The 67,825-nt window shown below is 52.7% G+C and overlaps 3 protein-coding genes across 15 annotated transcripts; all 3 read left to right on the forward strand.

Annotated features, from left to right (window-relative positions):
- Nucleotides 1–8,261: 8,261 nt before the first annotated feature.
- Tcf3 (transcription factor 3) lies at nucleotides 8,262–39,007 on the forward strand. Of its 10 annotated transcripts, none has more exons than XM_042697156.1 (19): nucleotides 8,262–8,404; nucleotides 10,549–10,677; nucleotides 13,910–13,982; nucleotides 23,166–23,239; nucleotides 23,402–23,480; nucleotides 25,242–25,309; nucleotides 26,117–26,252; nucleotides 27,077–27,129; nucleotides 28,558–28,657; nucleotides 28,730–28,887; nucleotides 28,985–29,108; nucleotides 29,431–29,489; nucleotides 29,580–29,658; nucleotides 30,633–30,706; nucleotides 31,063–31,221; nucleotides 31,302–31,425; nucleotides 35,620–35,755; nucleotides 35,890–36,125; nucleotides 37,823–37,950. In XM_042697156.1, the coding sequence occupies exons 2-19, from the start codon at nucleotides 10,606–10,608 to the stop codon at nucleotides 37,861–37,863; spliced, it is 1,845 nt and encodes a 614-aa protein (XP_042553090.1). In that variant the 5' UTR covers nucleotides 8,262–8,404; nucleotides 10,549–10,605; the 3' UTR covers nucleotides 37,864–37,950. The 10 variants fall into 10 exon arrangements, with proteins under 10 accessions (XP_042553090.1, XP_042553080.1, XP_042553085.1 ...); XM_042697146.1 differs by lacking the exon at nucleotides 37,823–37,950 and adding an exon at nucleotides 38,285–39,007 and having other exon boundaries at nucleotides 8,263–8,404; XM_042697151.1 differs by lacking the exon at nucleotides 35,890–36,125 and adding an exon at nucleotides 38,285–39,007 and having other exon boundaries at nucleotides 8,263–8,404; nucleotides 37,823–38,049.
- Nucleotides 39,008–43,319: 4,312 nt separating this feature from the next.
- LOC122122787 (cytochrome b-c1 complex subunit 10) lies at nucleotides 43,320–47,697 on the forward strand. 2 transcript variants are annotated; one of them, XM_042697166.1, is made up of 3 exons: nucleotides 43,320–43,462; nucleotides 46,796–46,941; nucleotides 47,574–47,697. In XM_042697166.1, exons 1-2 carry the CDS (start codon nucleotides 43,413–43,415, stop codon nucleotides 46,914–46,916), a joined length of 171 nt encoding a protein of 56 aa, XP_042553100.1. In that variant the 5' UTR covers nucleotides 43,320–43,412; the 3' UTR covers nucleotides 46,917–46,941; nucleotides 47,574–47,697. The 2 variants fall into 2 exon arrangements, with proteins under 2 accessions (XP_042553100.1, XP_042553099.1); XM_042697165.1 differs by having other exon boundaries at nucleotides 43,324–43,462; nucleotides 46,796–46,938; nucleotides 47,569–47,697.
- Nucleotides 47,698–54,963: 7,266 nt separating this feature from the next.
- Mbd3 (methyl-CpG binding domain protein 3) lies at nucleotides 54,964–64,640 on the forward strand. 3 transcript variants are annotated; one of them, XM_042697239.1, is made up of 7 exons: nucleotides 54,964–55,159; nucleotides 59,861–60,020; nucleotides 60,211–60,393; nucleotides 60,785–60,875; nucleotides 61,326–61,503; nucleotides 63,523–63,726; nucleotides 64,009–64,640. In XM_042697239.1, exons 1-6 carry the CDS (start codon nucleotides 55,146–55,148, stop codon nucleotides 63,719–63,721), a joined length of 825 nt encoding a protein of 274 aa, XP_042553173.1. In that variant the 5' UTR covers nucleotides 54,964–55,145; the 3' UTR covers nucleotides 63,722–63,726; nucleotides 64,009–64,640. The 3 variants fall into 3 exon arrangements, with proteins under 3 accessions (XP_042553173.1, XP_042553175.1, XP_042553172.1); XM_042697241.1 differs by having other exon boundaries at nucleotides 54,965–55,159; nucleotides 60,256–60,393; XM_042697238.1 differs by having other exon boundaries at nucleotides 55,131–55,255; nucleotides 60,256–60,393.
- Nucleotides 64,641–67,825: the final 3,185 nt, after the last annotated feature.

The following is a 67,825-nucleotide window of genomic DNA, read 5'->3' on the forward strand; positions in this document are numbered from 1 at the left end:
AGGTTTCATTTGTTTCCTCATTGATTGTCAGGGACTGTTTGTATATGAAGGATATAGATTCTTCAGATCTCCTCTAGTTTCATCTGCAAGTGTGTTACAATTCAGAAGTGTTTAATGTTTTTTGTTGGTGTGTGTGTGTGTGTGTATGTGTGTGTGTGTGTGTGTGTGTGTGTGTGTGTGTGTGTGTGTGTCACTCCTGGGGCTTGAACTTAGGGCCTGAGTTTTTTTGCTCAAGGCTAGCGCTCTACCACTTTGAGCCACAGCTCCATTTCCAGCTTTTTGGTGGTTCATTGGAAGTAAGACTATCACTGACGTTCTTGACCAGGCTGGCTTTGAACTATGATCCTCATCTCTTAGCATCTTGAATAGCTAGGATTACAGGTATGAGTCCCAGCACCCATCTGTAGGCCCAACTTCTGTTTTTGTTTTTGTTTTTTTTGGGGGGGGGTCTTGTCGTGGGGCCTGAACTCTGGGCCTGGGCGCTGTCCCTCAGCTCTTCAGCTCAAGGCTAGCGCTCTACTACTTGAGCCACAGCGCCACTTCCAGCTTTTTTCTTTTTGCTTATGTGGTGCTGAGGAATTGAACCCAGGGCCTCAGGCATGCAAGGCAAGCACTCTACCACTGAGCCACCTTCCCAGCCCCTAGGCCCAACTTCTGATACCAGTCCCCTCAATTCAAACCAACTCCTGTCTTCTCATGGCAGTGGTCAGGACTGACCTCTGATCTCCTTTCCTGTGTGTGGCAGGCTAGCCCTGATGCCCGTCTTATCTGCTGCAAAGGACTGCCTGTAGAAGCCCAGCTTAGCTTCACTGAGCCCAAGCCTCAGTTTCCCCATCTGAACAACAGATGATTTCTCTCAGTCCCTTGGGGACAAGAGGACCCTCCCTTATTCCCCAGAGTGGATAGAATCAAGCCTCGCTTGGCACGGGGCAGCAGGGCAGCCCACAGGTGGGGGGTGGGAGGGAATCCACACACCCCCATCCCTGGGCCTGACAGAGGCACCCCATGTTTGCACAGGCTGCCCGGGAATGTGGCAGGACAGGCCCTGGGGCCCTGAGTCAGGAAGCAGGGCACCCCGCCAGGAGGAGCAGGCCGCCCTCATGCGCTGCTGCCTCTGTACATGGCAGTGCCCTCAGATGGTGGGTGAATGGGTCAGGCAGGTGGCAGGGGCTGGAGGGGCGGGGGAGGGACACCAGCGGATCCAGGTTAGCCTCGGCCCTCACTGAGCCCAGGGTGGGGTTCAGTCTAGGTGAAGCAGCTCAGCCCAGATGGCCACTTCACTCATTCACCCATTCATTCATTCACTCATGCATCCACCAGTGGCACTGCTCCACTCAGCCCTGCCTCTGTCCTGATGACCACCCCCCACTTGCTTTTCCTCATGTGGTAGCCACGGGATCTCTGCATGGACAAACCATGCTTAAGTCCCTGCCATACTCCCTACTGACTGCTCTTGCCATCAAGACTGGCTTCCATCTTGCATTATTCCAGGGCCTGTCTCTCTCTGGCCTTGGACGATCCTCTTTCTTTCTCCAGCTTTGCAGACGTCTTTTTTTTTTTTTTTTGTCGGTCGTGGGGCTTGAACTCTGGGCCTGGCGCTATCCCTCAGCTCTTTCAGCTCAAGCCAAGCGCTCTACCTCTTGAGCCACCGTGCCACTTCTGGTTTTCTGAATGGTTTATTGGAGATAAGTCTCACGGAGTTTCCTGCCCAGGCTGGCTTTAAACTGCGATCCTCAGATCTTAGCCTCCTGAGTAGCCACCAACACAGACCTCATTTCTTAAATATACCATACTGGGTTCTACCTCAAGGCCTTTGCCTCTGCACCCCTCTGTCTGACTACAGGGTTCTCTGCTCTTTGCCCACTGACCCCCCCCCCCATTCTTCCTGTGGTCCCAGCCCAAGAGCCTCTGCCCACAAAGAATCCACCTTGGGTACCAAGAGATACTCTGAGTCCATTCTAGGCCTTGACCAGAGGGACCCCTACCCCCCAAAGTGAAGGATCAAGGGCTGCTTGAACACAGGGCCTGGACACGGTCCTTGAGATTTTTGCTCAAGGCTGGCACTCTACCACCTGAGCCACAGATCTACTTCCAGCTTTTTGGTGGTTGGAGATAAGAGTTTCACGGACTTTCCCACACAGGTTGGCTTTGAACCTTGATCCTCCGATCTCTCAGCCTCCGTGTGTGTGTGTGTGTGTGTGTGTGTGTGTGTGTGTGTGTGTGTGTGTATGTGTGTGAGTCATGGGGCTTGAACTCTGGGCCTGGGCGCTGTTCCTCAGCTCTTCAGCTCAAGGTGAGCGTTCTACCACTTGAGCCACAGTGCCACTTCCTCAGCTTCCCAAATAGCTAGGATATGAGCTACCATCATCTAACTACACCCAGTTTTTTTTCTTCCACCCCCCCCCTCCCTGTTTAAATATAGGGCCTCAAAGTGGTTAGGTAGATGCTCTACTGAGCCACACCTCATCCCGCCCTCCTATCTATCTATCTATCTATCTATCTATCTATCTATCTATCTATCTATCTATCTATCTATTTATTTTTGGTGCCATTCCCTGGCTTGAACTCAGGGCCTGGCACTGTCCCTGAGCTTTTTTGCTCAAGGCTAGCACTCTACCATTTGAGCCGCAGCTTAACTTCCTGCTTTACTTTAACTGGAGTTGAGAGTCTCACTGACTTGTCTGCCTGGGCTGGCTCTGAACTGCAGTCCTGAAGATCTCAGTTCCCTGAGTAGCCAAGATTACATGTGTGAGCCACCAGCGCCCAGCCCTTGATTTACTCTATTTTTCAAATAGTGTCTTGAGCTCTTTGCCCAGGTCTAGCCTTGGATCTGCAACCCTCCTAGCTCTGCCTCCAGAGTAGCTGCAATGCCAGGTGTGAGCCACCATGCTCTGCCCTTTCTTCTAGGTTCTTTTGGGGGTGCTGGGAAGGGAATCTGAGCCTGTTGCATGAGAGGCAAGTAGCGAGCACTGAAAAACACCCCGAGCCCCGTCACCCATCTTATACCTACCTACCTTTGTTACCTGAGTACCCTCAAGCCCAGGTCCAGCCAGGGGAGCTGGCGAAAATGCTCCTGGAAACCAGGTTGAATGAATGAATGAGCGCATGAATGAATGAATGAGACTAAACTAGAGCCTCCACAGCCCAGGCCACTGTGGAGTGGTGAGGCTGGATGTCATGGGTGGGGTCTGAGTGGAACAAGCAGTCCCTAACACAGGGCAGCCACGCTACTGGCCTGGTCTACCTTCTAGGTCCAGTGAGGGTAGCCGTCAATGCTGATCCTGCTCTACCCACCAGCTTCTGAACTTGAAGATGAAGCAGATGCTGGGGAGGAGGGTATTCACACCCAGGAGACCACAAAGTCTACTTTGGAGATCAATAAAGGAGTCCAATGGCTCCTGCTTGTAATCCTAGCTACTCAAGAGGCTAAGATCTCAGGATAGAGGGTCAAAGCCAACCTACGCAGGAAAATCTGTGAGACTCCTTTTATTTTTTACTTTTTTTTTTGTTTTGGTACTGCTCCTGGGGCTTGAATTTAGGGCCTGGGCACTGTTCCTAAGGGTTTTTTGTTTGTTTGTTTGTTGTTGTTGTTGTTGTTTGCTCAGAGCTAGCACTCTACTGCTTAAGTCACAGCTCTACTTCTGGCTTTTTGGTGGTTCATTGGGTGGCTTTGAACTGACACCCTCAGATCTCAGCCTCTTAAGTAGCTAGGATTACAGGTGTGAACCACCAGCACCTGACCTATGAGACTCTTATCTCCAATTAACCAGCAAAAAGTCAGAAGTGGAGCTGTGGCTCAAGAGATAGAGCACCAGCCTTATATGAAAAAGCCAAGTAAATGCATGAGACTCTTGAGTTTAAGTCTCAATATGGGGAAAGAAGGGAAGGGGGGGGAAGGGAAGGGAAGGAAAGAAAATGGAAAAGAAGTGTAGAGAAAGAAAGAAAGAAAGATGGAGAGGGGCGGGGAGGATGGGATGGGAAGGGGAAACAAAGGAGGAGGCTACAATGCTTGATAAGAAATGTACTTATTATCTTGCCCATGTAATTGTAACCCCTCTGTACAGCATTTTCTTTTGTCGGTTGTGGGGCAAGCACTCTACCACTTGAGCCACAGCGCCACTTCCGGTTTTCTAGTGGTTTATTGGAGATGAGTTTCACGGACTTTCCTGCCCAGACTGGCTTTGAACCACGATCCTCAGATCTCAGCCTCCTGAGTAGCTAGGATTACAGGTGTGAGCCACCAGCGCCCGGCTGTACAGCATTTTCACAATAAAAAAGAAAGAAAGAGAAAGAGAGAAAGAAAGAAAAGAAAGAGAAAGAGAGAAAGAAAGGAAGGAAGGAAGAAAAGAAAGAAAGAGCAAAAGAAAGAAAGAAAGAAAAGAAAGAAAGAAAAGAAAGAATGAACAGAGGGAGGGAGGGGCTGGGAATGTGGTTCAGTGGTAGAGTGCTTGCCTAGCATACATGAAGTCCTGGGTTCAGTTACTCAGTACCACAGAAAAATCCAGAAGTGGCGCTGTGGCTGAAGGGCTAGAGTACTAGTCTTGAACCAAAGCAGCTCAGGACAGAGCCCAGGCCCTGAGTTCAAACCCCACTAATGAGAAGCCTAGGCCTGCACCTCTACTACATATTGCCTTCTAGAAGTTTCCATCACCATACTCCCATCCTCTTTTTCCCCTTCCCTGGTGGGAATGTGTGCTAGGCCTGGGCTTTTCCCAACACCAGTGGGTTTCGGGGGCCGGGCAGTAGGAGGTGTGGTGCAGAGGGGAGGGCTTGGCCAGTGGCAGGTGCAGAGGCCCCACAGCAGAACAAAGGCTGTAGTCAGGAGGGCGGAGGCATTGGGCTGTGGGCGGCCCTGGAGGGCCCCTGGCACTAGCCACTGGCTGCCTGTCCCCCTGTCATGGTGCCAGGGCCCTGCAGGGTGCACCCAGGCCTTGGGGCTTGGGCAGAGGCGGCAGCAGAGTGGAGGCCTCCTCCTTGGGCTGTTCCACCCAATGACTCAGCCCCAACATGGGCCTCCCCAGGGAAGACAATGGTGGCTTGTGGCTGCCAGAGAGCTTCCTGGCAGGTGTGTGAACTCCAAGGTAAACTTGACCCTGGGGGTGTGGGGATCTCTCAGCCTCAGTCTCTTCATCCATGGAATGGATTTCATCACTCGGGCAGGACACCCAGTCATCAGCTTCTGGCTGTCAACACCACATTTGGCACAAATAAGGGAGGGCTTTTCTTGCCCTCAATGGCAAGGAACTAATGGAGGTTCCAGCCACCAGGGTCCCCAGGCTAGGCATAAAGCCCACACACTACCAGCCCCCTGAGTGACACTGAAGGGCCTCTCTAGGAACACAAGCCTCCATTTTATGGTTTAGCCCCTGAGCATGAGTTGGGGAGAGGCTAGAGTGGGATTGGGGTCCCACTGGGACCTCAGCAGCAGCCTGATCTTCAAGAAACCCTACCAACCCGAGGAGAACCAGAACTAGTGGGATAACCTCAAACTCATGGGGTGAGGGTCGGATCACAGAGAAGAACAGTGGCTGTCAAGGCTGACAAGGATTGGGGGGACCCAGATCTCAGTGGAAGGGTGCCGAGGGAACACAGGCACAAACGAGAACCTGCTAGATGCCCATGGCTGCTTTCTTCCATCTTCCTGATGGGGAAACAGAGGCCCAGAAAGTAGCATGAACTTGTTTAAGGCTGAGTATTGGTGGCTCACACCTGTCATCCTAGCTACTCAAGAGGCTGAGATCTAAGGGTCCTAGTTTGAAGCCAGACTGGGCAGGTCCATTAGGCTCTTATTTCCAATTAAACAGCAAAAAGGCAGAAGTGGAAGTATGGCTTGAGCGGCAGGGTGCCAGCCTGGAGCAAAAAAGCTAAGGATCAGTGCCCAAGCCCTGAGTTCAAGCCCCAGTATTGGTGCACGTGCGTGTGCACATGCATACACACACACACACACACACACACACACAGAACTTTCCCACTTGTCCAAGGTCTCAGGTGAAGGATGAGATTGGAACTCAGACCCCCCAGATTCATACCTTATTCCCCAGATCCACAAATGTGGGGGACTCCTTGGGGTCACAAAGGATCAGATTGTAGGTATAGGAGGAGTGGGCTTGTGGCTTTTTTTTTAGGAGCTCTTAATGTTCCTTCTCTGGTCTCCCGAGAATTCTTAGAAGACTGATCTTGTTTGTTCCAATTGTTCTGATCCCATGGGTCTTGGACCTCAAAGGCTGAAAAGCCCCCTTTTAGGGGCTGGGACCGTCTGACAAAAATGGACACAAAAATTATTAATTGGGGGGGAGGGGTCGTTCATGGGGCTTTAACTCTGGGCCTGGGTACTGTCCCTCAGCTCTTCCGCATAAGGCAAAGCACTCTGCCACTTGAGCCACAGCACCACTTCTGGTTTTCTGGTGGTTCATTGGAGATAAGAGTCTCACGGTCTTTTCTGCCCGGGCTGGCTTTGAACTGCAATCCTCAGATCTCAGCCTCCTGAGTAGCTAGGATTACAGGCATGAGCCACCGGTGTCCGGCTGACACAAACATTATTGAATGTCAGGAAGCCCCTATTCTGTTTTAGTTCTGTCCAAACTCAGGTTCAGATTTTTGCAGATGAGGAAATGGAATCTCAGAAAGGGAAAAGAACAGCCTAGTTGGGCTTCGGTGGCTCACGCTATTCAGGAGGCTGAGATCTGAGGATGGAGGTTCGAAGCCAGCCAGGCAGGAAAATCCACAAGACTTTTTTTTTTTTGGTAGGTTGTGGGTCTTTTTTTTTTTTTTTTTTTTTTGGGTCTGGTCGTGGGGCCTGAACTCTGGGCCTGAGCGCTGTCTCTCAGCTCTTCAGCTCAGGCTAGCTTTCTACCACTTGAGCCACAGCACCACTTCCGGCTTTTTTCTTTTTGCTTATGTGGTGCTGAGGAATCAAACCCAGGGCCTCAGGCATGCAAGGCAAGCACTATACCACTGAGCCAACTTCCCAGCCCAGGTTGTGGGTCTTGAACTCTGGGCTTGGGCAGTGTCCCTCAGCTCTTCAGCTCAAGCCGAGCACTCTACCGCTTGAGCCACAACACCACTTCCATTTTTCTAGTAGTTTTTATTGGAGATAAAAGTCTCACGGACTTTCCTGCCCAGACTGGCTTTGAACCGTGATCCTCAGATCTCAGCCTCCTGAGTAGCTAGGATTACAGGAGTGAGCCACTGGTGCTTGGCTCCACGAGACTCGTATCTACAATTAACTACTCAAAAATCAGAAGTGGCACCGTGGCTCAAATGGTAAAGCACTTGCCTTGAGCAAAAAGAAGCTCAGGGACAGAGCCTAGGCCCAGAGTTCAAACACACACACACACACACACACACACACATACACACACACACACACCCCACCAGCCTACGATCTTCGAAAGGATCTCTAACCCAGAAACTAAGTGAGACTAGGCTTCTCCAGTAATAACGGATCTGATGTCCACTACGGGCCTGAGGTGCACGCTCGCAGTACACAATACGAGAGCCAATCCTAGAAACGCAAAGATGACCAACCCAACCAAACTGAGCGGGCGGTTACGCCAAACTGAGAGTAAAATCCCACTATCCACCCCCTCCCTCCGCGGCCCCACCCTCTAGCGCGTCTCGCGGACTCTCATCCAAAGGGTCCCGCCCCTGCCTGGGGCGGGAACAAGTGGGGCGGGACCTTCTCGCGAATGGCTAAAAAATACCACCAATCATACTTTAGCCTCCTCCGATTGGTCATTCTTACTGTGTCTCATCTTTCAATCTCACAGTTCTTCCCGCTTGCGTCAAAAATAATGCGCTCAACTCTTGTACCCCTCCGCGCAAGGAGATAGTCCCTGCCTCTTCCCGCGCCATGGAAGTCATATCTCTAACCGGCGCACCCACTCTCAGACAGAAGAGAATTTAGAGCTTCAGGTCTTCTTCGAGGGTGATCGGAACTGGTCTGAGTCTTTTGGGGCTGCGCCGGCGGTGCGGAGGGATCCTTGGCGTACAGCCGGGCGGGGTGCGTAGGGGGGCGGGACTTGTCCATGGGCGGGCCCTATCCGGGGCGGAGCCCCGCAGGCGGCGCGGGGCGGGGGGCGGAACATGTCTCCCGCCGCAGGAAGATGAGGCAGCGGCGGCGGCGGCTGCGGGTGTAGCGGGCCGGAGCGGAGCCCGGACCCGACGCGGGCGGCAGGCACCGCGGCCACCGCACGTCGCTGCCCCACCTCCCTGGCTGGCCGCGCGGGGCCGAACGACGCGGCGTGGGGGGGGGAGGAGGGGGCCCGGGCCACGCGCGCGCGCGCCGCCGCCGCCGCCCACGCGCGACCCTCGGGGGCTCGACCGGGACGCCCCTTTGTCCGGGGGGGGGGCCAGTTCATGCCGCCGCCCCCCCGTGCTCCGCGTGCGGGGCTGTGCTGAGCAGGTGAGCGTGCCGAGACCCGGGGCGGGTGGGCAGGGGCGGCGCGCGACGTCGGGCAGCCGCGCCCGGGACCCCCGCCGCTTTGTGCAAAGTTGGCCCCGGCGCCTCCCCCCGCCCCCCGCCGGGCCCACGCGGGGCGCGCTGGGGCCTGGGCCGCGGGCGCCGAGCGGGGCGCGTCCCGCGGGGCGGCCGGGGGCGGCGGGCCGGCCCTGGAGGCATTGTTCTCCAACTTTGCGCGCCGGAGGGGGGCCGCCGACGTGGAGGGCCCCGCGCCGCCCCCCGGCGCCCGCACTTGGGAAACTTTGAGCAGCCCGGAGCCGGCGTGCGGGGGGCGGGGGGGGGGGCGCCCGAGAGAGGTTGTTCCCAACTTCGTGGCGGGGGGCTCCCTGAGCCCCCAGCGTGGGGATCCCGGGGCACCCCCTTCTCCAGGGAGGGGCCCAGCTGGGGTTGGAGTTTGGAGGGGTAGCGGGGGGTGGGGGGGGGGAGAGGAAGGTCCTTTTGTCTGCGCTTAGGAAGGTGCCACCGCGCGCACCGCACGTTTAGGGTGCTGGGCCGGCGCTGGGGGGCTGGGGGCGGGCCGGGCGGGAACATCTGCTCCGCGTTAATGCTGGGGCGCGGCGCGGCCCGGGGTCGAGGACACCGCGGTGGCGCGGCAAGCTTCAAAGGGTTCCCGGGCCGCACCGGCTGCCTGGGGAAAGGGGGGGGTCCTCGAGCCTCCTCCCCTCCCCCCCATAAAAGATGAAACCAAGTGGTTTTCAAACACCTCTCAAGTCCGCCGCTAGTCTCCTCCCCCTAAAGTCCTATGATACCCCCAGAAATCTTTAGTTTCTCTAAAAAGCCTGTTTCAGTCCTCCCCCAAGTCGGCCTGAAAATCGGTTTCAACTAACCCCACATAAAAGTGCGGTTTCGTACTACTCGAAAAAAAAAAAGTTAAGTTTCACACGCCCTCCGAAAAGGAAAATAAAAAGAGACACACACACACACACACACACACACACACACACACACACACACGAGCGAGGGAACACACACACACACACACACACACACACACGAGCGAGGGAGGGGGTGCGACGGGGCGTCCGTTTCACACCCGGTGTTGGAGTTGGCAAACAAAGGGGGGTTCCTCTGCTTTTGAAGTTGGGTCTTCCTCCGCCTCAAACACCCTCTCCCCCGGCCTTCGCGGGTTCTCGGGCGGTCCCTTGCCGAGGGAGTCCTGGAAAAAGTTCTTTGGGAAGGGAGGCCTTGCTCTCACTCCCTCTTTTAGGGTGGGATGGGGCCTGGCAGGTGGAACCCCTTCCCCCACCCCAAAGTGGAGCCCCCTTGGGACTGCCTGGAGGATCCTTGGTCTTGGAACACCACCTCCCCCTCCCCTCCTCTAGAGGTGGGGAGGCAAAGGATGTTTTCAAAGTTGCTTAAAAATAATTGCCGGATACATCATGACAATAAAACAACCTCGGATTTTTTTTTTTCTACTGAATTTACTTGGTTGGGGGAGGAGGGGTTAGTGTGAAGGGAAGCTTAGCAGGTCCCCTGATCAGAGTCTCATTGCTTGAAGTTGTAAAGCCAACAGCGTGGCACCTCCCAGCTTTCTGACTTGTAGATTTATTTCTCATTGGATTTGGGGGTAGCCAGGGTCTTTACCGTGGTGTGACAGCTGCTTGGGGAGGGGAGGGTCCAGCAAATTTCCCTTGGGGCTGGATCTGGACTGTCCCTCCCCTCTAGGGGTTGGGCTACTGGTGTAGCCAGGACAGGGTTGGAAATGAGAATCTGGGAGCCTAACATCCCATTTAAATTGTGCGACTAGTTTCTCTAGTGGTCACCCAGGGAGCTGGGGGGCTTTTGTATTTGACACCCCTCTCCCATTTTTCAGGCTTCTCACATAGTCTTAACAGGGCACCCAATGGGCATCCCAGATTCCCTGTCCCCTTCCCTCAGGACTCTCATAGACTCCAAACTCTCACTTTGGGCATCCCAGATTCCCTGGCCCCTTCCCTCAGGACTCTCATAGACTCCAAACTCTCACTTAACCTATTTCCCACAATCCTCTTGGGTCATACTTATTGAAACTTTTTTCTTCTTCTCCTGTTCATGTGTGCATATTGCTCACCTCTACATATGTCCACTATTTGGGGTTTGTTGCACAGGGCTGTCTCTAGACCTGGGGAAGCCACCCCAATTCCTGCACAGGCCCTTGCTGGAGGATGAACCAGTCCCAGAGAATGGCGCCTGTGGGCACGGACAAGGAACTGAGTGATCTCTTGGACTTCAGTATGGTGAGCCAGCCAGCCTTCTCTGTCTGCCTCCTGCTTCCAGGGTTCACTGGCAGGTTTTTAGGAGGGAAGAAGCATCTGTGAGCCTGGAAGTGTTGGGCCTCCAGCTTACTTGGATGGAAGGCTCCCTAGGTAGAGCTGGGGGGGGTTCCTTTTCCAAAGGCTGACGCGTCCCATGGGTGTATAACTGGAGGGTTTTGCCCAGCCAAAGAATGGATCCATGACTTTACAGGTGGGGAAACAGACTGAGGGTGGGGGTGGGGTGCTGGGCTTGCCCCACCTTAGCTTGGCTGTGTGAGCCATTGTGGCCTGAGGGTTTCAACTAAAATGGGGCTATTTGCTCCATCACAGATGCAGAGAAGGAGAGAGGACTCAGTGCTGAGCCAGCCCACCCTGGGGACCTCAGCCTGCATAGGACTCCCTGCGCCTGTGGCAGAGGATACAATGTGATTCCTCAATTGGTCACACTTACTGGCAGGTGGGGTGGAGTGGATGGGCCATGAACCCCATGTGAGTGAGTAGGGATTTGTGAATAGAGCTGGGCCTGGAGGTGGGACCTCGTTCACACACCCGGTTAGTTACAGTAAAGGTCATGGTTGGGGAGAGACACCCTCCCCAGATGGTCAAAGGGGCCCTGAATGGCCCATTTTCCAGCTGTGTAGATGGAGCTCAGAGATGGTGCTGGCTTAGAAAAAAGTCCCAGCACAGACTGGCCTAGCCAGGCAGAGAAACCAGAACTCCCTCAAAAGCTGGGAGCTGGTGGGACTCTGGAAGGCATAGGCCCCTCCGTTTACCAGTCTGTGCAGTAAGATCTCCCCCATAGGTATCAACCCCTGAACCATGACTTTTTCTTTCTCACTTGAATGTGGCTAATTCCCTAAATCCTGCCTCCATCCTCCCAAGCTCCATGTTGTCTGAAACAGCTGGGGAAAGGTACTTTCAGTCTGAATCGAACCCTTCCTGGTTGACAACCTGGGCCCCTAAGGCTGTCAAAAACAAAAGTCCCCAAACTGAAACGGCACCAGCCACCCTGCAGAAAAACAGCCCACGCGACAGAGCGGCCGAGGTTCCGGAAGGACCATGCTGGTATTTTTAAGTGCTGTTTTATTTTTGCCTCCTTGGCTGAGTAACCAGAGGTACAATTCAGTTTGTATGCGTGTGTGTGTGTTGTTAAACTGACAGGTCACAGCCTACTGGGCCAGAACACACCAGCTTGAGGGTGTAGGCTCATCCTCATGGGAGCAGTCAGCCCCACAGTGTCTTCCATCCAAATGCCCTGAGCCCCTTGTCCAAGCTATCTCCCCAAGACATTGCACAGCTGAGAGTCTGAAAGTGAGGAACTTGCCTCTCTGAGTGTTCTACGTCTAGGTCTCGCACAGTGCTGGTGGGAGAGCAGAGACGGCCCTTTACCCCCACCCATTGCTCTTCAGGACCCCCACAGCCACCTATGCTGCTTGCCTTAGCAACAGGGAGTTAAAGTATTTGTTTGAGCAAGACCTTTAATTTGAGCCATGCACAGCAAAGAAAGCTCTTCCTTGGGCCAGGGGTCACAGGAGCAGAGAAAGACTGCTTTCAAAATAAGTACAGAGAAAATATACGTGTTCTGTTAGAATCCCACTAGCATCAGATCCTAGACTTGAACTTCCTTGTCTGAGAAGAGTGAATAGCTCGAAGAACATGGAAGTGGGATGGGTGTCCTGGAAACCCTCTTCATGGGTCTAGGATTGTCCCTGGGCCTGAGGAACAAACTGGCAGGGCAAAAGGGGAGGCCCTGTGGCCCCTCTGCCATTGGTGACCAGCACTCTACAGTGTGCACAGGTCTGTCTGCAGCCCTTCCCACATAGCCAGCATCCTGAGTCCATTTGGCCAGAGAGGAAACCTAGAGGTATAGGGTGGGTCTGGGCTGATCAGGAAGCTTGCAGAACTCATGGAACAGTTCCCAGTACCTTCTGGGCAAATACCACATCAATGTAACCCTAGTAATCAAGGATAAAGCATGTGGGAATAGAAACCAACCACTTTCTCAAGGCTGCAAGCCTCAGTTTCCCCATTGGGATCTGATCTTGGGAAACCAGCGGTGTCAGTGTGAGAGGATGTGGACCAGGTGGAAACCATGAGTAACTTAGTATAGCTTGGCCTCTTAGCAGTGAGATGTGTCCAGCCCCACTTGCCAGACTGAGTTTCCTCTTGTGTAGAATGAGAGTGGAGACTGGAATCTGCTTCCCAGGTCCAATTCCTGGAGATTCTAGACCCACAACTGCTTAGCTGGCTCAAAGGTGTTGGGAGTTTGGGGATGGGGGTTGACTCTACCCAGCAGCCTTGACCCCTTGTCCATCCCCTAAAGCCATCTGGGCCCTGCTTGGAGTGACTTTGGAGAGCCAACCTCATGGAGCAGGGCAGGGATGCACTTTTTTTTTTCCTGTGGCCCAAGGGTTTGTTGATAGTGGGTCTTTGAGGTAATACTGCTAAGCTGTTTAATCATTAGAGACTTAGCACCCTGAGTCTGATTGAGCCAATATGGAGTTGAGAGCAGTAGATGGCAGCCTCATAACCATGGCGTCTGGGCTAACTGCAGTGTCATTTGGACGTCAGATAGAGTTGGACACTTCATGTCAAGTGTCCAGCTCTATCCAGACTTGAGCGTCAGTTTCCTCTTCTGACCTATGCCTTATTATTCCTGCCTATCAGGTGTGGTATGAGTATACAGTCCACATAAGGGCTGTTTCACCCTGACCCATGGTTCCTGCACAGGCGGCAACAGTTACATAGGCCCGGGCTTGAGCATTTGAGGTCTGAGCCTCTTGTTCTTCCACATGTTCACCAACACCTTACTTTTCTAAGTTGAAGCTGAAGGAAAACTTCAGGTCACTGTTGGAGCCCATGAACTGCAGTCCTTGCCTAGAAAGCTTGTTGCCTAGACAGGTTACATTCAGACCCATTCCCACCCCACCTAATAGCACAAACCTGTAGCAAAAACCTGGGACCTGAAGGCCTGGTGGGCAGTGTGAGGGCATGCCAGCAGCCAGGATTGCTGTGACCTTATCCCAGGCTGTTGGTACGGGGGGTACACCCAGCTTCAGGGAATAGCAGGCCTCAGGTGTCAGGTCGATGGTGGGCAAATATCCCTGTATACATCTCAGTCCCTAGCATCTCTGAGCTCTGCCCCTGTAAGGAGCCGAGAAGCATGGTCTTGTATTTGGAGCCTGTCCTCACTGCTGTCCTCTGTCTCCTGCAGATGTTCCCGCTGCCTGTGGCCAACGGAAAGGGCCGGCCTGCCTCCCTGGCTGGAGCCCAGTTTGGAGGTTCAGGTAAGACTATGTGGAGAGTCAGCTAGAGACCATATAGGGCAGGAAAAAGGTCCCCTGGGGGGTCAGTGGGGAGGATATACACTTGTGGCATTGGAGACAGCAAGCCAAAGAGCATCCCAAGTTAGCTGTCTATATTCAGAATTGACTCTGGCCTGAGAGCATGGTGTCCCCCACATCTTGTCCTGAGTTGGGTTGGGACTGGGTGAAATTCCTCTGGGGACAAAGCTGTGCCCACGTCTACATGTGGATGGGGCTCAGGCCTTGTCATGTCCAGTCTATCCATGGGGAAACTGAAGTGCTCGCCCAAGCTTCCCACCTTGTAAGCCCTGCTGAAGCTTGGTCTGCCTTGTCATTTGCATCCAGGAGGTATTAGACACTCACAATGCCCACCCCTTACTGCTGAGCCACCCTAGTTTCTGAGGATCAAGGGGGCCTCTGGGATCAGACCTTTGAGCACTAACAGTGGAAACATCCCAGGCCAGTCCGAGCAAGTTAGTTACTCTGTCTGACGGTGACTGGTCAAGAACAGCAAGATAGAGCAGCAGGCTCAAGTCTTGAGCATAGCAAGGGTTTGGGGCTGCCCAGCCTGGAGGGGTCCAAAGCTGGGGAAAGTATCCAGAGCCCAAGAGCAGAGGAAGGGAGCTAATAGCTGTGGGAAGTAGGCTCAAGAGGGCAGAGGGAGCCCTGGGATGATGGGATGGGATGACTAGGGTAGGCCAATTGGTGAAGGCCCGGGGCTTCACAGTAGGTGCCTTGGGTCTTTGTTCCTGAGACTGTGGAAAGCCATGGAGGGTGTAGGGCAGAGGTCATCCTTCAGATTGGAACCCACCCTGGCTGTGGGCAGGGCTTGGTGGGGAGGTTGGGCAGATGCTAGTTGCCAGTGCATCTGGCTGTCTTCATGCCCTTGAGTGTCTTACTAGGGGCTTAGAATCGGGCCTCCCCAGATGTGTCCTTCTCAGCCCTAGATAGAACAAGCTCTGTCTTATGGTGACCTCTGAGGCCCATTGGGGAGTGACCTATAAGCTGTGGCCCTAGGACAGGGGTTTGAATTTATTTGCACACTCCACCCCCAAAGGAAGGCCCTCAGCCCCTGGCCTGCTGGCCTTCCCTTCTGTTGAGGAAGTGACTGTGGAGCTGGTCAGGACTCCTAGAGACATGGAAATCCCCACAGGCCCCCACTGCCACAGAAGCAGCCCCCAACACCATTAGACTGAGGCTTCTAGCCTCAGACAGGGTTAGGCCACTGTCCACCCTGAGCATGGAGGGAGAAGTGGAGGCTTCAGTCCTCATCCACTGTCCATCTACCCTCTAGCCCTTCCTAGATGTGCAGCCAAGGCCAGCATCTCCAGTTTGCAGAGCCACAGTGCAGACATAGGTCCCTAGGCCTGAGACTATTGCTCACTGGGCCCTGGCTGGCTGGCAGAACTGGACCCTGTGGACATTGCAAGTTGGTTTTCATGGTTCCTGTCCACTCTGCTCTGCCCACTCTTGACCTTTGGCCTCATGCGTCAGGGTCTGGGGAGGCATGTCAGGTTCATTTCTTGCTGTGGAGGTACAGATATAGTAGTCTTCATCTTGCCCTCCCCTCCCCATTGTACAGTTGTAGCAGGTAATGCCAGTAGCTCCAAGGGCATCAGGGACACAGAGACCTGAGACACATTCTTCTCACAAATGTGTACCAGACAGGCCTATCACTTGCCAGATGATGTCGCTTTTACAATCCTAGGTTTTCTTGTCTTCAGAAGGATCATCTGCCCCATTCACAGAGAATGTAGCAGGTCTGTGGACATGAGAGGGCTGGGGTTGCCCACTCTCAGGCCTCTCCCCACCGGCTGCCACTCCACGGAACCAAGAACCCCAGAGAGGGCCTTGGTGGTCCACCAGTGGGTGGTGAGCAACTATCTTAGCTTCCTGGGCCATTCCCTGGGTGAATTTCCCCTTACTCATTTGAGCCCTTATTTTAGAGTCAATCAACTTTTTTTTTTTTTTCTAGCAAGCATTTTAAAGTCATAGTTGCAAGAAGATGCAGAGATGCATATGGAGAGGGCCCATGTGCCCAGGGTGGCAGCCTGTGCATCTGCCATATAGCAAGACGCATGCAAGGATGAAGTGGTCACTGCCTGGTATTACATATGTATGCAGGCTGATGTTCTGTGTGGTTTTATCCCTGTGGATAAAACTGGCATTGTGCTTGTTCCTCAGAATGGTCTCCCCATCTATCACTCCTCACCCTCCCCCCAGCCTGTGCAAATGGAGGTTCCCTCTTATTGCTGAGGGATCAGCTCTTTAAGGATCAGTGTACATGGCTGTTTCCTAAGCATTACATGTATTGTATTATGCCTGGGTCATGGCCTAAGAACTCCCAGTGCTCACAGGTTGAATGTACATCGCTATTTCCTAAGCATTGCATATATTGTACTATCCTTGAGCCATGACCTAAGAACTCCCAGTGTTCCCAGGTTGAATTCAAAGTTGCAGTGATCCCTGCTATAATAGAAGGGATAATGAAACTCCAGTTTCATTCCAGCTGTCTAATACTGCCTCCCAGTAGTGTCCTGATCCCCACCTAGAATGACTCTTGTTGATTTGTGTAGAACCAATCATAGTCCTCAACATGCTAATTAGGTGGGGTAGCGCAAAGGAAACAAGTATCAAGGTTCAGAAGTTAATCATCAGAATAAACTCAGGGAAGTTTTTTTTTTTTTTTCTGGTCGTGGGGCCTGAACTCTGGGCCTGGGCGCTGTCCCTCAGCTCTTCAGCTCAAAGCTAGCACTCTGTATCACTTGAGCCACAGAGCCACGTCCAGCTTTTTCTGCTTATGTGGTCCTGAGGAATTGAACCCAGGGCCTGGTGCATGCAAGGCAAGCACTCTACCACTGAGCCACCTTCCCAGCCCTCAGGGAAGTCTCCCTTGATCACATTTACAGAGAGGATTGGGTGTGGGTAGCTTTACATTTTCCGTGATGCCTTCTAGGCTTTCCTCCTTCTTTCTACCTGGTGCCCCTGGCATCCCTTAGCCTTTGCACTTTTGCCTTGGTTAACTTTGCCCTGTCCTTGTGCTCCGCCCAGCGCCATGCTTTCTGCATCCTGTGACCTCAGTTGCTGTTTCTAGATCTTGGTGGCAGGGTTGACCACAGGAACCCACCCCACGCAAGTGGCAGTTGACCTGCTAAGAGCAGGCCTTCTCCACCCTCTTGGCTAGCCTGACACTGGCTGTCAATTCCAGATAGGCCTGTCTGTCTGTCCATCTTTATCACATTCAGGATTCTCCTGACCCCACTGATCCACACAAGAGTAATGGGCAGCGCCACATCTAGGGTCTGTCTCTGGGTTCCCTCTCTGGGTCCTGAGGCTCTCTCCTTTATCAAGCAGAGCATCTTATGCGTGGCCCCCTCTGAGAATGTCTGCTCCCAGAAGCTGCAGCTCAGCCACCAGCCACAGCTTCCCGGGGGCTGTGTTCCTCTCTGCTGTGCCTCTCCTCGCTTAGAACAACCTCTGAGAAGTGGGGTCCACCATGCCAGCCAAAGGAGAGGTGTTTGCTGCTGAAATTTTGGGTTTTCCTTCCACTTGCCCCAAGCAAGAATTCTCACAGAAGCCATGTAAGCCTTGTTTGAAAATGTTCTGGTGTGGGTGACTTTCATGGCACAAAGTCAGTGGCCTGTCATTTTGCCTAAGCCCCAGGAGGCAGCCTGAGTCCAGTCCCAACACTGAGTTTTCCTCCCGTCCCTTTGTCCTTGCTTTGCTGCCTCCTGTGTTATCTATTTTATTGATTGGCCCTCCAAGGAACCTGCTTCACAAGGAATCAATACGTATCCATCGATGTCTTTCTTCTCTTCTACTTTTTATCTTACCTCCTCCTGCTTAAAGTTTTTTTTCTTCCTTCTTTGTGGACTGAGAATTGAAGGCCTCATTTGCTAGCTCTCTCCTGTTTGGTAACCGAGGTGCTGAGGGTTGGAAGCTTTCCTCTGAGGACCACCTAGTCCTATCCCACTGGCTACAATAATGCAGAGTTTTGTTGAATGACAGACACTAGACTAAATTTTTTTCTTCTTCTTGAGTCAAGTTGTTTGAGAGATTGGAGTGCTCAGCTTAGGGGAGAGGGCCTTTTTTGGTAGTGGAGATTGAACCCAGTGTCCTCAGCTATTTTTTTGTGTGTGTGGTGGGGGGTGTTGTCGGTCATGGGGCTTGAACTCAGGGCCTGAGCGCTGTCCCTCAGCTCTTAAGCTCAAGGCTAGCGCTCTACCACTTGAGCCACAGCGCCACTTCCAGTTTTCTGGTAGTTTTATTGGAGATAAGAGTCTCACGGGCTTTCCTGCCCAGGCTGGCTTTGAACTGCAGTCCTCAGATCTTAGCCTCCTGAGTAGCTAGGATTACAGGCCACCGGCACCCAGCCCCTTCAGCTATTTTTGAGACCTGGTCGCACTGTGTGGTCCAGGCTGACCTGGAACTCACCATTATCTTTCCTGTTCAGTGTTTCTCGCCCTTGAGAATACCTCAGGCAGAGCCTCAGGTTGCCTGCAAACTTGTGTTCAGAGGTCCAGCATTAGGGGGAATCTTTCTGTTATCTTGAGGTCACCTATCTGATATTTGCAGCACTGATAGCAGGGCAGCTTCTGTAGCTGGCAGCCATGTTTCCCTCAGTTATTATTTATGGGCTTAATAGACCCTCACACTTGGACAGTTTCTGTGTATTAGGGAGGCCTTCAGGCTGGGGTTTCTTCTCTGAAGACTTAGCAGGGACCTGACCTCTGTCACCCTGGATGCTCCAAGAGTGATTGCAGCCTCTTCCTTCTCTTCTCCTCCCCAGCCCCAAACTCCAGGTATTCTTGCTCAGGCTGAGGGACCCACTGGCCTAAGTATAGATATCAGTATTTGGGAGGCAAAGGGTTATGAATTCAAGACCAGCATAGGTATGTAATGAGAACTTACTTTAAAAAGGAAAAGGAATTGTACAGATGGAAAATAAGCTTTGTGTTGTAGCACAAAGGGGCAGAAAATGAGCGAGAGGCTGGGTAGGAGTGTGTCCTCACCCCTGACAGCACTTCTCTCTGAACTGAGATACACAGCAATTAACAATTGCCCTGCCTAAAAGGTTACAAGCAGGCCTCCCCGGATTCATGCTAAATTCAAGCTATATTTCCAGGAGGCCAGAAATAGGTCCCAGAGGAGACAGACCAGGTGGTAGACCAGCATTCTAGATCCTCCAGATTATAATTAAGGACTGGAGACACAGCTTAAGTGGTAGAATGCTAGCCATGAGTAAGAAAGCTAAGCCAGAGCCCAAGGTCCTGAATTCCAGATATCCTCCCTGTCCCTCATTCCTCTCCCCTATAAAAAAAAGAGAAGAAACAAAAAGAAACTTGGAATTCAGTGCTGTTTGCCCAAGCATATAATCAATCCTAGGTACTCGGGAAAGTTGAGACCTGGAAAGGATCAGAGTTTGAGGCTAGCCCACACAGAAAAGTTCAAGAGATTCCATCTCCAGTTACCAGTAAAAAGCAGGGTGGGAGGTATGGCTCAAGTGGTAAAAGCACTAGCTGTGAGAAGCAAGCTAATCCCCAAAGCATGAGGCCCTTAGTACTGGGCCCCCAAAAATAGAGATTGAGGGCCAGGAATGTGGCTTAGCAGTAGAGTACTTGCCTAGTATGCATGAAGCCCTGGATTCCATTCCTCAGCACCACATAAACAGAAAAGGCCAGAAGTGGCACTGTGGCTCAAGTAGTAGAGTGCTAGCCTTGAGCAAAAGAAGCTCTGGGACAGTACCCAGGCCCTGAGTTCAAGCCCCAGGATTGGCAAAAAAAAAAAAACTGAAGTTAAGAGGAGGCAGTGAACGAGCTGCTAGGCACAGAGACTGTTGCTGCTCTGAAGTCACACTGAGCACCAGCTAACAGTTGATGCTGAGGAATTGTTCAGTTCTGAGTGTGGTCCTGGAATAAGAAGGTGGTGATCATAATCTTCCTTAGTATACATGGGGTAGTTCTAGGAGCTCCACAGATAACAATGTCCAAACCCCTCGTGCAGCCTGGCATCACATTTACCCAGATCCTGCACACCTCCCATAGTCTTAATACCTGGTGTATGTTCACACTCTATATACAGTTGTAGTACTACATCAGTGGGAACAAGAGTCAGAAGAAATATCTGTCTGTGCTCAGTGCAGGTAGAGGTGTTTTTGAGTATTTTCCATGCCAGCTTGGCTGATGCCCCAATGAAGAGCCTTAGAATATTGAGTTTAACTGTGTTCTGTCTTTCGCGAAATACCTCTGATACCAAGATCACTGGCCACACAGAGGTTTTCCACTAGTTTAAACCATGTAAAACTGGAGGTTCTTTCCCTGGTCCCGCTGGCCACCTGTGAAGCTTTTCATAGCTTCATGTGTCTGCAGGTGGAAATTTGTTGTCATGGCATGTTCTCTTGGAGACATGGTTGTTACCTCTGAGTGAAATGAATGTTTGTGGAGCCAGTTAGGGCCTCTGTCTTAGATCACACGTGAGATGGGACACAGAGTGCTCAGCTATGCGAGGATGTCAAGGTGATATCCCTGAAGATGTGTAGACCATGTGGCAGGAGGCACGGGTCCCAATTCACATGAGGAAAAGAAGAGAGAAATGAAGTCAGTTTGGTCTTCACCCTAAGGGCCGTGGGCGCTATGAGCAGGTGTTGGAGGGAGGGAGGACAACCAGGTTTTGTTTCAGTCAAGCTACCTGAGGCCTTTGCTGCATGCAGGTTGTGTCAGACTGTTTTGAGACCATACGAATGAGGAGTGATGAACCTCCTGGGGGTTTCACCTGAGCCCCTGGTACTGAAGTGTAAGGATTAATGAGCTAGCACCCCTCATTTACACTGGCCACCCATCCTCACAGTGAGTGGGTGGATAGCAGAGACCTCCTATCCACCATGGTGGCTGAGGAACTGCAGGCATGGCGGGCCTGGACTCTGTGCCAGGAAAACTTGTTTTACAAACATGATCAAACAAGGGGAGACTTGGTTCAGTGACGAAGGATTGCCAAGCTCTGAAGGAGAATGGGAATGGGCACATAAGCCACAGGGCCCTAACCAGATTGGTGGAGACTTGAGTAAGCCCCTCCCTCCCTGATACCAAGCCAGAGTAGCCAAGGCTTCTCTGCCGTGCATGGAGCTATTACAGCTCCCTGGTCAGTGGGTGCGCCAGCCTCCTCCTTGGCTGAGATTGTTGAGCCCTGGGCAGATGTGGGCAAGGCCCATTGCCTCCTGTGTGCACCCTGGCCCTTGCCCAGCCTCACTCTTCCATACTGCACCTCCAGTGTAAAGAAAAGGAATCATAAAAATTACACCCCTATGGCAACTTCTTATTCTATTAGTACGTTTTAATTAGTAGACAAGTATGTGCTGTTATGAATATTCATGATTGGGTTATTAAAATGCATAATTAATCAGTGGGAGAATTTTAATAACTATTAATGGTGTGGGGGAGGGGCCTTGCTATTTTTGTTCTTTCTAGAAAGGGAGGGCCAAGGGCCAATCCAGGGGGCTCCAGGAAAGGCAGAGTAGAACTCCATTCTGTTTGGGGCCATCTGGGAACCCCCTCATCATTGCCAGGCCCCTTGGGTGCTGAGTTTGAATGCTGTTCAGTCATGCCCTGCCAGCTGTCTTCGGGAGGAGTACCATAATTTGCCACTTGAGGGTCCTGGAGCCTCTGAGGGTACATCATTGGTGTCCATGGGGTGGGAGCCCATCTGGGTGTGGGTGGGGGTGTCAGCCAGTGGGATGGGAGGGGGCACAGGCAGGCCCAAGGTGCTCAGCCCACCAACTACTACCTTATTAGGACCCCAGGTAAGGTCCAGATACCCTAGGCTAGGTGACATGTGACAGTGGTATTCCCAGAGCCCATGAGACTGCTTCCCGTTTACTCCCCTTCTCCCCCCCCCCCCCCCACAACATGCCAAGGCAACATCCTAGCCCCATACCCAAAATCACATTGGAAAATTTTGATTTAGAAACAAAAATCTAAATGATGTATGAATATTCATTGAGTTGAGATTAATATGCATAATTATGCAAATTAGACAGCAATTAAACACCAGTTCTCCAGGGAGAATGATTAACACAAAGGCACGGAAATAGAAAGATGTGATTTGAAAGAAGTTTCTGGTGTGGGGAGCAGGGGAGGGAGAGTGGAGGGCGGTGCGGGAGCCACTGGTGTGCAGTGCGAGGGGGTGGTGCCGCCGGGGCCTCCAGTTGGACTGGGTCATAGCCCACACATACAGATGGGAAACTGAGTCGCAACCCAGCCATGTGGCCAGGTAGGGGTATTCTGCTCCTATTCCAAGAGCTGAGCTCTGTAGCCCTCTCTGGGATAGGACACCTGGCCCCGAAGGAGCCTCGCAGGCTGCCTGTGAACAACATTCTGGAGTCCTGGGTAGTTAGTTTCCTGTATGCATGGTGGGGGAGATAAAGAGCCCCACCCTGCCTTGCCCTGCCTCTCAGGACAAGGTCCTTATCCCCCGGCGGGTTAACCCCTGCCATACTGCAGGCCCTGGTCTCAAGGCTAAGCTACAGGAGCAGGCTGAGATCCCTCCATGTGCTCTCCTCCAAGCAGGCCCTGTCTCTTGCCACCAGCCCCCCACCTCGTGGGCAGTCCTCAGTGTCTTTGTGTCAACAGCGCCCCCACTTTCCCATCTCAAAAGGTTAGAAGAGAACATGCCTGACACAAAACTGGTCAGAGTGGGCTGGGAAGGTGGCTCAGTGGTAGAGAGCTTTCCTTGTATTCATGAGGCCCTGAGTTTGATTCCTCAGCACCACATAAGCAGAAAAAGCCAAAAGTGGCACTGTGGTTCAAGTAGTAGAGCTGAAGAGCTGAGGGACAGCGCCTAGCCCCAGAGTTCAGGCCCCACGACCTGGTCAGAGTAAAGCCTGAGGAATCTACCCAGAGTGGTCACAGTGGCTGGGGCTTTGACAGAAGGGCAGGAGTTTGGTAGCAGAGTCAACGGGCATAAGTGTTACTGAGCTGCAGACTGGTATGGGCACTGAGTCCTGTGTGCCCAGGACCTTGACATTGTTACTGGTATTGGCACTGGCTGTGGCACTGACACTGGCTAGGGTTTATAAGCTCTTCTGAACTTAGCAAGCTTCTCCCCAAACTGAGATGCGAGTTGAAGCTAGTTACGGACTGAGGGACCCTGATTCTCCTTCCTGCTTCCCAGGTCTTGAGGACCGGCCCAGCTCTGGCTCCTGGAACACCAATGACCAGAACAATCCCTCCTTCGACCCCAGCAGGGTGAGAAGCCCCTGCAAGGCCTGACACCCTAGGCGCCCCCTTGGGCAGGGAATGAGAAAACTCGGGTTCAAGGGGGACTGGCTACATTTGCCAGGTACCCTGTTGTGTGGGGTGGCCCCGTTGCCTGGAGACCCCCACCCTCACCAGACCCATATCCTGTAGACCTACAGCGAAGGCGCCCACTTCAGCGACTCCCACAGCAGCCTCTCTTCGTCAACATTCCTGGGCCCTGGGCTTGGAGGTGAGTGCACGTAAGTGCTGAGGCAGATGGACAGCACTCCCTGCCTGGGCGTGAGTTCTTACCCACCCTGCCTGGGCGCTGCTCTGCAGGTCCTCTTCAGCCTGTTTCCACCTATAGGATAGAGTCTGCCAGAACCTTTAAGGTGGGAGGCGGTGAGGCTCCCTCTGCTCGCCAGCCCCACTGAGGCCTCTCTTTCTCAGCTAGAGTAGCTGACACAAGGGGCTGCCCTTCCACTTGGGACCGTGGAGTTGGAGGGTAGGCTGCAGAAGTACCAAGATGTGTGTCTGGGTCTGAGCGCTGAGTGTGAACCAGGGAGCTTAGTATTAATGGCCAGTGGGGAAACGGAGGGCTCTGAGAGTGCAGTGCTTTCCCTGGGCTGACGTGATAGGCAGCCTTGGCTTGAAAGCATGGGTCCAACTGAACAGTGAGTCTTGGGGATGTAAGGTGCAGCTGAGCACCTGCCACCAAGAGCCCAAGCCCCATTTCCTAGAGAGGAAGGTAAGGGTTGCCCTCAGCCTGGGTGGCCTCCACACCTGTTGAGAGGAACACTGGGTTCCCTTCTTGTGCTTCCTTCCGCTGGCCTCTCCCTCGGGCATCCTGTTTCATGAGGGTGGCAGAGCTGCTGGGCTGATCCCATCCGGGTGGCTTGAGGTCAGCAGAATCCTAAGCCCAGCTAAGTCTTGCCTCGCCTACCTATCCCAGTCCCTACAGCCACAAGTGACTTCAGCCCCCATGTTCTCCCAGCAGAATGGAGTCGGCCATGGTGTATGGGGCACTGGGGGGTCTCCCTCATCCCCACTGCCCCAGGGTCACTGGTGCACCCAGAGAGAGTGGACACCGGGCCCCAGCAGCCCTTGTTTGAGAAACCTTAACTGTAATTACTCTCAAACTGGGAGCTAGGTAGGGAGGTGCACACGTCACCCCGGCACTCAGGAGTCAGGAGGATCATGGTTCCATGGCAAGACCTGCCACCAAAAAAAGACAAGAAACTTGTGGTTTGAACTCAGGACAAGGACACTGTCCTTTAGCCTTATCACCGACAGTCTACCACTTGAGCCACAGCTCCTTTGTGGGCTTTGCCTAGGCTGGCTTGGGACTATGATCCTTAGATTTCAGCCTCCTGAGTATCCGGGATTACAGGCGTGAGCCACCAGCGTGCGTGGCCCATCTCTCTGTTTCATGCTGTTGCTGGGGTTGAACCCAGGGCCTTGTACTCTAACGCAGCTTTTCCATCCATAGCTGATGCTCTACTACTTGAACCACTCTAGTTCCTCACTTGTTCCTCCTTACCAACTGGTTGCAATCAGTATTGCTGGGCTGTACTCATGGCTCACCACAGCTTGGGTGTGGGTTTTCAAGCTGACCCTGATTTATGTAAGGCTGAGCTGTTTTGTTGCCCTGTTGGGCAAGCCATGAGCTGGGCAAGATAGGCTGCTTGCTGTAACTCTGGGAAGCTGAGCCCTGGGCCTCACAGGCTCCTCACAATTCCCCTGCTGGGGACCTCACCCTCCACCCCAGGCTCACCCTTAGAGCAGATTGGGTGCTATAAGCCCAGCACCTCCAGAAACTTCAGCCCAGGAAGGGCCAGGGTTATCCAAGGTCAGTCACCTCAGCAAGCTCCAGGTTGACTTAGACCACACTCAGCTGGGAAACCCATCCTTGTCTGCCTGTCTCCAAGGGCCCTGCTGCATACAGGCATGTGCAAGGGCCTGGTTGGACCCTTCTTAGGGTGTGCTCCAGTGCTTTCTTGCATCCCTCCAGGCAAGGGCGGTGAGCGGAATGCCTATGCCACCTTTGGGAGAGACTCGGGGGTCGGTGGTCTGACTCAGGTGAGTGGTTGTGGGGCACCTGTAGCCGTGGTGGGAGTGTGGGGTGATCTCCAGCATGATCACTCGGGTCAGTCTGTGCTTACTTCCCACCCCAAGAGGCCACCAGGGTTAGTGATCAGCCTCAGTGGCCAGTCTCCTGGTCTCAAGTGCTGTTCCAATAGCTCCCTCTATGTGCACTGTACCTGAGCCAGAGGAGTAGCAGCTGCTCCTGTTATATCAGTGGGTATAAAGGCGCCCACATTTCCCTAGGAGCAGCAGGTTCAGGATTCGAAGAGGACCCAGGACCTCCTCGAAGGCCACCTATGATATTAGTAAAACTCGGTTCTGGGTCTCACAGTCCCCAGGCTCTTGCTGCTCACTGAGTCCCTCCAGGCTCAGGTTCAGCTGAGAACAGAGGCTGCCTACAGGATGGCACAGCAGCCCAGGGCAGACCTCAGTGGCCAGAAAGAAAACCTAGTCCCTGTCAGCTCCCTGCCAGCACAGGCATGGGTTAAGAAAAAGGCCTGGACGAAGCAGCAGCTCTCACTGCCCTAAAGGCACCTGCACACACTAGTGCCCAGTGCATGTGTTCCCGGCTGGCAGCCACTTCCGCTGGGCTTCCTCTCGAGGAAGTGCCGGGCTGCTGCAACACAGTTAGAACAAAAGCAGGGCAGATGTCCTGCAAGTAAGAGCCCTGTGCCCCAAGGGTCACAATTGACCTGTGTGTCCCAGTGACATTGACCTCTGTAATTGGTTGGTGGGTTTTAGGAGGGCTGCGTGGGGGCTGGACACCAGCCAAGCCCAGTATCTTGTCCCTTTCCCTCTCAGGGTGGCTTCCTCCCAAGTGAGCTGGGCCTCAGCAGCCCTGGGGGGCCACTGTCCCCCTGTGGCATCAAGGGCAGCTCCCAGTGTTACTCCTCGTACTCCAGCAACCCTCGGCGGAGAGCTGCGGACAGCACTCTGGGTGAGTCAGGAGAGGGACAGAGGAGGCTGTGAGGGAACAGATGCCTTCCCGTAGTCCTAGATGAAGATGGGGTCAGTACCCATAGTCCACCTCCCAGGTCCTGTCGGACTCCAAACGAGAGCAGAGGGAGAGACTGCAAACCAGAAAGGGAAATATAGCAGGGCTTCATGGTTCAGACAGTTCTGGTTCCCAGAGTCCGCATAAAAACCAAGCTGTTGGTCCCAGGAGCCTCTGGTCACATGGCTGTGGACCGACACACACTCTGGTTTTCACACATTTCTGTTTAGATGCACTTGATTTTCACTGTCCTGTTCCCCTGAACGGAGCTCAGCTGCCCAGCTGGGGTTCAGCCCTTCAGAACTATGTTTGGGCATTTTGAACAACCAAGTGGCCAAAGGGAAAGAAAGCACAGAGGTGACAAGCTCCCCACAGACCGGAGCAACATGAGGTGGCCGGGGGTGGCACCGGCTCTGCTGCCCTGTGGGTTGGGGACTGGATTTCCACATGCCCTCTGAACCCTGAGGCCAGCTGCCAGGTGGTTGAGATGGCATTGGCTAGCACTGTCTTCCAAGAAGGGAGGCCCAATATTGAGTACCTCATCTTGATGTAAGAAACTTACCTCCTGACTCCTCAGTACTTACTTGCACTTGGTGACCCTCAGAGGTCAGTGGTGCTCCTTAGTGGGAGTTTCAAGGCCCTCTGGTATGTAGTGAGACTGCTTCTGCAGCCCGCCTCCCTCCGGTAGAGTCCCCAGAGCACAGGGCACTGGCCATACCAGGGCAGGTAGGGAGGGTAGTGACACCACTAACGGCTCTCACTTCTAATAGACACACAGCCCAAGAAGGTCCGGAAGGTTCCGCCTGGTCTTCCCTCCTCGGTGAGTGGTGGGATGGGGACTGCCTCTTGTGCCCTGAGGCTCAGCGCCCTTCAAGCTCAAGGCCATACACACCCTGAGGATACTAGACTGGTGGGTTTGGGGGGCGCTCCTCACAGGCTCTGTGTGGACAGGAGTCCAGGAAATCCTTCAGGCCAGCAAGCTAGGCCAGGCAGGTCCTGGTGAGGGACTGTGGTCTCCTGGTCCCCACTTCCCCACTCACTGCTTGGTAGTTGGCCGGCTGCCAGGCCCAGCAGATGGTGCTGAGCCCTCGGCTTGCAGCACCGCACTCCTACGATTTAATCGCACTGGAAGAAAAGACAATTTGGTAGATTTCCCAGCTGCTCAACACCACCCTGGCCCCCACACTGGCCACCGGGAGGCTCTAGGCCCACTAGCCAGCCACGTGCACCCTAGGGCTGACCATACTCATAAGGAACCTTGGGGGAGATTCCCTTGGGGGAGATATCACTGGGCTGGGGCTGGGTTTGGTGTTAGGTGATGGGTCAAGGGACACAATCAGGCCTACAGGAGGGACTCATGTACAATCATCCAGCATGAAGACTGGGGTCAGGAAACTTACATGGCCCTGGAGGAGAGGTAGAGCTGAGAGCCCCCAGCTGACATTCGTCACCTCTCCACTTTGTCAGAGCAGGCAGCAGCAGCAGAACCTTACTCTGCCCTGTTAGGTCCAGTTCTTTGCCAGAACAGGCATTAGCAGTGGATCCCCACACTGTCCCATCAGGCACAGCCTGTTTACAGGCAGCACCAGCTGGTCAGAACTGGTGCTGACTGTGGGCCTCCATGTGCTGTAACTGCTCTGAGGCCCAGCATCTTATGTCTAAGCAGGATCTCAAGGGAGGTCCCACACTGGTGAATTCTAAACAGAAACAAAGAAGAGCCAAAGACATTGGAACTAGGACTTGAGGTCAATAGGTTTGCTGGATGAAGAAAGGATAAGGCACTTGTGGGCAAGGCCAGTCTCAAATGTAGGAAGCTAGAATTTGATGGGCAGGAAGCAGGAGATCAGAGTACAAAAAAAGGTGTGGTAGCCAGGTCCTGGTGGCTTACACCTGTAATCCTGGCTACTCAGGAGGCTGAGATCTAAAGATTGCAGTTCAAAGCCAGCCTCGGCAGGAAAGGCCATGAGACTCTTATCTCCAATTAACCACCAGAAAACAGGAAGTGGAGCTGTTACTCAAAGTGGTAGAGTGCTAGCTAGCCTTAAAAAGAGTTCAGGGACAGCACCTGGGCCCTGAGCAAGTCCCACAACTGACAAAAAAAAGGTAGAGAGGAAATGAGGATGCCATCAGCACTGTAGTCTAGAGCTGGGAGGTGGCCGAGGCAGGGTTGCATGGGAAAGAACAGGGAAACCATGGGGACCATGGTCCATGTGTCCTTACCCCTACTGCATCGTCTCCTGCTATTCAGGTATACCCACCCAGCTCAGGTGACGACTACAGCAGAGACGCCGCCTACCCCTCAGCCAAGACCACTGGCAGTGCCTACCCAGCCCCCTTCTATGTGGCAGGTAGGTGGGACTCACTAGGTGTGGGGGTTAGGTGAGGTCCTCCACCCCCACTCACTGTCCCATTTTGTGCAGATGGCAGTGTGCACCCCTCCGCGGAGCTCTGGAGCGCCCCTGGCCAGGCAGGCTTTGGGCCCATGTTGGGTGGCTCATCCCCCCTGCCCCTGGTGCCAGGCAGCAGCTCTGCGAGCGGTAGTGGCAGCTTTGGTAGCCTGCACCAGCACGAACGCATGGTAGGTCCTGGGCAGCAGCCAGGGGGCGGCAGGCTGCACAGCTCCCAGTTGGCCCTCTGCCGATCCTTACCTCTCCCCCTCCCCCATCTCACTTCAGGGCTACCAGCTGCATGGAGGAGAAGTCAACGGTGGGCTCCCAGCTGTCTCCAGCTTTCCATCAGCCCCCAGTGCCTATGGTAGCACCTCCAGCCACACACCGCCTGGCAGTGACAGCCTCTTGGGTATGGCCACTCCTGGGACACAGGGGCACTCAGTAGGGGCCCATGGAGACAGCATGTACTGTACCCCAGGGTTATCATCACGTCCTGCCATGGGCTTCATCCTTGTCTAGCCACCCTGGTGTGCTGGCCTATGATGTCATGGAAACAGCCCATTGGGCTTCCCACTCCACAGGTGGACGGGGTATAGAGGAGATCTTGTTCAACCCGGCCTACTCCCACAAGCAGTGTTGGGTAGAACCTAGAAGCAGTTCCAGCTCCCTGGTCTCCAGGAGGGTGGGAGGATGTCAGGCCAGGCATGGACCAGGCTTTACTTCTTCCCCAGGCCCCCGAGGGACCACAGCCGGCAGCTCCGGGGACGCCCTGGGGAAGGCACTGGCCTCGGTAAGCAGGGCCCTGGGCAGGGATGGGTGGAGATAGGCAGCAATCCCCTTGGTATTCCTGACTACCTGTGTGTGTAATCTGCCACTGCAGATCTACTCTCCGGACCACTCCAGCAATAACTTCTCGCCTAGCCCCTCAACACCTGTGGGCTCTCCTCAGGGCCTGGCAGGTATGTAGGGGGCACAGGGCTGTGCCCAGGCTTGGATGGTGGACAGGCTTAGAGGACTCTGGGAGTAGGACAGACAAAGCTTGCTATGGGCTCGTGTTCTCTTGCATTTCTGGAGACTTCCTTGGGGAGGCAGCACTAGCCAGATAAAAGTAGAGTCCAGCCAGGTTAAGGCAGTGCAAACAAAGACTGGGAGACAGGACCCACAGCTCACACTGCAGGAGCCCTGAGGTTCATGTAAGGACAGATGTCCCCTCCCCCAATGTGTACCTGTCATCATTGCCTACCTGGCTGGTCTGTGGCCTATACTGGCCTGTGGCCTATACTGGCCAAAGGGTAGATCATCTGGTCTCTGTTGAGTAGAGATGCAGACTTGGGGGCAAAGAGAAGTAGAAAACAAGGTTTTTGGAAGACTTAGACTTGATGGATTAAAAATACACCTCCTGCACGCCATCCCTCCCCCCCCCCCCCCCCCAAGACAGGCGCAAATGGCTCACACCTGCATGCCTATAATCCTAGCTAATGAGGAGCCTGAGGTCTGAGGATCGCAGTTTGAAGCCAGTCCAGACAGGAAAATCTGTTAAGACTTCTTTCCAATGAGCTGGACATGGAGATGTCACTCAAGTGGTAGAGCACCAGCCTTGAGCAAAAAAGCTCAGGGATGTTGCCCAGGCTCTGAGTTCAAGCCCTAGTACTAGTACGAGAATAAAATATTCCTAGTTCCTGCTTATCCCTGGCATTTTGGGGACCCCCAGAGCAGTTGCCTGTGGCAGAGCAGGACAGAAGGGAATTAAATTGAGTCCAGAACCAAACCTGTCCCTGGGCTCCCCAGGGAACAGGCAGAACTCATCTGAAGCTGGGTGGAGAGTGGCTTTCCAGTTCAGGGGTGCTAAGTGTCCCTTTGAGGGTATCGAGCCATTTGTGCGTTTTCATGTGCCCACCTTGCCTGTCTTGTTTCATGTGCCACCTCCCTTCAGGGACGTCACAGTGGCCCCGTGCAGGAGGCCCTGGTGCCTTATCGCCCAGCTACGATGGCGGTCTCCATGGCCTGGTGAGTGTCCTACAAGCATGTGTCCTATGACCAATAAGGCCAGTGGGCAAGTGCCCCTTGATAAGACAGACTGAGACTAGACCTTCTCAAAAGTGAGGGCCATGGCAGGTGACACATGGCTGAGCCTCCTGAAGCACATGGTTTCTGGAGGGGGGCGGGGGAGTGGGGGCCACCTGCTGCTCGTGTGCAAATCAGTGTTTTGGCTTGGTTTGGGGTTTTGGTTTTCTTTTTGCAGTGCTGGGGGGCAAATTCATGGCCTTATGCCACTGAGTCATGCCCGGCCCGGAATGTGTGCATGTGTGCTTTCTAGTCCCTGTGGCTAGGCCCCTCACTGCCCACTCATGTCAACCCCACAGCAGAGCAAGATGGAAGACCACCTGGACGAGGCCATCCATGTACTCCGCAGCCACGCTGTGGGTACAGCTGGTGACATGCATGGGCTATTACCCAGCCACGGAACCCTGGCCACAGGCTTCACAGGCCCCATGTCATTGGGTGGGCGGCACACTGGCCTGGTAAGCATTGGGTCAGAGGTGGGCTGGGCTGGGTGGAAGGTGGGACCTCTGTGTTCCTTGACCTGTCCCTACCACTGCAGGTTGGGGGCAACCACTCTGAGGATGGTCTTGTAGGCAATGCCAGCCTCTTGCACAACCATGCAGCCCTCCCCAGCCAGCCTGGAGCCCTCCCTGACCTTTCCCGGCCACCTGACTCATACAGTGGTAAGTCCTTCCCATCTGTCCCATTGTTACTAGGGGACTTGGGACTATCCGAGCACCAGTTCCATCCAAGACAAGGGCTGTGACCACCTGCCAAACCCATGGCCTCTGGGGCCAGCTGTGGGGTGGGAGGCTCTGGATACTAGCGGTTTGGTAGGAACTGGTCCCATGGGGAGGGAACCCAGGGCAGGTGCCAGCCACAAAAAAGATTCTCAGAGACTTAAATCCCTCGGGAGCACCTTGGGGCCTGCTGACTACAGGCATCCTTCATTGAGTCTCTTAGACACATAGAAGGTACCCGCTGTGTACTTGGCACTATTGTCACCACTGGTGACTGAAACATTGGCACAGTGGCACCCCCTTCTAGAGGTTACAGGACAGGCGTCAAGGGAAAAGGATGGAGTGGGGGAGTCAGGCCTACCCTCTTTCAGGCTCCTCAGCAGAGCCTTGGGAGGAGAAAGTAGGCAAGTACCATGGGAGGCAACCTAGGCCAAGACACTCAGGACCTGGACAGGAGCATCTAGACAACCTGTATGGCTAGACCGAGGAAGGACAGGAGGCAGGAAGGGAACAAGGCTTTGGGGCTACGGGGAGGATTTGGAAGCCTGTGAGCTGGACTGTCTGTACTCAAGGGCGCCATCTGGTGGATGTGATCTGATGCTGGGGACTTGGTGGTTGTCCTCCTGGCTTGTAAAACTACTGGTATGGAGTGGGTGGGGGCCAGGGTGCTGGTACTGACCAGTACACTGAATCCTAGAGGTCCTGACCCCTGGTATCAGCAGTGGCTGTCTTCCACAGGCATCAGGTCTTTCCTTTCTTCACCTTTTTTTTTGATCGGTCATGAGGCTTGAACTCTGGGCTTGGGCGCTGTCTGTATACTCTCAGCTCAAAGCAAGCGCTCTACCGCTTGAGCCACAGCACCACTTCTGGTTTTCTAGTGGTTTTTATTGGAGTTAAGAATCTCAGGGCTGGGAAGGTGGCTCAGTGGTAGGGGGCTTCCCTTGCATGCCTGAGGCCCTGGGTTCGATTCCTCAGCACCACATAAGCAAAAAGAAAAAAAGCCAGAAGTGGCGCTGTGGCTCAAGTGGTAGAGCGCTAGCCTTGAGCTGAAGAGCTGAGGGACAGCGCCCAGGCCCAGAGTTCAGGCCCCACGACTTGACCCAAAAAAGAAAAAGAGTCTCACAGACTTTCCTGCCCAGGTTGGCTTTGAACTGCGATCCTCGGATTTCAGCCTCCTGAGTACCTAGGATTACAGGCGTGAGCCACTGGTGCCCAGCCTTTTTTCACTTTTACTGTTGAATCCCAGGCAGGTTCCAGACTCAACACTTTGCCAACTGCATTTGAGTTCCATGTGACGGAGAAACCCCAGACTGTGCTTTTGCCTTTCTAGGTTTGTGGGAGGGTTGTCAGCACTAGGGATTGAACTCAGCTTAGGTAGGTACTGTACCAGATGAGCCCTATCCTTTGGTTTAGTTTTTTTTTTTTTAATAGGGTCTCAAGTTTTGGCCTAGTCTGGCCTAGTCTCAATCATCCTATCTACCATATAGCTGGGATTCCAGACTTGCTCTACCTTGCCTGGCTTGTTGAGGTGGGGTTACCCTGACTTTTTGCCCTAGCAAACCTTGCACTATAGTTCTCACAGTTTGCAAGTAGCTTGGATTACAGGTATGAGCTACTGTTCCCAGCTTTTTTGGAAGCAAAATTAAATATATATAAACAATATATATGTTTGCTACACTGGGTTGGAATTCAAGAGCTTCATACTTGCTAAACTAGTACTCTACCACTTGAGCCATGCCTCCTGACTCCTATTAGGTCTGGTAAATTTTTTGTGAGGGATTCATTACTTTTATTTTATTGATTGATTGATTTTCATTTGTGGGGCTTGAACTCTGGGCCTGGGCGCTGTCCCTGAGCTTTTTTTTTTTTTTTGGGGGGGTGGGGGGGTCCAGTCATGGGGCCTGAACTCTGGGCCTGGGTACTGTCCCTCAGCTCTTCACCTCAAGGCTAGCGCTCTACCACTTGAGCCACAGCGCCACTTCTGGCTTTTTTCTTTTTGTTTATGTGGTGCTAAGGAATGGAACCCAGGGCCTCAGGCATGCAAGGCAAGCGCTCTACCACTGAGCCACTTTCCCAGCCCTAAATTTATTTTTATGTGTGTGCCAATACTAGAATTTAGGGGCTCACACTCTTGGCTTTCTTGCTGACAGTGTTGCTTTACCACCTGAGCCGCACCTCCAGCCCTGATTTTTGCTGGTTGATTGGATATGGAGGGAGTCTCAGCCTTTTCTGTCTGGGCCAACTTTCAACTGTGTGAGACATCACAGCCTTTAAGATTACAGTGGTATGAGCCACCAACATGCAGAAAGGTCACAGTTTGCCCCAGCCATCCTAGATGTTGATTCTCCTATTTATAGTTTACATAGATGCATACCACTGTTCCTGGCTTTTTTCTGCTAAGGTGGGATCTAGTGAACCTTTTTCTTGGGTTAGCCTGTAATTCTCCTGATCATAGCCTCCCAAGTAGCTAGGATTAAAGGTGTGAGCCACCACACGTGGCTTTTTTTGGCTTTTTGTCATGGGGTCTTGCTGTGTAACCTACATTGGTATCGTTGAGCTAGGTCCCCTTCCCTAAGCCTCCCCAGTATTGGGGCTTATCCCATTTTGAGCTTTATACAAATGACACCCTGAAGCCCAATGTTCTTCGCCTGGCTTCTTGCACCGTGTGAGATCTGCTCATGTCCAGTGGCTGCACTTGGGTGCCCTGTTGTGGGTGTGACATGTGTTCCCTAGGTGCCTTTTCTGTGGCTGAGCGTGCTCTCCTGTGCCTCCTGGCACACACCCATGAGTCTAGTGTGGTCCAAGGCTGCGAGCCAGGCCTCAGGGGTGATAGGTGCCTGGCTGGGTTCTGTGCTACCTGGCTGCTGATCTCCTTGGCCTCTGGCCGACTAGAAGGCGTTCCCTGCCGGTGTTGGAGGCCAGTCCTGTGTTGGCGATGTGGGTACTCCTCAGTGATCAGATTGTCCATTTTGATACTGGTAGGTTCTCTTTTCTTTCTGGAATCAGCTGCTTTGATTTTGATCTATGCAGCAGCACAGATTAACCCAGCCCTGTGCTATGATGCATGGAAATTACAATGTTCTTTTTTTCTTTTCTTTTCTGTCGGTTGTGGAGCTTGACCTCTGAGCCTGGGCACCTGCTGTCCCTGAGCTCTGCAGCTCAAGGCAAGAGTCTACCACTTGAGCCACAGTGCCACATCTGGTTTTCTAGTGGTTTATTGGGGATAAGAGTCTCACAGACTTTTCCTTGCCTGGGCTGGCTTTGAACTATGATCCTCAGATCTCAGCCTCCTGAGTAGCTAGATTACAGGCGTGAGCTACCAGAGCCTGGCTTACTACGTTCTTAAATAAGCAAGGCTTTCTCCTACAAAAGAAGACTCCTTTTGGTTCTTGCTACAGTTTTGTTTTAGAGGATGAACCTCACTGAGCCTGTTTGTTTTCTTCTTGGTATTTTTGTTTTGTGCCGATGCTGAGGCTTGAACGCAGGGCCTGAGGGCTGTACCTGAGCTTTTTTTGCTCAAGGCTAATATACTCTACCACTTGCGCCACAGCTCCACCTCAGCTTTTTGGTGGTTAATTGGCAACAAGAGTCTCATGGACTTTCCTGCCCAGACTGAATTTAGACCATGATTCTTGGTTCTCAGCCTCCTGAGTAGTTAGGATTCACAGGTTTGAGTCACCAGCACCCAACTGGTAATGGTAATATTTGAGACAGTCTTGCTTTCTGGCCCTGACTTGCCTTGAACTCTGGTTCTTGTGCTTCTACCTTCCCAGTGTTAGAATCACAGATGTGTACCACTCCCTGGCTTTGTTAATAGTTCAGGAAATATCTTCCTGCTTCAGAGTTTACAATAGGATTTCACACATGGTGTTCTTAAAGGCTGTCACATTGTCTACTCTACACCATGTGGTTCTTATTCTGTCTGCAATTGGTACTTGTGCATGATGTGAGGTAGGGATCCCGTTGTGGTTTTCCTGTTGGGTTGTTTTTTATTGTTATTTTTCAACCTTTTCTGCAAATGGAGGCCTGGCTGCGTTCTCAGCTTATGCCCTTACAAGTGGGTCAAAGGAGTTGGTCAGGTAACCTTGGCGGCCTCTGCTGCCCCAGCCACAGCTCCTGATCCCTGGTCTGTTACAGGACTTGGGCGGGTGGGTGCCCCAGCAAGCGCCGGGGAGATCAAGCGGGAAGAGAAGGAAGATGAGGAGAACAACTCGGTGGCCGACAACTCTGAGGAGGACAAGAAGGAGCTGAAGGCCTCCCGCACACGGACCAGGTGCCAGCCCCTCCCTGTAGGACACATGCACACCACACTTGGTCCATGCATACCACCCCACACTGGGAGGCCATGGGCCGTGCCCACCCGCACCTCACCATCTCCCTCTGGCCCCTGGCTCCCCTCCTCCATAGCCCAGACGAGGACGAGGACGACCTTCTCCCCCCAGAGCAGAAGGCTGAGCGGGAGAAGGAGCGCCGGGTAGCCAATAATGCCCGTGAGCGGCTGCGGGTCCGAGACATCAATGAGGCGTTTAAGGAGCTGGGCCGCATGTGCCAGCTACACCTCAACAGCGAGAAGCCACAGACCAAACTGCTCATCCTGCACCAGGCCGTGTCGGTCATCCTCAACCTGGAGCAGCAAGTGCGAGGTCAGTGGGCGGCCCGCCGCTCCTGCCCCCGTCCCCGCTCGCCTCCCCTGCACTGACCACCCCTGCTTCCCAGAGCTGACCTACAGAGATTCCCCCGCAGTCACTGTCCCGCACCCTCACCCTGACCTGTTCCTGCAGTGACTGGACCTCCCCACTGACTGCCCCTACACTGGCCACTCCCTGCCCTCATACGGTGTCCATCCTGATCCTTCTGACCAGTGGCTCTCCTAGCTGTCCTTGGTAACCAATCTCTAGAAGGACTGGGCTCTGGACCCCGCCCTGCCGACCTGGGTACTTGGTCTCAGAGCTGAGTTAGGATCCCCAGGCCACTCCCCATGCCCTCAGGAAGCCCAGAGGTGCGAGTTGGTGTGTAAGCCACCTTCGCTGTCCACCCTGAGCCCACCCAGCCCCTGACTCCTGATTCCGTTTCCCAGTGTTCAGGTGGGTGTGGACTGCCCATTCCCGGGGCAGGTGAGGGTGGATAGCCAGGCCACCACTGGCCCCGGGCCCCATGCACCTGATTCTCCACTGGCTGCTTGCTAACCTCTGCTCCTGCCTGGCCGTTAACCTTTCTTTCCTGCAGCTCTGTCGCTTGCACTGCAGCCGGAGCCCTGGCCCGCTGCCCGTGCAGCTTTGAAGTTCCCGCGTCTCCATGGCCGTGTGTGCCTCCTGCCCTGTGTCCCCTTAGCCTGCCTCTCTGCTCTGCCTCTTGCGCTGTCCCGTCCACCTGGCCGTCCGCTGTCTTGCTCCCCACTGCCTGCCCCCAGCCCCTCCTTACCTCGCACTTGCTGCCCAAAGCGGATGGCCGCACCTCAAAGCCAGCCAGAAGGCTTGGAGGGAGTGATGGTGACCTGGGGGCATTTGGCTCCTGGTCCTTACAGGCAGTTTGGTCTGCGCGCTTGTCCTGGGCTCTAGTCGACGCCACCCGAAGGGACCCACTAGCCAAAGGGTAGGGTGGGCAGGCAGTAGGTAAGGCAAGTGCCCTGCCTCAGAGTAGAACAGGCCATGGAGGACACAGACGGGAAAGCACAGGGCCAGTCACATTGTAAGAAGTGAGGGGTACACAAGGCAGGATTAGCAGTCATTCTCCCCAGGAAGACACAGGCACAGGGACAGTAGTTAGGGGGACCCCAACCAGGGTCTCTATCCACAGTGCAGGTGGTGTCTAGTGCCCATACAGATCCATGGCAGGAAAGGGGCTTGTGCCACCCTCAGGGGCACTGGTACCCAGTACCTGCTGTTGTCATCACTGTCAGTGACTTTAACAGCGAGATTCCTTGGGCCCTGAGGACTGGTGCTCATAGCCAAAGGCTGGGCTGGCAGATGGGGTTGTGAGGATGCCAGCTTCACTGTGACACTCAGGATCCCAGACCTCTTGATCCTTAGCTATGGGGGTCCAAGGCCTCTGCTCTCTGCATAAGGAGGGAGTTGTCATGGGAAGATGCCCTAGAGGGCCTGCCCCGGGGTCCATGGGGTGAGCAGATGAGGTTCTCAGGGCAAGTCAGGCCTCAACCTCTGACAGCAAGGCTGTCAAGGTGTCACGCTTGCAGCTCCAGACCATGCAGAGCTGTCACCCGTACTGCCACACAACCACCCAGTAACCCCACACTGCCACCCCATACAGCTGGTGGTCCTTCCACACTTCCCTGCCCCACCCACCCCCACATGACTAACAGAGGCCCCGTGCTGTGACCCAGCAGTACAGACGAGGTGCTGTCCCTGGAGGAGAAAGACCTGAGGGACCGGGAGAGGCGCATGGCCAATAACGCGCGGGAGCGGGTGCGCGTGCGGGACATTAACGAGGCCTTCCGGGAGCTGGGGCGCATGTGCCAGCTGCACCTCAAGTCGGACAAGGCACAGACCAAACTGCTAATCCTGCAGCAGGCCGTGCAGGTCATCCTGGGCCTGGAGCAGCAGGTGCGAGGTAGGCTCCCAGGCCAGCGTCCCCATCGCCACACACCGCTCGTGGCTCGTGGTCCTGCGGCTGTTCATGCCGCCTCCAGACCACGATATCCCCAGATAGCCCAACTCCTGGTCTCTGCACCCCCAGCCCTCTATATTGTCCTCCAAGAGGAAGCGGCAGAAGCAGGGTGCTGCTGGTCCCTGCATCTGCCCCGCCCCTGGGCCCTCTCCCACTGTGCTCTCCTCCCCATCCCCAGAGCGGAACCTGAACCCCAAAGCAGCCTGCCTGAAGCGAAGAGAGGAAGAGAAGGTGTCAGGTGTGGTCGGGGATCCCCAGATGGCACTCTCAGCCACCCACCCAGGCCTGGGTGAAACCCACAACCCCTCTGGGCACCTTTGAGTGGTCACTGGAGGAGACCCCAGCCTGCCCAGGACTGTCCTGCACTGCAGCATCACAGTACATCAGCATCTGCTGGCCACATGGGCCCCAAGGGAGGCAGGCGTCAGCCGCCGCGGCATGTGACCCACTGAAGGGAGTTGGTTTTTTTTTTTTAATTTTGTTTTGGGGTTTTTTTTTTTTTGCCTCTTGGGTAAACAAAACCAGAAAGCAAAAGCAACAAATTATACACTTTGTAAGAAAGAGAAGAAAAATGCCTTAACTGTATAAACTGGAAGAGTGGAAACCTGTGCCCAGGCCAGGTTGCCGTGTGCAGAACTGGCTTGTTCTATGAGAGCCACCAGCAAATTGTGCCTAAGCATAATATTTTTTTTAAGGAGAATAAAAACGTTAGTTATGAAATTTTTTATGTAGATTAGCAAGAATGATGCCTTTGGTGTCTTTTTTTTTTTTTAGCTTTTTTTTGGCATATGTTTTGTAAGCAAATTTTTTTGTATAAAAGTCTCTGTCTCTTGCTGTTTCTAGAAGTTTGTGTTGCATTTCATATTCAACCAGATTATTAAAAATTTGCATTTAAAATGTTGACCTGGGGTCCCCCACCCTTGTACCCCTGAAGCCTCGTACAGGGCAGAGATAGCCTGTGTCACCCTCATGATTTTTGTTGATATAGATATTGATGTCTTAGGTTGTTTGTTCTGTGCAGTGACAGGTGGGTCCTTTCCCCTTTTCTCCCCTTCAGGGGTAGCCTTAGCTCATCCCTTCCCTGGAGAGGAAGCTGAAGGTGTGACTCAGTGGTAGAATACGTACTTAGCACAAGGCCCTTGGCTCCAGCATAGCGGAGACAGGAACATACCAGGAGGCAACCAATGATGGAGACAGTTCTGGCCCTCTGCACATGCCTCTCCGAGGCATCTCTCCCCAGGAGCCTGAGCACGTCTCTCATGGGGCTGTGTTGGGACCAGTGGTATTTGGCACAAGAGCCACACCACCTAGAACACAGTGCTGCGTCCCAGAGAACTCATTGAGTTTTGGGTCATGGACCAACTCCCCTGGACTTTGCTTTGGGCTAACACAAAATACCCATTGTCATACCCTGCCTCAACTGATGGCCATCCTGGGAAAACAACCTCTTGCTAACTATGGGAACCTAAACACCACATCCCCTTTCCTGGGACCAACTCCCCCCGTTTGCTCAGGCCTACCAAAGTCACAGCATGGAACTGCTGCCCAGGTACACAGGAACAGGTGGTCACTATCCCAGCTACACAGCCTACCAGGGTGCCAGCCATTCCCCACTCCTGCACATGGCATGGTAGCTCTATGGACATTCTCACACACCCAAGTCAGCATGTGAGATTTCTTCCACTTGACTGTCGCCATGACCCATGCACCCGCAAGAAAGCTAAAGTGCCCGGCATTGGGGTGTTGAGATCCGAAGGTAAAACAGGTACCAAAAAGCAAGAATGGTCCAGTCTTCATTTGGCAACCCAGTCACTTCCATGACTGGGAACTCTGCAGTGATCTGTGTGGGATTTGTCCCTAAAGAAATCTGCCTCAGCCAGGCGCCAGTGGCTCACACCTGTAATCCTAGCTACTCGGAGGCTGAGATCTGAGGATCTCGGTTCAAAGCCAGCCCATGCAGGAAAGTCCGTGAGACTTATCTCCAATAAAACCACCAGAAAACCAGAAAATGAGTTGTGGCTCACGTGATAGAATGCTAGCTTTTAAGTAGCTCAGGGAGAGTGCACAGGACCAACAAAGAAAAATTTGCTTAACCCGTCTTTTTTGTTGTTTTTTTTTGTCAGTCGTTGGGCCTGAACTCTGGGCCTGGGCACTATCCCCCAGCTTTTCAGCTCAAGGCAAGTGTTTTATCACTTGAGCCACCACGCCACTTCCAGCTTTTTCTGCTTATGTGGTGCTGAGGAATTGAACCTAGGGCCTCATGCATGCAAGACAAGCACTCTACCACTGAGCCATCGTCTAGCCCTGTTTCTGTTTCTTTTTTTTTTTTTTTTTTTTTTTTAGGTCAGTCATTAGGCCTGAATTCTGGGCTCTTCAGCTTAAGGCTACCACTTGACCACAGCGCCACTTCTGGGTTTTCTGTAAATGTGGTGCTGAGGAATCAAACCCAGGGCCTCATGCATGCAAGGCAAGTCCTCTACCACTGAGCCACCATCTCAGCCCTATGCTTGTTGCTTATTTTGCTTTTCTTTACATTTGTTCAAACAGGCAGTGGCATCCTCTGGCCACATAGATGGGAACTGTGAATTATGTGTAAATTAATGAGATTAAGAACATAAAGCCAGGGGCTGGGAAGGTGGCTCAGTGGTAGAGTGCGTGCCTTGCATGCCTGAGGCCCTGGGTTTGATTCCTCAGCACCACATAAGCAAAAAGAAAAAAGCCAGAAGTGGCGCTGTGGCTCAAGTGATAGAGTGCTAGCCTTGAGCTGAATAGTTGAGGGACAGTGCCCAGGCCCAGAGTTCAGGCCTCACGACCTGACCCCAAAAAAAAAACATAAAGCCAGCTACCAGTAGCTCACACCTGTAATCCTAGCTGCTCCATAGGCTGAGATCTCAGGATCGTAGTTCAAAGCCAGCCCAGGCAGGAAAGTCCATGAGACTCTTATCTCCAATTAACCACCAGAAAGCCAGAAGTGGTGCTGTGGCTCAAGGGGTAGAGCCTTGAGCTGAAGAGCTCAAGGACAGCACCCACGCCCAGAGTTAAAGCCCCGTGATCAAAAAAAAAAAAGTCAATTTGGAGGTTCTTGGGACAAACAGCAATGTTGCAACGTTTGTTGTCTGACATTTTATTTTTGTCAGTTATAGGGTTTGAACTCAGGGCCTGGGCACTGTCCCTGAGCTCTTTTGCTCAAGGCTAGTATTCTACCACTTAGAGCCACAGCACCACTTCCTGTTTTCTGTGGTTAATGGGAGAGAGATAAGAGTCTCACTGAATTTTCTGCCTGGGCTGGCTTTGAACCATCATCCCCAGATCTCAGCCTCCTGAGTAGCTAGGATTATAGACTTTGAGCCACTGGCACCCAACTAAATGTGACATGATGACATTGGCCATTTTGAGTCTCAAGTATGGCATGAAGGGGGATAAAGAAGAGGTTAGTTAACCTTACTCTCAATGTCCATGATGTCCTCATCTACAGGCAGCTGCTTGTCCTGTGCCTATACTTTGTGTGCAGTGATTCCACATGTGTGCCTCTACCCATTCCATGCTAGAAGCCACCTCTAATTATAACAACTACCAATGTCCCCAGGTATCACCCAGTATTCCTCAGAGGCACAACTGCCTCTGGATTGGTATCTACAAACAGGCCCCAGCCTTTGTCAAAACCAGAAAGAACAAAGATAAGGTTCAGGAATGACTGGGTCCAGGACCTGCGGCCCTCAAGCTCTCTCCACTCCTGCAGGCACCCTTATTCTCTAATTTTTTTTTTTTTTTTGGTCGGTTGTGGGGCTTGAACTCTGGGCTTGGATACGTCCCTGCGCTCTTCAGCTCAAGGTGAGCACTCTACCTTTGAGCCACAGTGCCACTTCTGGTTTTTAGTGGTTTACTGGAGATAGTCTCACAGAGTTTCCTGCCCGTGCTGGCTTTGAACCATGATGCTCAGATCTCAGCCTCCTTGAGGATTATAGGCGTGAGCTACTGGCGCCCGGCTTTTTTGTTTTTCTTTTGTGCCAGTCCTAGGGTTTAAATTTATAGAGTTTGGACACTGTCCCTGGGCTTCTTTGTCTAAAGGGTAGTGCTGAGAGACAACGACCAGGCCCAGAGTTCAAGACCCACGACTGACACACACACAAAGTCTCCCAGACTTTCCTGCCTTGGCTGGTTTTGAACTTCAATCCTAAATTCTCAGGCTCCTGAGTAGCTAGGATTACAGGTGTGAGCCACATGCACCTGGCTTTCTCAGTAATCTTTTGATAGCTCTACATCCCGACTTTTACATTTCTACCAACAGGCATTGTCTCATTCAGGTGCTTTACAATCTCAAGCGCTGAAACACCCGGAGCATGGAAGAGCCTAGAATTAGTGCCCTTGCCATCCCATTACCATGTCTAGAAGCCCTTAGCTAAAGGGCAAGACAGAACCTGAAAGCCCCAGGGAGAGCTACAGCAAGAGCTGGTCCTGTGAGGGCAGTCAGGAGTGGGCAGGCAAATCTACTGAGCGGGTAGATCCTTCACCAACCTCCCCAGGGACAAGTAACACCCAGTCATTCATCTAGGCCTTGTCCTTTTTGCCCAGGTGTCTGGGGATATGTAGTCCCAGAGGACTTCCTCAGGGAGGTGGGCACTTGATGAAAATGAGGGAAAAGCTCAAGGGTACAACTTGGGGAGAGGGGACCATCTCCCCTTCTCTGCCTATAGGGCACAGGTGGGGGGAGCGGGGGAGGCTGGCAAGTTCATTGGGTAGTTTCAATTTTCCAAGTTCTGGGAGGGTTAGGCACAGGGCAGGAGGAAAGATGGTCAACCTGCCTACTGACCGAGGACCAACACAGCGCCAGGCCTCCCCCTACTGCCCGGAAGAGGAATCGCCAACCCCGGCAAAGGGAAAAGCCTCCCAAGCAACTCAGGATGCGCCAACAGCCTGGGGCCGGGACTGCCACGCGGGCCAAAACCTCCGTATGCCCCTGGGCAAGTCCCCTCCTCGGCTGGCCCCAGGAGGAGCACTGACCTGGCGCGCCCCACCTCATGCAAAGCCAGCTACAGGCCGCGGCGGCGAGGGCGGACACGCAGCCGAGCCAGCGCCACAGCCGCTCCCGACCACGGGTGCGGAAGGCCCGCCCACAAACGCCTGCGTCTATTTCCGTCTCCCAGCCCTCCCGGAAGTTGCGTCTTGTCTCCTGGGCCTGCGCACGCAGCCTCGGAACAGGTGGCGGTGGTGCGAAGATCTATACGCCTGCGTGCCTAAGACGCGCTTGCGCAGAACGGAGCCGCCGCTGGGACGCGGTGACCCTGAGTGTCCCGACCAGGTCCGCGATGCTGAGCAGGTTCCTGGGTCCGCGCTACCGGGAGCTGGCCAAGAACTGGTGAGGTTGCCTCCCGCCGTCCACCCTGCGCCCCCGCTGGCGGCGGCTCTGGCTCCCCCAGCCCGAGCCTGGGACCGGTGAACCGCTCCATCCCGGGGTCGAGATGGAGCCCGGGACCGGACTCCGCGGCGCCCTCGGCCCGGGGCTGAGCCGCTTCGAGCCTCAGGTTCCCCAGATAGCCTAGTTCGTGGTGCTGGTTGGAATGAAATGCCCAGAAGGCGAGGGCCTGAGCGCCGCTTCCGAGCTCTCCACACTCTGCAGCCCGACTCCCAGCCCTTTCTTTGGGCCTTGAAACCGAACCTGTGTTAACGTTTGACACGTGGTGTGCTGGGGATGGAACGGAATCTTGGGCACGTTAATGAGGCATGATGTCAGCGACTTAAACAACGTGTATGTGGGTCTGGGAACGCGGCTTAGCGGTAGAGTGCTTGCCCAGCATAGATGAAGCCCACATAAACACAAAAAGCCGGAAGTGGTGCTGCGGCTCAAGTGGTAGAGTGCTAGCCTTGAGCAAAAGAAGCTCAGGGACACTGCCCAGGCCCTGAGTTCAAGCCCCAGGACTGGCAAGAAAACAACAACAACAAAAATGTGTGAAGCCGGCCGCCAGTGTCTTCTGCCTGTAATCCTAGCTACTCAGGAGGCTGAGATCTGAGGATCCCGGTTCAAAGCCACCCTGGATAGGAAAGTTCGTGAGACTTATCTCCAGTTAACTACCAAAAGACCAGAAGTGGTGCTGTGGCTCAAGTGATAGAGCGCTTGCCTTCAGCTAAAGAACTCAGGGACAGAGGGCCTGAGTTAAAGCCCCACAACCGACAAAAAAAAAAAAAAAACCATAACAAAACTGTGTATGTGTGACGATCCTGGGACTTGAACTCAGAGCCTAGGCACTGTCCCAGAGCTTTTGCTCTGCCACTTAAGCCACAGTGCCACTTGCAGCTCTTTGGTGATTAATCGGAGATAAGTGTCTCACAGACTTTTCTGCTCAAACTGATTTTGAACATGATCCTAAGATCTCAATCTCCTGAGTAGTGAAGATTACATGCTGAGGGCTGGGAAGGTGGCTCAGTGGTAGAATGCTTGCCTTGGATGCATGGGGCCCTAGGTTCAATACCTCAGCACCACATATGCAGAAAAGTCCAAAAGTGGTGCTGTGGCTCAAGTGGTAGAATGCTAGCCTTGAGCTGAAGAGCTAAGGGACAGCACCCAGGCCCAGAGTTCAGGCCCCATCACTGACAAAAAAAAAAGAAAAGAAAACCCTTGTTGCAAGAAGCATGAAAGCTAGAGCTGCATTGTCCCTGTACCACATGGGAGGTGGGATTGGGAAGACTTCAATGAGCATGGGGAACCAACAGCCTCCTCTTCCTGTTCTTGCAGGGTGCTAAGCTTATTTTTTTTTTGGGGGGGGGTTTCAGTCGTGGGGCCTGAACTCTGGGCCTGGGCACTGTCCCTCAGCTCTTCAGCTCAAGGCTAGCTCTCTACCACTTGAGCCACAGCGCCACTTCCAGCTTTTTTTTTTTTTCTTTTTTGCTTATGTGGTGCTGAGGAATCTAACCCAGGGCCTCATGCATGCAAGGCAAGCGCTCCACCACTGAGCCAACTTCCCAGCCCGCTAAGCTTATTTTACAACTGGGTTGTTGCCAGAGGAAGGCCTTGGTGGCCTGGTTGGCTCATTCCCATCTGTGCCTGGGCAGAGTTGTACACACCTCTCATTCATGGTCAGCAAGTTTTTGTGGTATGTGTACACATGCTTGTGTGCACACCAGTACTGGGGCAAGTCAGGCACTTAGCACTTAGCAGCCGTACCTTTACTTCCATTTTTTTGCTGGTTAATTGGAGATAATAGTCTCATAGACTTTCCTTCCCCCAGCTGGCTTTAAACCATGATCTTCAGTTTTCATCCTCCTGAGGAGCTAAGATTAAAGGTATGAGCCAGTAGATCCTGACTGTCAGCAAGCATTTATTGAGCACTCACTGTACTGGAAATGTAAACCCTATGTACCTATATTCCTGTTGACAGAGAAGAAAAAGAGATGAGAACTGTAGTGTAGGATTGACTTAAATAATAAAGTCGGGAAAGGCTAGGATGTAGGTACTGTTAAGTCTGGTTGGCCTCCACAGGACAGGAGAAATTAAGCTTGACACCAGTGGCTCACACCTATAATCCTAGCTACTCAGAAGGCTGAGATCTGAGGATCTTGATATGCTGCTAGGTCAGAAAAGTCCATGAGACTTATCGCCATTTAAAAACCAACACCAAACCGGGCGCTGGTGGCTCATGCCTGTAATCCTAGCTACTTGGGAGGCTGAGATCTGAGGATCACAGTTCAAAGCCAGCCCAGGCAGGAAACTCGGTGAAACTCTTATCTCCAATAAACCACCAGAAAACCGGAAGTGGCTCTGTAGCTCAAGTGGTAGAGCGCTCGCCTTGAGCTGAAGAGCTGAGAGACAGTGCTCAGACCCAGAGTTCAAGGCCCACGACCCACCAAAACAAAACAGAAGTGACTATGGCTCAAAGTGGTAGAGTGCTAGCTTTGAGCAAAAGAGCTCAGGTCCAGCGCCCAGGTGAGTTCAGGCCCCATGAGTGACAAAAAATAAGGTGAGGGGGGCATGGCTGGGGTGTGCCTCAGTTGTTAACACCCATCTGCCTTGCAAGTCTTTAGCACTCTTTTTTGTTGTTGTTGGTCATGGGGTCTGAACTCCGGGTCTGGACACTGCCCCTCAGCTCTTCAGCTCAAGGCTAGTGCTCTATCACATAAGCCACAGCACCACTTTCGGCTTTTTCTGCTTATGTGGTGCTGAGGAATCGAACTCAGGGCCTCATGCATGCAAGGCAAGCACTCTACCACTGAGCCACCTTCCCAGCCCTCTAGTACTCTTTTTTTTTTTTTTGGTCTAACGCAGGGCCTGAACTCTGGGCCTGGGCGCTGTCCCTCAGCTCTTCACCTCAAAGCTAGTGCTCTACCACTTGAGCCACAGCACCACTTCCAGCTTTTTCCACTTAGGTGATGCTGAAGAATGGAACCCAGGGCCTCATGCATGCAAGGCAAGCACTCTACCACCAAGCCATCTTCCTAGCCCCTCTCTAGCACTCTTAAAGATAGCCCCAACGTGAAATCAGATTGGGGTACAGGTGCTTAAACACAGAGGCCCAAGACCACATTCACACACTGGGAGCCTCAGGGGCAATTCTGTGCTGGGTGACCCTATCCCAAACCAGAGCTTCCTGAGGACTGGGCTCATGGCAGAGCACAGAGCTCTTGTGAAGCTTTAATTGGCTTCCAAGAATGGGCAGGAGACAGTCCTGAGTAGATCTAACTCCCCCTGTCATTGCAGGATCCCCACAGCCGGCATATGGGGCGCCGTGGGTGCTGTGGGACTGGTGTGGGCTACTGATTGGCGGCTGATCCTGGACTGGGTGCCATACATCAATGGCAAGTTCAAGAAGGATGATTAACACACCCTTGGGGGTCCATCTGGTGAGTAAAAGCCCAGGTTTGAGGGTTAGCCAAGGTTTGGAAGGTGGAGAAAAGGATCTCAGACTCCCAGGGCTGGAGTGGGGGGGTGTCCTGCACTGAGGCAGGGCTTGGATACCCATCTGATAGCACCAAGTTACCAACCCTACCCTTACCTTAGACGTGGTGCTGGAGGTAGGCCCTGCTCAGCCAAGCTGGACAGCCCCCTTCATCCTTGGAGGCTGCTCAGAGAATGTACCCAGTTTGCATTCACCTAGTCCTGGACTAGGTGAAGATGACCCATTTACAGATGGGCAAGTTGAGGCCAGCCCCTGCTACCATCTCTCTGCATGGGCCTCAGCTCATTCACATATTTCCCATGGCCTCACTGCTGGCTTAACCTCTACGATCTCATGTCCACACGGCAGGCTGGGCCCATACCATTCACCTTCCAATTTCCAGTGGAGACCTCTGCAAAGGCCAGTGATCTCATTTGAACCTGGACGGCCCCTGACTCTAGGCTGTGTACTACCTCTGCACCTATAGCTGGGAACCATCCATGGATTTGGTGTGTTGTTGCCCAGAGTTGTGTGTCATTGTGGTATTCCCCTGCTGCCTGCACAGCCAGCTCATCAGCTTTGTTCTGTCCTCCAGGTGTCTGGTGGTGCCAACTTTTCCTGCTCCCTTGGGAGCACCCTGAGCCCTGGTCATGGATGGATGCCTACAAAGTCCACCACATGCTGGTGTTCTAATGTGTGTAACATTAAACTGCTCTGAAACCTTCTTGGCCTCAATCTTGTTGTTTCCCTGCCCTCAGGCTTGGGTGACCTCAAAAATCCTTTCCAGGTCTGGGAAGGTGGCCCAGTGTCTCTCATGCATGAGGCCCTGGGTTCGATTCCTCAGCACCACATAAGCAAAAATAGCCAGAAGTGGCGCTGTGGCTCAAGTAGTAGAGTGCTAGTTTTAACCTGGAGAGCTGAGGGACAACGCCCAGGCCCAGAGTTCAGGCCTCACAACTGGCCAGGGCCAGCAGTGTTGAGTCGTTTCAACTATTTAGCAGGTAATAATTTCACAGTAGCTTAGCCCCAGTGGTTCACACTTGTAATCCTAGATACTCAGAAGGCTGAAGTGCAGCCAGGCTCCGGTGGCCCAGGCCTATAATCCAAACTGCTCAGGAGGCTGAGATACAGAGGCTGAGGATCACGTTTCAAAGCCAGCTCAGGCAGGAAAGTCTATGACACTCTTATCTCCAATTAACCACCAAAAAACAGAAAGTGGCGCTGTGGCTCAAGAGGTAGAGCGCTTGCCTTAAGCTGAAGACCTGAGGGACCGCCCCCAAGCTCAGGGTTCAAGCCCCACAACCAACAAAAAAACTGTTTGAAGCTAGCTATGGGACTCATATCCAGTTAGCTACCAAAAAGCTAAAAGTTTAAAGACACCAGTGGTTCACTGTAATCATACCTACTCAGGAGGCTGAGATGTGAGGATTGTGGTTCGAAGCCTGTCACAGCAGCAAAGTCCATGAGACTCTTATCTCCAATAAACTAATAAAAAAAAGCCAGAAGTGGTGCTGTGGTAGAGCACTAACCTTGAGCAAAAGAAGCTCAGGGATAGTAACCAGGCCCTGAGTTCAAGCCCCAGAACTGGCACCAAAAAATCCTCAAGGCTTTGAATTCAAACTTCAGTACCAATACAGACTCATACACAACACCACAGAGTACCCCATACCATTAATAGTTGTTGTTTTGTATTTATGTTTTATTTTTTTGTTGATTATGGGGTTTGAACTCAGGCTCTGGGCACTGTCCCTGAGCCCTTTTGCTGAAGGCTAGCTCTCTACCACTTGAGCTACAACTCCAGTTTGTTTTTTTTTTCATTTTTTATTATCTTTAAGTAGTTGTAAAACAGCATATGAATACAAAGTGTCTGACAACAATGTCACCCGTTGCTCCTGACCTACCTCTTCCCTCACTTTTTAAAAAAATTTTATTGTCAAGGTAATGTACAGAGGAGTTAGAGATAGTAAGTATATTTCTTGTCCAACTTGTTACCCCTCCCTCATTTTTCTCCCACTTCCCCCCCTCTCCATGCACTTCGTCTTTTCTTTTTTCTTTTTTTTGTCGGTCGTGGGGCTTGAACTCTGAGCTTGGGCACTGTCCCTGCGCTCTTCAGCTCAAGGAGAGCGCTCTACCGCTTGAACCACAGCACCACTTCCGGTTTTCTAGTGGTTTATTGGAGATAAGAGTTTCCTGCTGGGGCTGGCTTTGAACTGTGATCCTCAGATCTCAGCTCCTGACTAGCTAGGATTACAGGCCTGAGCCACTGGGCGCCCAGCTGCACTTCAGCTGACCCAAAAAAGAAAAAAAGAGGACTGGCAAAAATACATACATACATACATACATACATTTTTTTTTTTTTTTCTTTTGGGTCCGGTTGTGGGGCCTGAACTCTGGGCCTGGGCGCCGTCCCTCAGCAATTCAGCTCAAGGCTAGTGCTCTACCACTTGAGCCACAGCACCACTTCCAGCTTTTTTCTTTTTGCTTATGTGGTGCTGAGGAATCTAACCCAGGGCCTCAGACATGCAAGGCAAGCACTCTACCACTGAGCCACCTTCCCAGCCCATACACTTCAGCTTTTCTGAGTAGTTTGTTGGAGATAAGAGTCTCATGGACTTTCCTACCTGGGCTGGCTTTGAACTGCAATCCTCAGATCTCAGTCTTTTGAGTAGCTTGGATTACAGGTATGAGCCACCGGTGCCCAGCTTAGTATTTTAGTTTTTGGGTACAGACACTTAAGTCCGCATCAGCCACCTTTTATTGTTGTTATATTGGTACTGGAGATGGAATTCAGGGCTTTGTGCTTGCAGGCACTCTACCACTTGAGCCACACCCATGTTTGCAGGTAAGCTTTTGTCTAAGGTACCATAAACATGTTGGCTGCCAGTGAGCCAGGCTGAGATCTGAGGATCAAGTTATGAAGCCAGGCAGGTAAGTCTTTGAAACTCTTACACTACCAAAAGCCAGAAGTGGAGGTGTGGCTCAAATGATAGAGTGCTAGCCATGAGTGAAAAAGCTAAGGGGCAGTGCCCTGAATTAAAAACCCCAGTACCAGCATCCAAACAAACTGGCAGCTGCAACATTGTGCTGTACACTCTCATTCTCACGTCTCTTCTTGGTGTCTCTCCACATAGATAACCAGCTTGCCTATATCGAAGCCAGCATCCACTAATCTGTTAGGAATTCTGTCATCTATTATTACAATGATCTTGTGGTGATATCAGATCTCTGTGTTGGTATAAATGAGGATCATTTGTAACATTTCCTAATGCATCTACCCACAACTCTGCAAAGCCACCCCCTCCTTTCATTGATCTTTCTAATCCTGAGGAGGGACTCAAAGGTCAGGAGGATCTCAGTTCAGGCAAAAACGGCAAAAAACGCCATCTCAACTATCAAGTTCAGTGTGTTGGGTATGCATGTGATCCAAGGCACATCTGAGGCAGATATAGGAAGATCAAGATATAAGGGTGATGGCAGGAGTGGATTGGAGAAAATCGAGGAGGTAACAAGGCTCAACAAGAAATGTACTCATTGGAGCTGGGAAGGTGGCTCAGTGGTAGACTGCTTGCCTTGCATTCATGAGGCCCTGAATTTGATTCCTCAGAACCACATAAGCAGAAAAAGCTGGAAGTGGCGCTGTGGCTCAAGTGGTAGAGCACTAGCCTTGAGCTGAAGAAGTGAGGGACAGTGCCCAGGCCCAGAGTTCAGGCCCCACGACCAACAAAAGAAAAAGAGAAATATACTAAGTACCTTACATATGTAACTGTAACCCCTCTGTACATCACCTCAACAACAAAATTAAATTACAGAAAAAGAGATACGGTAAGCTGGGCACTGGTAGCTCACGCCTGTAATCCAAGTTACTCAGGAGGCTGAGATCTGAGGATCCCAATTCAAAGCCAGCTCAGGCAGGAAAGGCCTTGAAACTCTTATCTCCAATAAACCACCAAAAAAACCAGAAGTGGAGCTATGGTTCAAAGTGGTAGAGCACTAGCCTTGAGCAAAAGAGCTCAATGACAGCCCTGAGTTCAAGCCCCAGGACCAAAACAAAAAGAAGAGAGATATAAGGAAAAATATATAGCAAAAAATATTAAAACATGAGATCCTATCTAAAAAATAACTGGAGCAAGAGGGGCTGAGCTCTTCCTGTGACTCGTCTTAGTTTAAACCCCTATACTGTAGAGGAAGGGAGGATACAAAGCAGCATACAACCCATTTGGTTTTGGGCTGCAAAATGACTAAAATTGACACTGAAATCCTGTCCATGGTTTATTTTTGTTTTGTTTTGGTGCTATTCCTGGGGCTTGAACTTAGAGGCTGGGTACTGTCCTGAGGTCTCTTGTTCAAAGCTAGAACTCTTCCTCTTAAGTCACACCACCACATCTAGCTTTTTTTTTTTTTTTTTTTGGTAGTTGATTCAAGTCTCACAGACTTCCCTGCCTGAGCTGGCTTTCAACATCAACCTTCAGATCTCACCCTCTTGTAGCTAGGATTACAGTCATGAACCACCAGCACCAAGCATTTATTTATTTGTTTGTTTGTTTTGTTGGTCATGGGGCATGAACTCAGCTTCGGTGCTGTCCCTCAGCTCTTCAGCTCAAAGTGAGCACTATGCCGCTTGAGCCACAACGCCACTTCCAGTTTTCTAGTGGTTTTATTGGAGATAAGAGTCTCATGGCTGGGGGCTGGGAAGGTGGCTCAGTGGTAGAGTGCTTGCCTTGCATGCCTGAGGCCCTGGGTTCGATTCCTCAGCACCACATAAGCAAAAAGAAAAAAGCCGGAAGTGGCCCTGTGGCTCAAGTGGTAGAGTGCTAGCCTTGAGCTGAAATGCTGAGGGACAGCACCCAGGCCCAGAGTTCAGGCCCCACGACCAGACCCAAAAAAAAAAAAAAAAAGTCTCATGGCCTTTCCTGCTCAGGCTAGATCCTCAGATCTCAGCCTTCTGAGTAGCTAGGATTACAGGCGTGAGCCACTGGTACCCGGCTTATTTAAATTTTTAGTTACTACCATAATGTTTTTTCTAGTTACCAAGGTATGAACTCAGGGCTTCACACTGGCTTTGCTGGGTTGCTTATCTGGTGCTCTTCCACTTGAGTGGCAAGCATCCTGCCCAACTGTTTGCTGACCCCTTTGGAGTCTTGGAAGACTTTTCGTCCTGGGATGCCTTCAAACTTCTATTCTCTAGATCTTAGCTTCCTGAGTAGCTAGGATTACTAGCACCAGGGTTCGTGCAGGGCCTTGTGTTCTGGTTTTTCTTTTTTTCTCACAACTGGCACTCTACCACTTGAGCCGTAGCCCCAGTCTTGTATTCTTTTTTCTTTTTTCTGCTGATATTGGGTCTCCAGCTCAGGACCTGGGCACTGTCCCTGAGCTGCTTTGGTCCTTGAGCTCTACCATTGGAGCCACAGCCCTACGTCTGGCTTTTTTTTGTTGGTCAGTCATGGGGCTTGAACTCTGGGCATGAGTGCTGTCCCTCAGCTCTTCAGCTCAAGGCCAGCGCTCTACCACTTGAGCTACAGCGCCACTTCCGGTTTTCTGGTGGTTTATTGGAGATAGGAGTCTCACGGTCTTTCCTGCCCAGACTGGCTTTGAACCGAGATCCTCAGATCTCAGCCTCCTGAATAGCTAAGATTATAGGCGTGAGCCACCAGCACCTGGCTATGTCTGGCTTTTTATGGTAATTTAGTGGAAATAAGAGTCTCACAGAGGGGCTGGGAAGGTGGCTCAGTGGTAGAGCACTTGCCTTGCATGCCTGAGGCCCTGGGTTCGATTCCTCATCACCACATAAGAAAAAAAAGCCAGAAGTGGAGCTGTTGCTCAAGTGGTAGAGCGCTAGCCTTGAGCTGAAGAGCTGAGGGACAGCGTCCAGGCCCAGAGTTCAGGCCCCACGTCAGGACTCAAAAAAAAAAAAAGAGTTTCACAGACTCTCCTACTCCAGCTGAGATCCTCAGATCTCAGTCTCCTCAGCAGCTAGGATTACAGGTGTGAGCTATCAGTGCCAGCTTTCATTTTTCTTTACTTAGGTACTAGGGATGGAACCTAGGGGCTCACGCTCATCAGGCAAAAGTCTTATTCCTAAACTGCACCCCAGCCCCAAAAGATCTACATTTTGTCCTACCATAGGTTGGAGGATGTCAATCCCTTTGCAGATTTCTGCACAATATGGAAGTGTGACCTTTAGTCTTGGTCACTCAGTCAGTATGTTCCTGTGCCCTTGTATTAGACTTGTAGTAGCTTTTGGGAATCATCAGAATTTCCCTTGGTAGGGAGGGATGGAGACCAAGGAAGCTGCTCAGCACCCTGCAGTGCCCAGGATGCCCACAAGAACAACCTAGTTTTGTGTGCACAGGGCCAAGCAGGACTTTATGTCAAGTGATGGCCAGGGGCTGCCTAGAGGTTAATTTTCTGAGAAGGAAATGAGTGCCTATGTAACTGGGTTTCTGAGGAGCAGCTTTAGGCACTTGTATATTTTGATACTTGATACCTGGGACCAAATGCCACAATTCAACACCTGTGTGTGTGTGTGTGTGTGTGTGTGTGTGTGTGTGTGTGTGTCACTTGCGGGGCTTGAACTCAGCCTCTCAGCCTGGGCGCTGTCCAGCTCTATCAGCTCAAGGCAAGAGTTCTACCACTTGAGCCACAGCACCACTTCCAGCTTTTTCTGAGTAGTTTATTGGAGATAAGAGTCTCTCGGACTTTCCTGCCAAGGTTGGCTTTGATCCTCAGATCTCAGCCTCCTGAGTAGCTAGGATTACACGTGTGAGCCACTAGCACCCAACTTTAACCTCTTCTTTATAAGCATGTGCTGGTACTGGGGTTTGAACTCAGAGACTCTTGCATGCTGAGCTGGAGTTCAATGGCTTGTGTCAAACCTCCAGCCCAACTGTGTGTACATGTGCTGGTAACAGTTTGGGACTTTAACTCAAAGACTGTCCTTTAGCATTTTTTGCTCAAGACTAAATATCTACCACCTACCTGAGCCATAGCTCTGCTTCCAACATTTTGGTGGTAAGAGATAAGTGTCTCATGGACTTTGCTGCTCAGGCTGGCTTTGAATGGCAATCCTCATATCTCAGCCTCCTGAATAGCTAGATGAAAGGCCTGAGCCACTGGCACCTGGCTCTTAGGCTGTTGTATCACACATAAAAGCCAAGTAAGATTTTTTTTTTTTCGGTTGGTCATGGGGCTTGAACTCGAGGCCTGGGCGCTGTCCTCAGCTCTATCAGCTCAAGGCAAGCGCTCTACCACTTGAGCCACTGCGCCACTTCTGGTTTTCTAGTGGATTATTGGAGATAAGAGTCTCACGGACTGGCTTTGAACCATGATCCTCAGATCTCAGCCTCCTTAGTAACTAGGATGACAGGCGTGAGCCACCAGCGCCAGGCAAAAAAAAAAAAAAAAGATACTTTTAAAAATATTTTTTTAAGTGAAAAGGCCGGGCGCTGGCGGCTCACGCCTGTAAACCTAGCCTATAAACGTAGGAGGCTGAGATCTGAGGATCACAGTTCGAAGCCAGTCCAGGGAAGGAGATCCATGAGACCCTCGTCTCCAATTAATCAGCAAAAAAAAAAAAAAAATCTGTGGCTCAAGTGGTAGAGCCATCAGCCCTGAGCGAAAAAGCAATGAGAGTCACGGTTCCAGCTCTGGAAGGGGATCCCCAAGTCTCTAGCAGAGTGAGGTGAGTACACAGGGAAAGGACTCCCCGCCAGGTGTACAAGCACCTGACAAGTGTCAAAGCTTCCAATGCGCCCCGCGCGGGAACAGCTGTCCATGAGGGTGGGTGCGCAGGGCCAAAGGGCGCACGCTCTCCAATTGCGAGCGGCCCTGCCCCTTGCCGCGCGCTGATTGGCCTCTTCGGCTAGGAGCAGGCCCTGCGGGCGGCCGGGGGCGGGGCTGGCTCTGCGGCTGCGCAGATGAGCCACTGGCCCCGCGCGCGGGCGGGTGGGCGGAGCGGCCCCCCGAGCGGGGGCTGGCGAGCGCGGGGAGGGGGCCGAGAGGGAGGCAAAGCCGGCGCACGCCCGGCTGGGGCGGAGGGCGGGGGCCCGTGGGCTGGAACAGCCGCGGCAAGTGGTGGCGGTGGAAGGCAGCTGAGGCGGCGGCGGCGGCGAAGAGCGGGGGTCGCGGCGGCGGCGGCGGCGGCAGGCCCGGAGGCGGGCCGTGGAGCTGGGCGCGATGGAGCGGAAGAGGTGGGAGTGCCCGGCGCTCCCGCAGGGCTGGGAGAGGGAAGAAGTGCCCAGAAGGTCGGGGCTGTCGGCCGGCCACAGGGATATCTTTTACTATAGGTGAATGAGCGCCCCGGCCGCGCAGGGCCCCAACGGGCGCCTCCCAGCGGCCTCTGCGGCGTCTTGGGCGCCCCTACCCGGGGCCAGGGCCTGGGCCGCGCGCGTGCGCCGTGCGTGCGTACGAGCGTGCGTCCCGCGTACGAGCTGGCCCTCTCGGCGGGCGATGGCCCAGTGCGCGTGCGCCCAGCTTGGCGTGCGGCCGCATGGTGCTGGGGCAGGCGGTAATGGGAGCTTTTGTCCCGATAGTCGCGGTCACCGCGCGCTCTGGGCGAGGGGCGCCCGACCCATGGCCAGAGGCTGCTGGGCGGCGGGGGGTGGGGGCTGGGCTGTCCTTTTGATCCCTTTGGGAAGTTCCCGAAACTGGAGCCCTGGATGGGGTGAGGGGTTGGGGAGAGCCTGGCTCGTTGGAGTAATCCGTGGCAGGTCTGCTCGAAAATGCAAATTCCCGGGCCCGTCCCCAGCTACATTTTCCTTGCGGTATGTTTCATTGCACATGCCCCTTCGTGGATCGTGTCTGCCTAGATGTGAGTCCCAGTGCCAGTGCCTTTTTGTTGATTCCGCAGGTGGTCAGAGGCTTTCAGATCCCTCCAGCACCAACTGGGGAGGAGGGGACTGCTCTTTACTTGGGAAGGACAGCTGGAGAACCCACTTGGCTGAACAAAGAGTTACATGCCGGTCTCTGGTTCAGACAGCTAGTTAGCACCTGCTGTGTTGCCTTGTCTTCTGAATGATTCTTTTTTCCCCCCCGGCTGGGGACAAACCCACGGCCCCTCAGTCATGCTAGGCAAACAATAACAGCTGCACCACAACTTGAAAGTCATTGTTATTCCAAGCCAGTTTTTAAAATTATTATTTTTTTGTGCGGGTATTAAGGTTTGAATTCAGGGTCTGAGTGCTATCTGGGAGCTTTTTTGCTCAAGACTGATGCTCTACCACTTGAGCCGCACCTCCACTTCCAGATTTTTTGGTAGATAATTGGAAATAAGAGACGATCTTTTCTGCCCCACCTGACTCTGAACTGCCACCCTCAGATCTCAGCCTCCTGAGTAGCTAGGATTACAGATCTGAGTCACCAGCACCAACAGCTTTAATTGTTCCCTTTGAGTTGCTTTCTTGTTAGGATGCCTGCTGCTTGCAGAGTGCGAGCTGGGCAGGACTGGCTAGGGGAGTGCAGTAGAGCCAGTGAGGGACAGCATCTGGCTCCGTGCTAAGTTCAGCCTACAGTGCTGTCTTCCTTTGATTTTCTGCTGTTCCTGTTTTGAGAGGTTAAGTGAGGGACATCTTATGTGTAGAAGGGTAGGTACTCATCTTAGACAAGCTTAGCTTTCAAAAAGTGCAAGGAAGCCGGGCATCCATGGCTCACACCTGTAATCCTAGCTACTCAGGAAGCTGAGATCTGAGAATTGCAGTTCAAAGCCATCCCGGGCAGGAAAAGCCCGTGAGACACTTATCTCCAATAAATCACTGGAAAACTGCAAGTGGCACTGTAGCTCAAGTAGTAGAGTGCTTGCCTTGAGCTGAAGAGCTCAAGGACAGCGCCCAAGTTCAAGCCCTATGACCGACAAAAACAAAAAGTGCAAGGAACCAGGCACTGGTAGCTCACAGGATGCTGAGATCTGAGGATCACAGTTCAAAGCCAGCCCGAGCAGGTACAGCTGTGAGACTCTTATCTCCAATTAGCCACCAGAAAATTGGAAGAGGCACTGTGGCCCAGATTGGTAGAGAGGGCTATGCTTGAGCTGAAGAGTTCAGGGATAGCTCGTAGGCCGAGTTCAAGCCCCACGGCCAACAAAAGAAAGTGCAAGGGGGCTGGGAAGGTGGCTCAGTGGTAGAGCACTTGCCTTGCATGCATGAGGCCCTGGGTTCAATTCCTCAGCACCACATAAGCAAAAAAGAAAAAAGCTGGAAGTGGCACTGTGGCTTAAGTGTTAGAGCTCTAGCCTTGAGCTGAAGAGCTGAGGGACAGCACCCAGGCCCAGAGTTTAGGCCCCACGACTGGACTCAAAAAAAAAAAAAAAAAAAGTGCAAGGATGGCAAAGGCAAGATGGGACTGTTAGCCCCTGAAGTGGTATATGATAAGCGGGGACCTCGTCATTTCAGATGTTGTAATTTCAGGGCTGCAAACAGTGTCTTTTAGGGTCCCTATATGCATTCTGTATTGTAGCCCTGCCCTGTTTCTATGACTACTCCTTTTTGTTTCCTCGAAGTGGTAGGGTTCTATCCTCTCAGACAAGGGAAATGCCTGAAGGTAGGTTGCCTGCTGTTTGGATGTGGAGGGGAGGACAGTAGATAAGGGAAGAGTAGTCCAGGCAGTGGGCATCTGTACAAAGGCTTGGGAGACTTGAGACTGGTTGCAGCTTGACCTGGACCAAGCCCAAGCTTGCCAGTGTCGAGAATGTGATCATCCTGCCTTCCCTGAACTTCTGGGCATTCATCTTTGAGGGATTCCCCCTCTGCCTCCTGCCTCTCCCCTCCCCACCCCCATTCTTGAGTTAGCAGGAAAAGGTGCAGGTGAACTGAAGAGATGGGATGTGAGGTTCCCACAGCAAGACAGAACCTCTTAGAGGTGCAAGCCTGGTCTGCTTGCTGACGGCACTGACTGAAAGCTAGATGTGAGAGAGCTCAGGCTGTTCTTTGTACGCTTGCACAATCTTTTGTATTAAATTTTTTCTTCAATAAGATGTCAGGGAAAGCCGGGCGCTGGTGGCTCACGCCTGTAATCCTAGCTACTCAGGAGGCTGAGATCTGAGGATCGCGGTTCAAAGCCAGCCCGGGCAGGAGAGACCGTGAGACTCTTATCTCCAATAAACCACCAGAAAACCGGAAGTGGCGCGGTAGCTCAAGTGGTAGAGCGCTCACCTTGAGCTGAAGAGCTGAGGGACAGCGCCCAGGCCCAGAGTTCAAGCCCCACAACCGACAAAAAAAAAAAATGTCAGGGAAATCTTTCTGTGTCAGTGTGAATCTGCATAACCATGTGAAAAAATTACAGTGTAAGCCAGGTGCTGATGGCTCATGCTTATAATCCTAGCTACTCAGGAGGCTGGGATCTAAGAATCACAATTCAAAGCCAGTCCCAACAGGAAGGTCATGAAACTTACCTTGAAATTAATCACCAAAAAGCTGGAGGTATGGCTCAAGTGGTAGAGTACTGGCCTTAAGCACAAAAGCTGAGGGACAGTGACCAATCTCTTGAGTTCAAGCCCCAATCCAGCGTATGTGTGTGTGTTTACATACAAACACAAATTACAGTGTAATTCATGTTTCATAACTCACCTTTAAAAAATTGTTATTATAAAGTTGATGTACAGAGGGTTGCAGTTAACTTAATGTGTGCAATGCAGTAGTTACTACGACATGAACAGGCTTGTTCAACCCCAACCACTGTCTCCCATAACATTTGCATCACCCCTAAAAGAACTACCATCCCCATTGGTACTCTCCACTTCCCCACTATTAATCTGCCTTAAATTTGTTTTTTAATGACTTTGTTGAAATGATGTATATACAGTGTGGTTCATCTCTTGAAGTATGCAAGGTATTAGTTTTGTAACATGACCACAGATAATAATATTCAGCCACACAGATTTTGCTGGTCCTGGGGCTTGAACTCAGGGCCTGGGTGCTGTCCCTCAGCTCTTCAGCTCAAAGATGGCACTCTTGAGCCATAGCACCGCTTCTGGCTTTTTCTGCTTATGTGGTGCTGAGAAATCGAACCCAGGGCCTCATGCATGCAAGACAAGCGCTCTATCACTGAGCCACCTTCCCAGCCCCATAAAGCCTTATTGTGAGTAGTCATGGACTATTACAGTTCATCCATTTATATGCAATTTAATGGGTTTTAGTGTAGTCAAAATCCATCACCACTGTCAACACCAGAATTTCCAAAGGAAGCCCCTCCTCTTCTGTGGCCCCTGGCACCAGGAATCCGGAGTCTAGCCTATGGATTTGCTTGAAGTACATTTTCCATCAGTGGGGCCTTTTGTATCTGATTCTCACTGACCACCTGGCCCTCAAGGTTCCTTGCCTATGTTATCCTGCTCCTGTTCAAGGCGGCATGCTGTTCCAGTCTGGATGGACCATGCTTTGTATCACTTACCTTGGGTGGTTCCACCTTTTGGATGGGAGTACAAGTTCAAGGTGGACGTTTTCCTTGCTTGGGGTGGCGGCTTACTAGGGGTGGAACTGCTGAGTCCCAGGTGTCATGCCATTTCCACACCGGATGCTCTTCATACCCATCTGCTAGCTGTCTTGAGCTTGGTGCTGTTCTTTCCCTCAAGTGGTCTCAGTTGGCTTCACAGATGCCTAGTATTTCCTGGACAGAGCAGGCTGCCTGACAGAGCAAGTAGCACCCCGTTTCCAGTCCCAGGCGACTGCAGGGTTTCTGGTCCCAGTCCCCTCTCCAATGCTGTGACCATCCCAAAGGGGGCTCCTAGGTCAGTGCCCCAGCCACTAGCTCTGGAGAACCATGTTGCAGTATGCTCTGAGATTGCCCCGTATTGGCAGTAGGGGGCTTGGAAGGGTAGAAAGACATTCCCTCAGGATGGTGATAAGGGATGGTCCCACCGTGACTCCCCCAGACCCAGCCCGACCTGCCTCTGCCCACAGCCCCAGTGGGAAGAAGTTCCGCAGCAAGCCACAGCTGGCTCGCTACCTGGGAGGCTCCATGGACTTGAGTACCTTTGACTTCCGTACTGGCAAGATGCTGATGAGCAAGATGAACAAGAGCCGCCAACGTGTGCGTTACGACTCCTCTAACCAGGTTAAGGTGAGCATCGTCGGGGCGGGGCCTCCCTCTCAGGTGCGTGGCCTGGCAGAGCTGCCCCTTGCAGGGCTGCCGGCAGGCGCATGGCGAGGACACAGCCCCCGAGGCCTCGGAACCAGGGCTGTGCCCGCCGGAGCCCCTGCCCTGCATGATGGCCCTGGCTGAGCATGCGCCCGGTCCCCTTGGCCCGCAGTGGACCCCAGCGGGGGCCGCCCGCTGCAGCGCCTTGTCCCCGCAGGGCAAACCTGACCTGAACACCGCACTACCCGTGCGGCAGACAGCATCCATCTTCAAGCAGCCAGTGACCAAGATCACTAACCACCCTAGCAACAAAGTGAAGAGTGATCCGCAAAAGGCGGTGGACCAGCCTAGGCAGGTGAGGCTAAGTGCATCCCTGAGACCTTGGTAAGACCCTGTGGCCAGACCCGACCCCTTGTGAAAGCTTGTGGGCCCGTCCCCACTTTTATAAAGGAGCACCTTCCGCCCCTGCTCTTCTCCCCATAGGTGGTATAGCTCCTCCCAGTCTACTCTGAAAACTTTGGTCTGTGGGCAGATGTGTTAAATGACACAGCACATAGATGGCTTTGTAACCTGCTTTGTAAACTGAGGAGCACTCGTGATTTCCACATTCATTTACAAATACCCACTGAATACCTGGGTGTGGTGCAGGAGTAAGGGGTAAGGAGGTTCAGGGCCTCCCCCGTAGGCTTGGCCCAGGGAAGGTTGGTTCCCTCCTTACACACCGTGCTGCCCTTCTACCTTGGCAGCTGTTCTGGGAGAAGAAGCTGAGTGGACTGAGTGCCTTTGACATCGCAGAGGAGCTGGTCAGGACCATGGACCTGCCCAAGGGCCTGCAAGGTGAGCCTGACTTCTGGGCATCTCCCCTCCCCACTCTGAAGACGGAGCCAGGCTGGTATGAGGAGGGCCAAGACTCTTACTTGACTTTGGGGAGACAGGTGGAAACAAGGATGGAGCTTGTGTGGCCTGAGTCCTGGGGGCACAGAAGGGCAACTTGAGTAGCTCTCTGGTGTTCTGAAAAGACCTGTGGGAAGAAGGGCCTGGGAGTTTGGCCCATTGAGAAACTCCTCGCTTTATCCCTAGCACCACTAGAGGGAAAAGCCTAGTCCCTGCAGAGCTTTTTGATTTTGTCCCAGCCCTGGAAATCATACCCCTGCTCTTAGTAAGGGAAGCCCTGAACCTTGTATTTTTTCCCTGCTGTGAAAGTGGTGGCAGGCAGCAGCCTGCCCAGGGCCTTTTCTGCTGCTTCCTATGACCACCCCCACCAATGGCTGTCCTCTGTCCTGGCAGGGGTGGGCCCTGGGTGCACAGACGAGACGCTGCTGTCAGCCATCGCCAGCGCCCTGCACACCAGCACCATGCCCATCACAGGGCAGCTCTCAGCTGCTGTGGAGAAGAACCCTGGTGTGTGGCTGAACACCACGCAGCCCCTGTGCAAAGCTTTCATGGTGACCGACGAGGACATCAGGTAGCTAGTGGCCTGTCCCGTACTTCCCACCTTCTCATCACCTGTACTGCCAATGCTGTTGGGCTTTAGAACAGAATGGGCCAGGCCTAGCTGTGAACTAGGAGCCCTGGCTCTTGAAGAATGTGCTAGAAAGGAAGAGGGTTCTTTCAACTAGTGTTAGGCATCTGGAACAAATGCTTTGTGGTACCTGCTTAAAGGCTCTTGGCAGTCGTGGCCCTGGAGCATAGGGTTTGGAGCCACCAGAGCTCAGGCTGTCTACTGGCTGGCAGTGATGTGGGCCCTGCATTTGGGTTGAAAGTCACCACACTCCATGAGTTGTGGGAGTGAAGAATGCCATCATGAGCTGAGTGGCTCATGTCTGTAATCCTAGCTACTTAGAAGGCTAAGATCTGAGGATCAAGGTACAAAGCCAAACCGAGCTAGAAAGTCTGTGGGACTTATACCACCTATTAACTATCAAAAAGCCAGAAATGGAGCCGGGTGCTGGTGGCTCACGCCTGTAATCCTAGCTACTCAGGAGGCTGAGATCTGAGGATAGCGGTTCAAAGCCAGCCCGGGCAGGAGAGACCATGAGACTCCTATCTCCAATAAACCACCAGAAAACCGGAAGTGGTGCTGTAGCTCAAGTGGTAGAGCGCTCGCCTTGAGCCGAAGAGCTGAGGGACAGCGCCCAGGCCCAGAGTTCAAGCCCCATGACCAACAACAACAACAACAAAAAAGCCAGAAATGGAGCTGTAGCTCCAAGTGGTAGAACACTAGCCAGCCTTAAGCACAAAATCTCAAGACAGTGCCCAGGCCCTGAGATCAATCCCCAGTAACTGGCAAAAGAAAAAAGAAAATGTAAGAAGAGAACACGGCCAGGCACTGGAGGCTCACACCTATAATCCTAGCTACCCAGGAGGCTGAGATCTGAGGACCGTGGTTTCAAAGCCAGCCTGGGCAGGAAAGTCTGTGAGACTCATCTTCAGTTAACCAGCAGAAAACTGGAAGTGGTGCTGTGGCTTGCCTTGAACTGAGTAGTTCAGGCCCAGAGTTCAAGCCCCATGACCGACAAAAAAAAAGAAAAGAGCAAGGTATTGGAAATGGGATCTTTAAAAGCCATGTGGAACTTTTAGAAGTACAGAACTGGCAGTAGATATAGTGGACTCTGGAACCTGGAGGGGACTAAAGGTGGTTAGATTGGAGCAAGACAACTAGGATGTGCCCCAGCAAGGTGGGACTGCAAAGCAAGGAAGACCGGCCATTCCTGTGGGTAGGGAACCCAGAGGGTCTGAATGAGTTTCTGGTAAACTAAAGACAAAGAGCACCCTAAAGCACGCAGAAGAGAGGTTGATGGTGTGTATAGGGACTGGCGACAGCTTCTCAGCTGCCGTGTTACCAGAAGGCTGTGGGCAAAGAGATGGTCAGCACTCGTCCCTAGCCCTTGGAAGCTAAGAGGCAGTACTCTGCTTAGACAGGCATAGAGCACATAGGTGTATTAGGTTTATTTGTTTGTTTTTGTTTTTTGCTGGTACTAGGGCTTGAACTCAGGGCCTCAAGCTCTCACCTGACATTTTCACTCAAGGCTGGTGTTCTACCACTTTGAGCTACACTTTCTTTCCCTCCCTCTCTCCCTTCCCCCTCCCCTCCCCTTCCAGTCTTCTCCCTCCCTCCTTCTCCCCCCCCCCCTTCTTTTGTGCAGATCCTGGAGCTTGAACTCAGTCATAGGTGCTGTCCCTGTTCTTTTTTGCTCAAGGTTAGCACTCTTCCACTTGAGCCACAGCTCCACTTGCAGCTTTTTTGGTGCTTAATTGGAGATGAGAGTCTCAGACTTTCCTGCCCAGACTAGCTTCAAGTCATGACTCAAATCTCAGCCTCCCAAGTAGTTAGGCCTCCAGCCTCGTTCTCTTGTTTTCTTTGCAAACCTGCTAAGGGATAATGAGAGAAGGGCAGCGGGGAGGGGGCTCACGGTTCCATCTCCATCCATCCCCAGTACCTAGCTGCCAGCTGGGCATCCCCTGACAGCCTCTGTCTCCCCAGGAAACAGGAAGAGCTGGTGCAGCAGGTTCGGAAGCGGCTAGAGGAGGCGCTGATGGCTGACATGCTGGCCCACGTGGAGGAGCTGGCCCGGGATGGTGAGGCGCCATTGGACAAGGCCTGCGTGGACGAGGATGACGACGATGAGGATGAGGATGAGGATGAGGAGCCTGAGCCAGACCAGGAGCTGGAGCGTGTCTAGAGCAGGTGCTACAGGCCACCAGGACAGGATTCTACACCTAGGCAAGGGTCTCAGGGACAAGATAGGCCCATGAAAGTGCCCCTTTTTCGCTTGATATGTGGTGGTGCCTGGGCAAGGGACCCCCTAACACCCCAGCACCTGTGCTTGGAACCGTGATCCTCAGATCCGCCTCCGAGCAGCTAGGATTACAGGTGTGAGCCAGCGCCCCGCTGCCCAGAACTTGTGTCCCAGAAGAATCCAGGTCCCCATGCCTCATTCATTTGCTAATGGTATCCTCTTTCTTCCAGATGCCCTGCCCAAGGACCCCATGCTGTGGAGCACCAGCTGGCATTGCATGGCTGCCTGCACTCAGCTTCTCTTGGGACTAGGCCAAGAGGCCAGGCCCAGTGGGTAGGGGGCACCTTTCATCCTTCCTCCTTCAATGAGCCTCTTCTCCTCTGGGCCTGGAGAGGTATGACTGGAGGAAGATGACCCCCTTTCCCTGCTGCAGCTCTTCTTTGAAGGCCATGGTTCTGGAAGAGCTGCTGGCCACTGGGCCCCGCCTGGCAGGAGGTTCCTTCATGGTGAACTTAGGGCCAGTGATGCCTCAGCCTTGAAGCCAGCCTCCTCTCGGTGGCCACTGCCACCTCAACACAGCAGGGGCCAGCACACTGGCCTGGGCGCCATGGAGCCCTAGCACCTTGTGGTTGTTGGCTGCCATATCTCCAGCAGCTGGGGAGACACTTGAAATTCGGTCTACCTCCTCCTTGAGCAGTGTGAGGAGGCGAGAAGGGCTGACCTGCAGGCTGGGGGTCCAGACAGCTCCTCTCACACAGGACCACCTAGCAGGCAGAGCTGGCAGCTCCCAGCCAGAACCAGCTGCAGCCCAGGAAGTCACTTTCCTTCAATAAATGACACAAATGGCTGAACTTTGGCTGGACCTTGTGTATGAGCCGCCTGGCTTCATCTGAACCACTCTATTTCCCTCTATAGCAGGGCAGGACACTCTCAGATCCAGGAGGAGGCAGCAGTTCTGAGCTGGGGCCCTGGGACAATTCATCCTGCTCTCCAGGTACCCCCAGCAGCGGCCTCTTGGTGTGTGATAGTGCAAAATGCTCCTTGAGCACCCTTTGTGTCCAGTCCCTCAAGCAGGAATCTATACCAGGCAAACTGCCAGGTAGACACTGAACCCGTACCTCTCCCCTGGCTCCTGGGGCCAGTGAGCCGCCAAGGATCTGACTGCGGCAGCACCCCCGCCCTTCCTGTCCCACACTGAAGAGGTAGGGGTTGTGGAGCAAGAGCTAGCAGGCTCTGTGCCTGGGCTCCATAATCCCACCTCCAGGGAAGCCCCTTGCTGGGTCCGGGACTGGGTAATCCACCCAAGAGGTTGGGTTTTCACCATTTGGGGACATACATACTACAGAATGAAGAGTTAGCGGTGGTGTGCAGGTCCCCGGGCAGGTGGCACCTGAGTCAGGTCCTCATGATCCTTTAGCCTAGAGGAAGGGGAAGGAGATTGAGCCCCATGCAGATCTTTGCCTGCCTGAGTGCTGCAGGGTAGCTGAGGTCAGACCCATCCCCCTCACTCAGGAGGATGTCCTAGAAAGACCTCAAGGGGCACCCAACCCTAGGGTGGGGGACCCCAAAAGGCGGTCCTCTGGATATATGGACACCTGCAGCTATGCCAGCCTCCGCCACCTTGTCTGTTCCACAACCCTGAGAAAGTGACCCTACTTCCGGTCTCCCTCTTGCTGTTGCGCCCTGTGCTGGGCACCCAGAGCCTCTCCTGGATTCCTGGCTCCAGCCCACAGCTCAGTCTGAAGCGGCCCAGACCCCACTCTGTTCAACCACCATTTAGGGGTCTCTGTCATTCATCCTCTCTGCTGAGCTTCATCCCCAAAGCAGACATGGCTGCCTTGGCATGGGCTGATAGGAGTTCCATCCCCAGCTCCAGGCGTCCTCAGGCCATCCTATATCAGGGCTGAGCGCAACAAGGGGGGGCCCAATGCTCATGAGGGTAGGGGGGAACTATAACTCCCAGCACCCCTGCTGCTCCTCTCCCATCCCTGCAGGCCCAGCCTATGGACAACTCTGACCATCCCTTACCTCGTCCCCCTGAGAAGCCCCTAACCCAGGGACCTATGTCCTAGCAAGTCACCACTGTGGGCTTACGCAGGGAGGACATCATCAGAAATGTCCTATTGGATAACACTGTTCTGGGCAGGAATCCATAGGCTTTGGGGAGGCTGGACACCGCAATGTGATCCTGTAAAACTTGATCAAGAGCCATGAGGCTCAAAAGTGTCCATCATTGAATGAAATGACATAGTGAGGTTCACCCACACAGCATGCTCCATTTATCATTTTAAATAACTTACTGGGCTAGGTGCTGGTGCTGGTGACTCACCTGTAATCCTGCTACTCAGGAAGCTGAGATCTGAGGATCATGGTTCACCAGCCCTGGCAGGAAAGTCTGTGAGACTATCCAATTAATCACAGAAAAAGCCAGCAGTAGTACTGTAGCTCAAGAAGTTAGAGCACTAGCCTTGAACAAAAGACGCTTTGGGACAGTGCCCAGGTCCAGAGCTCAAGGCCCAGACCCAGGAAAAATAAAAATTAAGAAAAAAGTATATATATATATGTGTGTGGGCCATATGTGTGTGTATATATATATATATACGTGTATACATATACACGTATATACATATATACACACACAAATATGTGTGTATGGGCTATATATATGGGCCAAATACTAGTCATGCCTGCAATCCTAGCTATTCTGGAATCTTGAGTTCTGAGGATACAGGTAAAAAGCTAGCTCAAGCAGAAAAATCCTGTCTACAATTAATCAGTAAAAATACTTCACTGCCGGCATGGCTCAGAGTGGTAGAGTGACAGCCACAATCAAAAAAAAGTTGAGGGGCTGGGAAGGTGGCTCAGTGGTAGAGTGCTTGCCTTGCATGCATGAGGCCCTGGGTTCGATTCCTCAGCACCACATAAGCAAAAAGAAAAAAAGCTGGAAGTAAGCGGTGGCTCAAGTGGTAGAGCTGGAGAGCTGAGGGACAGCACCCAGGCCCAGAGTTCAGGCCCCATGACCGGACCCCCCCCCCAAAAAAAAAAAAAAAAAAAAGTTGAGTGGGCTGGGAAGGTAGTTCAGTGGTAGAGTGCTTGCCTTGCATGCATGAGGCTCTGGGTTCAATTCCTCAGTACCACATAAGCAGAAAAAGCCGGAAGTGGTGCTGTGGCTCAAGTGGTAGAGTGCTAGCCTTGAGCTGAAGAGCTGAGGGACAGGGCCCAGGCCCAGAGTTCAAGTTCCACAACCTACCAAAAAAAAAAAAAGTTGAGTGGCTGGGAATGTGGCTTAGTGGTAGAGTGCTTGCCTAGCATGCATGAAGCCCTGAGTTTGATTCCTCAGTACCACATACACAGAAAAAGTCAGAAGTGGTGATGTGGCTCAAGTAGTAGAGTGCTAAGCTTGAGCAAAAAGAAACTCAGGGACAGTACCCAGGTCCTGAGTTCAAGCTCCAGAACTACTGGCAAAAAAAAAAAAAAATTGAGTGATGTTGGGCACTGGTAGTTCATGCCGGTAATCCTAGCTATTAAGGAAGATGAAATCTGAAAATTGATGTTCAAAGCCAAGCCTGGGCAGAAAGTCCATAGACTTACCTCCAATTAACCACCAAAAAGCTGGAAGTGGAACTGTGGTTCAAGTTGTAGAATGCCAGCCTTGAGCAACAGAAACAGGGACAGCACTGAGACCTGAGCTAAAGCACTACTACTAACACACACATACACACCAAAGCTGTAACTAATACACATAGTTTATTCCCCTTTAATTGAAATACCACTAAAATCTTTCATGATGGAAAATAGCCTTGCTTGATCCCATCCCTAAAAGATATTTATACTACTTTTTGCCCCTGGCCCCCAGGAGCTTCACTGTGTTCCTGACTGATGTTCCAGCATGTAGATGGGATGTGCTGTGTATCCATTCATCTATTTTTTTTTATTTTTTATTTTAGCATTATAAAGATTACAGAGGGGTTAAAGTTACCCAAGTCAGATAATGAGCACATCTTTTGGACAATGTTACCTCTTCTTCTCCCAGTATTTTCCTCTTGT

This window comes from Dipodomys spectabilis, unplaced genomic scaffold (genome assembly GCF_019054845.1).
Source record: "Dipodomys spectabilis isolate Male_0828 unplaced genomic scaffold, ASM1905484v1 ptg000215l, whole genome shotgun sequence".
Classification (NCBI taxonomy): Eukaryota; Metazoa; Chordata; class Mammalia; order Rodentia; family Heteromyidae; genus Dipodomys; species Dipodomys spectabilis.

What these genes read in the sequence shown, in the direction of transcription:
- Tcf3 (XM_042697146.1), top strand. Translation starts at nt 10,606, where the DNA reads ATGAACCAGTCCCAGAGAATGGCGCCTGTGGGCACGGACAAGGAACTG. An exon ending in TGGCAGTGACAGCCTCTTGG is followed by an intron (nt 29,109 to 29,430) that starts GTATGGCCACTC and finishes CTTCTTCCCCAG; the next exon opens with GCCCCCGAGGGACCACAGCC. An exon ending in ATGGCGGTCTCCATGGCCTG is followed by an intron (nt 30,707 to 31,062) that starts GTGAGTGTCCTA and finishes TCAACCCCACAG; the next exon opens with CAGAGCAAGATGGAAGACCA.
- LOC122122787 (XM_042697166.1), top strand. Translation starts at nt 43,413, where the DNA reads ATGCTGAGCAGGTTCCTGGGTCCGCGCTACCGGGAGCTGGCCAAGAAC. An exon ending in CGGGAGCTGGCCAAGAACTG is followed by an intron (nt 43,463 to 46,795) that starts GTGAGGTTGCCT and finishes CTGTCATTGCAG; the next exon opens with GATCCCCACAGCCGGCATAT.
- Mbd3 (XM_042697238.1), top strand. Translation starts at nt 55,146, where the DNA reads ATGGAGCGGAAGAGGTGGGAGTGCCCGGCGCTCCCGCAGGGCTGGGAG. An exon ending in CGGTGGACCAGCCTAGGCAG is followed by an intron (nt 60,394 to 60,784) that starts GTGAGGCTAAGT and finishes CTACCTTGGCAG; the next exon opens with CTGTTCTGGGAGAAGAAGCT. An exon ending in GTGACCGACGAGGACATCAG is followed by an intron (nt 61,504 to 63,522) that starts GTAGCTAGTGGC and finishes CTGTCTCCCCAG; the next exon opens with GAAACAGGAAGAGCTGGTGC.